The 55403-nt window shown below is 44.8% G+C and overlaps 2 protein-coding genes and 1 non-coding gene across 3 annotated transcripts; 1 reads left to right on the forward strand and 2 right to left on the reverse strand.

Moving 5' to 3' along the window:
* Nucleotides 1–7444: 7444 nt before the first annotated feature.
* Nucleotides 7445–32841, forward strand: LOC149347182 (uncharacterized). Its single transcript, XM_089541515.1, has 9 exons — nt 7445–7535; nt 13775–14025; nt 15745–15783; nt 19271–19303; nt 19775–19874; nt 21549–21661; nt 25391–25438; nt 26667–26702; nt 32024–32841. The coding sequence occupies exons 1-9, from the start codon at nt 7445–7447 to the stop codon at nt 32168–32170; spliced, it is 858 nt and encodes a 285-aa protein (XP_089397641.1). The 3' UTR covers nt 32171–32841.
* A 13303-nt stretch (nt 32842–46144) lies between these two features.
* On the reverse strand, nt 46145–54142 carry LOC149347183 (4-vinylphenol methyltransferase 2-like). Its single transcript, XM_089541516.1, has 3 exons — nt 53437–54142; nt 49112–49277; nt 46145–46329 (listed from the first exon to the last, which is right to left on the reverse strand). Exons 1-3 carry the CDS (start codon nt 54007–54009, stop codon nt 46145–46147), a joined length of 924 nt encoding a protein of 307 aa, XP_089397642.1. The 5' UTR covers nt 54010–54142.
* TRNAS-GCU (transfer RNA serine (anticodon GCU)) lies at nt 49858–49929 on the reverse strand. The gene has a single exon. It is a non-coding gene; the product is annotated as a tRNA-Ser (tRNA).
* Nucleotides 54143–55403: the final 1261 nt, after the last annotated feature.

Raw genomic sequence — 55403 nt, forward strand, 5'->3', positions numbered from 1 at the left:
GCGACCACTTCTAAAGTTCGGCAAACATCGGTCGCTAAACACCGCATTGTAGTGGATGAAGGCGAGAGGCCTATACAACACCACCCCTATCGAGTGTCTGCGAAAGAACGGGAGGTGATTCGGAGGCAGGTTGAGGAAATGCTCCGCGACGAGGTTATCCAGCCGTCAACAAGCCCGTGGGCTTCGCCCGTTGTGCTGGTCGCCAAGAAGGATGGCACTCTCCGATTCTGCGTCGACTATCGTCGCCTCGACAAGATTACTAAAAAGGACGTTTATCCGTTGCCCCGAATTGATGACTCGTTCGATCGCCTGCGTCATGCCCGATACTTTTCCTCTCTTGATCTACGCAGTGGGTACTGGCAGATCGAAGTCGATGAACGTGACTGTGAAAAGGCGTTCGTAACCCCGACGGTTTGTACGAGTTCAAGGTGCTCCCCTTTGGCCTGTGTACCGCTCCGGCCACCTTTCAAAGAATGATGGACACTGTCCTGGTTGGCCTCAAATGGCAGTCGTGTCTCGTCTATCTTGATGATGTGGTTATTTTCGCTGCGACCTACGAAGAACATCTCAAACGCTTGAGGGCAGTATTGACGGCCATCCGATCAGCCGGTCTATCTCTAAAACCCAAGAAATGCCACTTCGCGTACCAACGGCTGAAGTTTTTGGGCCATGTTGTGACACCTGAGGGTGTCAGCCCCGACCCCGACAAGACGGTCGCTGTAGCTGCGTTCCCGACTCCCACTGATAAGCGAGCTGTGCGCCGGTTTCTTGGCCTCTGTGCATATTACAGACGCTTCGTCCAAGACTTCTCCAGGCTGGCTGAGCCTCTCACACGGCTGGCAAAAGACGATCAGCCTTTCGTCTGGGCACAGGAACAGCAGGACACCTTCGAAAAGCTCCGCAAACGCCTACAAGCAATGCCCATTCTTGCCCATTTTGACGAGGAGGCGGATACAGAACTTCACACCGATGCCAGCAACATTGGCCTTGGTGCAGTCCTCGTCCAGTGGCAAGATGGTGTTGAGCGCGTGATTGCTTACGGCAGCCGCACGCTGTCTCGGTCCGAGGCCAATTACTCAACCACTGAAAAGGAGTGCCTAGCTGTTGTATGGGCGATAACGAAGTTCCGGCCCTACTTGTATGGTCGCCCGTTTCGGGTCGTGAGTGACCACCACTCACTGTGTTGGCTCGCGAATCTTAATGACCCCTCGGGCCGGCTAGCTCGTTGGAGCCTTCGCTTGCAAGAATTTGATGTAACAGTTGTCTACAAGTCGGGCAACAAACACAGCGATGCAGACTGCTTGTCCCGTGCTCCTATCCCGTCCAGCTCTGATGACCTCGAAGATGACCCTCTATTTATTGGTGCTCTGACCACGTCCGCCCTCGCTCAACAACAGAGGGACGACACGGAATTACGGCCACTCATCGATTATCTTGAGGGTACCGCCTCGTTACCGCCTCGTCTATTCGCGCGTGGCTTGCCGTCGTTTTGCTTGCGAGATGGCGTCCTCTACAAACGAAATTACGGCCCGACGGACTCTGGTTACCTGCTCGTGGTTCCACCGGCGCTCCGCACTGACGTTTTGCAGGCATGCCACGACGAGCTTCCTTCCGGCCACCTCGGATTTTCTCGAACGATGGCACGAGTTCGTCACCGTTATTACTGGCCCAGGCTTTCTGCGGCTGTCAAGCGTTATGTACGCACTTGCCGCGAGTGTCAACGTCGGAAGAAACCACCTTTCAAGCCGGCTGGCTTGCTCCAACCCATTGCTCCGCCGAGAATTCCTTTCCACCAAGTCGGCATGGACTTACTGGGCCCATTTCCCACGTCATCATTGGGTAACCGGTATATTGTGGTTGCCACCGACTACCTAACCCAGTATTGTGAGACGAAAGCCCTGCCCCGCGGCACTGCTGCTGAAATTGCTGACTTTTTCATCATCACCATAGTCCTCCGACATGGCGCCCCTTATGTTGTTTTAACTGACCGAGGCTCAGCGTTCACGTCCACGCTTACTCAGGACGTTATGCGGCTCAGTGGCACAAGTCATCGTAAGACCACAGCTTACCATCCTCAAACCAACGGCCTAACCGAGCGCCTCAATAAGACTATCGCTGATATGATTTCTATGTACAGATGGCAAAACGCATGCCTAGAACAACCAAACTGTGTGTTCCGGAGCTCCGAAAGCCGCTGCAACCAAGAAAGCAGAAAATGATGAGGAAATTCTATGAGTTTAGCAGCACATGTTTACATCCAGACCATTTTTAACACAATCTTATCGCTCGTTATCGCGTGTTACGCCCGAAACACGCTAAGAGCGTGTTCTAGACATGCGTTTTGCCCTCTGTACGTCGACGATGACCATAAGAACTGGGACGTAATCCTTCCGTACGTCACGTTTGCCTACAATACTGCCCTTCAAGAGACGACGGGGTTCACGCCATTTCGTTTGGTACACGGTCGTGAAGTCGTGACTATGTTGGACACGATCTTGTTGCCCGATATTGCACGCCCATCCGTTGCTGACGCTGATGCATTCGTTCGCCATGCAGAGGCTGCCCGCCGGCTGGCGCGGCAACGAACCTGCATGCGGCAAGAAGTCGATGCTCGCCGCTATAACCTCCGTCCCCGCGAAGTCATTTTCCAGCCTGGCGATCAAGTGTGGGTTTGGAGCCCCATCCGTCTGCGCGGTCGCTCCGAGAAGCTTTTGCGCCGTTACTTCGGCCCCTACGAGGTACTCCGCAAACTCAGCGACGTTACGTATGAAGTGCGCCCGCAAGGGAGTGTTCGTTCTTCCAGACGCCCGCCGACATCCGAAATTGTGCACGTCGCAAGACTCAAGCCATACCATGCCCGCTAGGAGAACTCTCACCACGTTCAGTGCCTGGGATTCTGTTAACACCCACACGTGGCTCCCCCTCACTTTCAGGCATCGAGTCGATGCCTTTCCAGAGGGGAGGGGCAATGCCGCACTTAGTTTAGACATCACTCTACCGGCGCCCCCGTGCGGTCTGTCTTCGACCTTTGTCGCGCGCCGGACTTCGTCCTCTTCTGCTCGGTGCTAGGGCCTGCCGGCTGCGCTCTGCCCAGTGTGCTCGCCAGGTACTGTTCTGCCAGGGATAGAACGTCCTACCGGCGTCCGTGACAATATGAAAAAAAATAAAACCATAAAAATATATGGATCTGTTCGTACCCAAAAATCACTGTTTAAAAACAAATAGAATTTTTTATTACAGCCTAGTATTCCGCTATCTTTTTGCCGCTGTAGAGAGGAACATTTTTTAGCTCTATACCAATTTACTGCTCGCTATGGTAACCACAGCATATATATAAATGAGTTGCAAAATGCAAATCTAAAGAAAAGTATTTTTCTTGAGAAAGTAACTAAACATTTAAATGCTTAGCAGCGAAGCACGAAGCTGGGAACTGGACGGAGCGTTCACTACCCACTAGGGTTTAATCTAGAGTACGCCTTGAATATCAGGGTGATGTTCCAAGCACCTACAAACTGGATATTCCAATTTTTCATTCTTGCATAAATTTCTGTGTTCATTGACTTACGCGTTTAAATAGTGGTAATAAAGCTTCTTACTGTTCTCTCCGATGAATGCACTAATTTTTTTTAAGGCGAAAGCCTTTAATGTCTCATCGTTGCAAGCAGCAGTTGTCGACAGAAATGTCACGCTTTTCAATTGGTCGAAGCGGTCGTGACACATCACAATGCGCGACTTTCAAACGGCGCCAATTGTACTTTGGCTAGTAACCATGCAACCAATTGAAGGGATCGTATGGTGATGCTCTAAGTGGGACTGAGCTTAGTTAATTGCTTAATTACCCAATTAGCCTAATTAACTTTTCTAGTCAGGCCATATAAACAAATAAAACCGAGTTGGAAATTGGCCAAGCTCGGGAATCGAACCCCGGTCTTCGGCGTGCGAGACGAGCATGCTATCCCCTCCGCCATGCCAGCGCGATGGTTTGGAATGAACAAAGGCGCGCTCACTCCCATCCTCCTCCCTTTCCTCCTGGCGAGGTTTAGGTGTCCACCGAGGTATGAGAGACAGATACATTTCCTTTCCTCAAAAACCAATTTACCGACGAGCGAGGCGTAGAACCGAATGGGCGATGGCGTTCTATGGACTCCCTGGCAGCGTTGCAAGACGCTGTCGCGTTCCACTCTTAGAGGCGAAGCTTAACATCTTAACCAGACATCAGTGACCACACTTTAAGTCAAAAAAGTGCCCCCCTGAATTTTGACGGCTGTCCATCGAGATGTGCGAGACAGTTACTGCGTAATTTCCTTTCCTCAAATACAATTTTCATTTTCTTCATTACGGGCCCTCTTTGTCTTTGTTCACTCCCCCTCCCTTCCTCTACGGTGCGGTTCAGGTGTCCACCAAGATGACAGAGAATTACTGCGCGATTTCCTTTCCTCAAAAAGCGTTGCGTTCAAAGGGCAAGGCGTCGCGCCGAACGGGTGGTGGTGTTCCGTGGACTCCCTGGCAGCGCTACAACACTCTGTCGCGTTCCACTCGTAAAGGCGAAACTTAAGCGTCATTAATTAGCAGTGAATTTGATATTCAGGCATTAATCAGTAATTAAGCATTAATTAGTTATTTGTCATCACTTAGTAATTAGTGCTCAATTATATGTGACGCCACCAGTGCCACAGAAGCAGCGAAAGTGGTGCGAAAAACGCTTTCGCCTCTACGCACTTTAGAGTCAAAGTGCCCCTGAATTTTTTAATAGGGCAATGTAGGGAACAATTTTCTCCAACTGATTTCACTCTAGAATTGAGCGATTTCCCATTTTGCTCGTTACAAGTTTTTTAGCTTGGCCATTAACAATTATCACCTTTTCCCGCACTACACGCAACTACACTAGGTTGTCGCCAGAGCTAATTTCTTGTGCAAAAATACTGATAGCAGTTTATGTACTCTTCATATAACTCGCTCACAACCGTTGTTATTCCTAAAGTACTTCGTACGATTTTCAATGCATACCAAAGCGCTCGCATGTTGGCTATGCTGCTGAAAATTTCATCCTGTGATGTTTGTTAACCAGGGGTGAAGGAATGTATGCATGTTTTTTTTCGCAACTCTTCAGGTCAGAGCTGTTATAATTGCTTGGGACGACAGTTAAAAAACGACACAGAAGGAGCGGAGCGCGCTCAACGTCTATATAGTTAGGTGGCCAGGAAATTAGGCACACGATATTTGTTTTCTCCAGCACAGCGTTTTTTCAGTGGTAAAAGCACTATTTCTTCTATCACGTACCCTGCGTTTAATAATAACGCTGTTAATTTTGCCCTGCTCGGCTGTACGCAAAACGAACTTGACTCTAAACCCCGAAGTTTATTTCTTAGCAAGCTAGACAACATAGAATTTCTGAGTAAATTTCACAGTTTTAAAACTAAATTTTTAGACGTATTCATTTGGCTCTAACAGGCAGCATATTCAAATCAAATCTAGTTTTTACAAACTGGTGCACCCCGTGGCTAGCTTTTGCCAACACTTCAGTTTATTTGTATCTTAATTACTTGACATGCGTTCTTACCCATCCTCGGTTATACTCACACATCCTCGGCTGTGGCTCAGTGGTTATGGTGCACGGCTAGTGACCCTAAAGGCGCGGGTTCGACCCCGGCTGTGGCTGTCGCATTTCGATAGAGGCGAATGCTACAGGCCCGCGTAGTCTGCGATATCAGTGCACGCTGAAGAACCTGAGGTGGTCAGAATTTTTACCAACCCTCCACTATAGCCTCCTTTATAGGCTGAGTTGTTTTCCATCCGCTCATAATCCATTGTAGCTTATTTCAGTATGCAGAGGTTGCTGTTCTCTGTAATTAGTCGCGTTTTGAATAGACTGCATCGGCCCTTGAAGCTGATGCTTTCCTGTGATGGACTGGCGCAGCAACAGCTTTTTTATTGTCAAACTAGAACTGAATTGCTGTCTGCAAAACATCATGAAAAATATGACCTTGTTCTGACGCTGCCGTTTCATGCGTCTCGTAGCGGTGGTTGAGGACGTGCTCCTATTCCGTTTTCAACCAGTGTTTAACATTTCGGTGTCACTTTTCATAAGGATATGGCTCGCAGCCCCCACTCAAGTTATGCAAAAAACTGCGCAATGTGTCGTATGTATTATACAGCACATGTTTTCTACTCTGAGTGCGAAAATTATTAGTCCATAACACTGTATTAAGCCTAATAAGATACGGAATCGGTGTTTTTTAGCTCTGCTCTCTAGTTTGGTGCTCGAAGGTGAAATCAGTCTTAAAACGGATTCTTCCATTTTTAGCACCAATACGGATATTCCAGTGGGCACTACCTGTTATTCTCATTACAGATGCTTTGATTTGACCACTGTTCTTTCAGAAGGCTGTTATTTATTAGCTTTTGGAGCACCCACTTTTTAGTTCCACATGTTGCAGTCCATGCATGTATTCAGGGCCAATTGTATTCTGTACAGAGACGTTAATTCAATGTGGCCGCTTCTTGCGCAATTGTTATGTTCTCACGATGTTTATTTCGTTACCTGAGTCTTTTTTTCTGTATCCATAATTATTTATTACCCTATATTTGTACAGCAATATTTGTCGCATTGAATAAGTAAATTATTGCTGCTAATATTGTATTTCAGATTGTCTATACAATTTGTATTATTTGTGTATGCTGATGTACAGAAGGTCTGCCGTTGACTGCCTATAGAGCCGGACAAGACTCTGCTGCTTTGACTTACATTCTCATTTATTATGCATATTTCTGTGATCTAAAGGTAATATTGTTAATAATAATATTTTAAACGAACAATCCTCGCTGTTTAAATTGTTCACTGTTGGCCACGTGATGTTTTTTGCAGCACAGCACCGTGCAAGAAGAAGAGTTAAACTCGCTCCTAGAATAAGCAAGCGCTGCACCATGAGGCAATGTAATATTCAGCGCCATTGTTGTGCTTCCACGTGCCAACTCTTACGCCACACCACAAAGCAGCAGTCGTGCAGATTGCCTACGGTGGAGCTTTCTGCGCTCATCTGCAGTCGGTACACCCACACGGCTTGTACTGACAGCAAGTTACGACAGCATGCGCCGGAAGTGCTCTTACCATGCCCAGAGATCACCACATGCGAGTGGGCCGTAACGCACACTTTTCCACAAACTGCAAAAGAATTATTTATAGCGCAGTTTTCCTCTGTTGCTAACATCGAGTGAAATACATGTCACATCTGCCTCCTCCTCAAGCCTCAGCGCAGTCTCCCGGAGGCACATCACCTGTGTGACGCAAAAAGGTCGTCATTCAGGCAATGATAACAGATCGCAGGTAGAATACTGTCATTAGTTTTATAGCGGCATATCTTCCTTTTAGACAACTTTATTCTGGCGTCTATTTAAGCGTAGAGTTTAGTCTGTGCAGAGGCAGCGGCTCCAACTCGTGTTCACAATGAAAAGGACGAACCCTGGAACCCAATTTCTGGCCTTATGCATCGCCCTAGCCTATTTTATAGCTCCTTGTATTGTGAAGGCGAGTGATGGTATGTACCAGTTCACCTTCTTCAGCATGTTTTTATTTGTAGGTTCTGTAATGAAGAATAATAAACACTTCAGTTTTTCAACATCCAAGTGTCGATTATGCCGCATGTAACCTATTATTGAGCGATGATTCTTGAATGTGCTGTAACGCGGTGGCTAAACTTTGATGCCGTTCTGCTGCTTAAGTGGAGGAAGCTTGATACAATTCCGGCCATGGTGGCCGTGTTTACGTCGAGGTAAAAAAAAACATACAAGCTGCACAATGCCTGTGCGCGTTCAAAATCACCATGGTATGAATTATTCCCCAAAGTCCCAAACTCTTTCCCTCCTACATTTTTCACTCACTCTTTCATATCTTCTGCCAATGCTAAGTCGAAGATAGCCCCGTCTGAGTCAGTTACTACAAATTAGCTTACCGAGAAACCAATCATTTACAAGTTATTTCGAAAAGAACTTTTGGGAAATGTGCCTTTCATGTTTGAAATGAAAGTGCAGAAGACTTCACTGAAGGCCTTAATTTCAGTCATGCCTTGTCTGCAAATAAATATTTAAGAATTGCGGATTCCAAGTTTGAAACGTCGTTAGCCGAGCAGACACGACCTTTTCGTGATATTTCAGAGCTTATCATTCATAGTCAGAAAACAGTGCAGGTGTCAAATTTTTACTTTAGAATTAAAAATTTTGGTCAAAGCAGCTCGCTGCTGAGCCACAGCATAGTTTAATTTTATTGGCGGTCTCTGCTTCGTTCTGAATAATGGGCTCGCAAACTACTGCCTAGGGTATCCTCGATATTTTGAAGTTTTTCCATTTTACGCACCTTTGCTGAACCATTTTGTCAATATTGCATTTATAACAGGATTAAATCTCGCTTGTAAAGCAGAGAATTGAGAAAGCTGCGTTAACCAGGATGCACGAACTAATGGTCGATACATAGATCGAGCGACTGAATGGTACAAAAAAGCGCACTTATCTGTCTTGTGCCGTGCTTGTTTTCTGTGCCTGTTGCTTACGCTACCAGGACGCCGCTTAAAGGAAGGAAGCTATTATACCGCAACTGCGTATAACATCTGCGCTTGGAACTGATCTAAATTTAGAACTTCACCCATTTAGTTTAATCTAAAATAGAGTAGGCATCTGCAATTGCGGATTCTTGCAAATTTTTACACATAAATAACATTACGTTTGGCACAACCTTAGGGATACTTTTAGTTATTCTGGTTATTCACGTCAGCTCTGAGTCACAGCATTAAAACCACGCGCCCCATTACCGCAACTGTCTCCTCGTCGCAATCTTGCACGTCTTTCGCTTTTGCACTAAACTTTCTCTTAACTCATCGTTTCATCAAGATTTCTTTCAAGAACCCGCCAATTTCCCACGCCGAGATCGCCCTTTCAAGGTCGAACACGCCACTTATACCTTTTCGCGCTATCATTCACACCGCACAATATAATCGAATGGGACAGTTTTTATACTATATGTTTGCAGGATGACTTAAAATAATTTCTATGAATACACGTTTTGAAGCAAAAATATTATTTTTGCTGATACTCTCATCAGTGTTTGCGGACCGTTGTAAACCAACGAATACTTGTAATTAGTAAGTTCGTTGACTAGTTTGTAATGATCTCCTTTTTAGCTATCGGAATTTTGCGCCAGATTGCAATTAGAGATTTGTAGCTGGCTATGATACTAGCCATAAGGGTTTTTACAAATTGGGAAACGCGTTGCAGTAGGTACAGTCTTTGTCAAAAGTTTAGAGCCCAGGGGGTTTGCTTCTAAGCCTTTCAGTGGGACTCCTGAAGCATTCGTGGCAGCCGTACCCATTCGAGAAGACAGGACCAGAAATCATCTCACCTTCAGGAAATTCGGAGCGCTGGAGATGCATTACGAACCACACAGTGAGGCTCAGAATCAAACCCTCTGGGCTCCAAACTTTTGACAAAGGCTGTACAATGGGTAACAAATTTCGCCATTTCTCTCGCATTTCGGGAAAACAGTGCCTGCAGTCTGTTCTGAGCGTGCCTATCAATGTCGCGTCGCTCTTTGGACCACGAGCCTTATTCGCCTTTGCACCTTGGTTGGCGCAGCATGTAGTGGTGAACACCCCCACGAAAAATCGTGTGACACGTTGCGGCAGGGAGTGAGTCAACTTGTTAGCTGTGAAAGATGGACAGTATTTGTTTTGGCACATCAACAACTGTATTCGAATTTTGAGAACGCTAAAAACTGAATGGCTATTGCACACGATCTACTACAAATCTCTAACTGCAACTGTGCTCCTAACTCTAATAAATAAAAATAAATCTAGTTGCCAAACTTACTAGTTAAGACGGTTCACCAATTTTCAGGTGTCTTCCAACACTGGTACCATTATGACGTAAAAGTCATAGCTGTACCTCAATAACCCGAATTCTGAAAATTACCTAACATCATCCCAGATACACCCTGCATATCTTTACGTGACGGCAAGCTGATGAAGACAGGACGGTATGACCGATGGCGATGAAATGAATGTGATTATAGCACGTTAAAGAACCCCAGGTGGTCGAAACTTCCGGAGCCCTCCACTATGGCCTCCCTTATAGCCTGAGTCGCCTTGGAACGTTAAACCCTAATAAACCAAACAAAACAAAACCCAAATAGTTATAATGGCGGACGACTGGCGCGAGCATCCGGGCTGCGCCACTGTTCACTTTGTCCTCTTCTATTCCCTGTCACTGGAAGAACAGTGAAGACGAAACGTAAGGGATGAACAATGAAGAGAAGATACAGAGCTTGCCGTCACGATGAGAGAGATGAGGAGATGATCGGATGAGCACAGGTTCACAAAGCTCTCTGCACCCAGGCCACCTTGAGCCGAGGGCCCAGGTCATGGGCGCGCCAAATGGCCTGGGTAGGTGAGCTTTGTGCTGACGTGTTTCCGACCGGGCGGGTAGCTTGATTTTAATGCTTGATTTTAATTGATTTTATTGATTTTAATAGCAGTGAGCCTAGCGCGAGCACTCTGTGCCAAGCCACTGCCGACTTGGTTGTTTTCTAGTCCCTGACAATATTATCGCTGCCGGGCCTGACACAACTAAATTGCAAGAACTAATCAGCACCCTTAACATTATGTTACGATACCAATGCATCATTTTACCAGCAGCAGTCAGGAGAAGAAGAATACTGCAACCTACCGGCACTACGCGCTATAACGTTGCATGGAGGAACGTTCATATATCCACAGGTCAGGTGCCTGTTCAGGCCAGTGTAACGCAAGCTGCAAAATTGTACGCACCCCTAATATAACCTGGACATGAACGTTTTGCCACGAGGTGAGAAAAAAAAAAAACGGTCGAGGTGCGATAATTTTTTTTTTGTTCTACCACTTCCGCGCCTACTACGAGTTACATCGGCAGTGCATGTCGCTGGAAAACAGAAAAGACTAGAGACAACAAGTTTACGCATATGTTCAGTGGTCTCTATATATGAAATGCGGACACAAGGGAACCCATTCTCTATTCTTAATCTCGGGCAATAAGATAAGAGTTAATGGAGAATACCTAAGTAATTTTCGATTCGCTGATGTCATTGCCTTGTAAGTCACTCAGGACATGAACTGCAAAACATGATCAATGAGTTAGGCACGCAGAGCAGAACGGTGGGGAAAAAATTTACCTGCAGAAAACCAAAGTAATGTTCAACAGCCTAGCAAGGGAACTTCAGTTCGCAATTGGTAGCCAGGTGCTGGAAGTAGTAAGGGAATATGTCTATCTAGGGCAGGTAGCGACAGCTGATCCATATCATGAGAGGGAAATAACTAGAAGAATAAGAATGGCATGGAGCGCATATGGCAGGTCATCTCAGATCATGAACGGCAGTTTACCGATATCCCTCAAGAGAAAAGTATACAACAGGTGTATCTTACCGGTACTCACCTATGGGGCAGAAACGTGGAGGCTAGCAAAGAAGGTTCAGCTTAAGTTCAGGACAACGTAGCGAGCTATGGAAAGAAAAATGATAGGTGTAATGTTAAGAGATCGGAATCGGGCGGAGTGGGTGAGAGAACAAACGCGCGTTAATGATATCCTAGTTGAAATCAAGAGGAAGAAGTGGGCTTGGGCAGGGCATGTAATGCGAAGGAAAGATAACCGTTGGTCCTTAAGGGCAACGAAGTGGATTCCAAGAGAAGGCAAGCGTAGCAGCGGGCGGCAGAAAATTATGTGGGCGGGTGAGATTAAGAAATTTGAGGGAATATGGTGGCCGCGGCTGGAGACGGACAGGGTTAATTGGAGAGACATGACAGAGGCCTTTGCCCTGCAGTGGGCGTGGTCGGGCTGATGATGATGATGATGATGAATCTCGGGCGAGCACGAAGCACGACGTCTGGCTCACCAGTCAATATGTATATAATTTTCAAAAATCGGGTTCTAAATTTTTCGGGTGAAGCTGTTTTACGCCAATACCGTACGTTGTAGAGACCAGAAATTTGGCCACAACATTGTGCAGTCAGTGCCCACGATTACGAACATAGGTTGCGTGCACGCATCATCACCTACAAAAAGATATAAACATGATATTATTAATAAACCTTAGAAAAAGGGTCTATAGACAGTCAGTAGACAAAAGTCTACTAAAAGTGTACGGAACTAAATCTATAGATTGTCTGTAGACTGGCCATAGAATTTTGGCTATAGCACTGCTTCGTCTGCCGCCACCACTACCGACAATATTTGCTCTACTGAGAACTGATGAAAAAAACACACATGTGAATTCCAAGCATGCCACTGAGCGTTCGCTACGTCGATGTTTGCTCGCCTACTCTTGGTTTCCTCCTGCAGGTGTTAATGTCATAGCACACACACGGGAAAGCGCGGGAGGAACCGCTGTGCAAAAGTTCTAGGCATTGCACGAACACTGCCAGCGGATGCCACTACAGATAACATGCTGCTTGGTGAGCAGCCCGCGGGCTGCTTGTTAGAAGCCAAAGATGGCGTCGACTGTAGGCGGCACTCGGGTTGAACAAGCAGGATGGCGCCCACTACCGAAAATACTATGATGTATAGTCCGAACGGCACGTTCCTTTTTTTTTCGTTGTCTTCAGATGTGCTTGTTGTTAGGATTCATTACATTACCTTAGCATCGAGTTTGCAAACGTAACTCCTCAGTTTCAGTGTTTTACTTACCATCATTGTATTTTTTTTTCTTGTTCTATTGCGTTGCCTTTGGAATTTTTCAAATTCGTCGCAATACCGTATGGAATGTGGGCTCTTTTATCAATGTTAAGTGGGGATTGGTATAGTATTTCCTGCTCCGAAAAATATGTAGTACCTTCAAAAGAGTGTCTTCAAGGGCGTTTTTAATAAATTAAAAAAAAAGCAAAGTGCTGTAGTGCTGTTTGGGAATACCGTTTTCGATGTGCATGAAGCAAATTACTCATTAAGGCAGTGTGTTGAAATCAGTCGATGTTTCTCGGAACCATGAGCATGTAGTAAATAGATTTGGCTGCGTTCAAGTTCGGACCAATGTTTCTACAATTATTAAAATAACCGAAAATCTTATTTATTTATTTATTTATTCATTTATTTATTTATTTATTTATTTATTTATTTATTTATTTATTTATTTATTTATTTATTTATTTATTTATTTATTTATTTATTTATTTGTTTATTTATACAATACTGCGGGCTTTGGGGTGGCACAAGCACGAGGGGCATACAAATAATAATACAGCGGAACAATATAAGCAGAGATATAGAAATGATCATTAAAACAGTGCACTGAATACCAAACCAGTCAACCAGCTGAAAACAAACCCCGGAAACGGATGGTTACCTCATATAATAAAGAAATTCCCAAACAAAAAATGCAGAGCACATATCTAGAAATGAGTCATCAATACAGTATGAGTGAAGTAAAAGAACAATATTCCAGAGATACAAATGGATATATAGTTCACAACAGCACGATAATGTCAGTAGTTCAAATGCTCAATAGAATCAATACTGGTTAGTAGAGGCTGAGGTGAATTGTTACAGTCTGTAGTAGTGTGTGCAAAAAAAAGAATATTTAAAGACGTTAGTCCTGGCATTGTAGGGAGTTAGAGGGTCAGCGTGACGATGTCGTTTTACTCTATGAACCTTTCTTGCGGTTGCTGAAACAAAACCCCTCAATAAATATTTCACAATCTGTCGCTCACTTCCCGGTAATATATTCTGCCTTTCGAAAAGCATGATGTTACGCTTTATTTTTCGGCAGCGACGACTCCAGGTGAGAGCATAACAACCGAAGGCACGGCTGCCACTGATGAAGCCACTGAGCCGCCGCCCGATACCTCAACCACCGACGCTACAAGCTCAGAGAGTACGACATCGAATGCGGCGACAACGGTAGCTTCAGAAGAGACATCGACAGGTGCTGGGGAAACTACGGACCCTGAGACAACCGACCCGTCGTCGGAGGGGGATTGCATACAGGCGACACTGCCTGATATATTAGGCATCGGCAAGGTAAGAATGATAAAAAAAATGCCATTGCATCAATCCTGGTTAGTGCCGCAGAGCGACACACCTTCACAAAATATAAAAAGCGGTCAGTAATGCGAAATTTTTTTCAGCAGAAGGCGCTCTTCAGACATTTTAAGCTGCGTCCTGCAGTACGTATCAACTAAAAAAGAATACTGCATAACTCTAACTACCATGCGCTGACGCGTCTGCACAATTTTGACCATGGTTTGTTATTTCTTATACTCCTATTTTTTCTCAATAGCTCTGCAAGCACATTATCTGAGGGGCAGGCCGGTTGCTTCATATGAAATAGCACATCAGATTCAAACATGCAAAGGTATCAAGCCTGCCACGATGCCACGAAAAGAAAGCACCCCCAGGGCCGGAACCTATCGCGTTAAATAAAGAAAACGGAACGTGAATGCATACATTTTGAGCTTCAGCATTACAAATTCCCTCAAAATGCTCTTTTTAAGGCTTTCGTTGGGCTGATTATTGTAATTGTTAAGAAAGTAACGTATATCACGTGTGTCGTTTTCTTCGTCCTGTGTTTTGTGCTGGATTACTTTACTTTAAAATATTGTACCAACTTGCCCGAGCTTCTGCCTTGAACGTATATCAGGTAGCGGTGGTCTGAAAAATTATTAGGGACGACCCTGAGCTCTATTCTCTGCCAACTTAATCATCGGAGTTTATTAACGCAATTTGGCAAGCCAGCACAACCAAAAACATAAAAATTAGAAAATGCCCCTTTTCGGTTATTTGAAAAAGAGTAAAAGAACTCATTTGCAACCAACCGCATGCGTTTTGTACAATAACCACTTGGTGTATCTCTGTGAAATGAGAGAATACCATTTCATGCCCAACTCATGGACTTCATAAAATTTGTCTTCAATGAAGAATCACGCAAACACGGGCTTGCCGTCCAATTCACAGAATGGATTGTTTTGACAGTCTTTTCACAAAGGTAGCAGCGAATCCCCGCGTACTTTATGTGCTGCTGTGGATGTCGGTTTTCGTTTTAAAGGCTGTTTGTTTCTTCAACAAATATTGCAGATGAAGTCATATATCAGGTCACGTCGGAAGAGGAGGGGGGGGGGTGAACTAATATTTCAAGAAAATTTGATGGAGACGCATCAAAAAAGAAAAACTCAGAGTGTGACAAGCACCGCATGAAATACCAAGACGCGAACTGCAAACCTAAGAAGGCAGCCATGCGAATGTTTAGAGCATTCCTTCAAAAAAAAAAAAACGATGCAAGCGAGTGATTAAGGATCATAGAAAACAATAACATTACTGTATGCATTACAGAAAAGGGTTGTTGATTATTGCTCATGTCAGTCGCTACAGACTCACGGTCTTCTGGAGGCTTCGGACTCTTAGACATCAGTTTTAATTGTGAGGCAGCTGTGGAATATTTAAAGTGCTGTTATGTTAAGTACGTCCATCGCTCGCATCCAGTAGTTAAGACTAGATTCCAATAGGAAACGTTTTAGAAAACAGCAAAAATGTTAACAGGAAACAACGGCAAACCTGGTGAGGAGAGATCAGCATACATATTGATTGTTTTAGGTTTTTTCTACGATAAATGAAAAACATTGCGTTCTGGAAGAAGTTCCTGTTGAAAAATGTTCTTGCGCAAAATTTCTGGTTATGGATTACTACAAAATGGCCCTATTCGTAAAAACATGCTATTTATTTATCAGTTTTCTTTATTTGCAGTGCCTCGGTAATGACCTCAACTTGTGCGTGGATGACAATGTAAGTAAAATTTTGGTATCCGTACGTTCTTCAGTGGAAACTATTCTGCTTTTGGTATTGTTATTAGTGATGCCGCTTTAATGGTTCAATTGAAATGGCGCGAATATACCTTTATTCATTTGTATTGCATTTAGAAATATTTATGTGATAATATAATTACGCATGCCCCATTTAGAGAATGTGCTGCTAAGAAGGAGTTTTAAGCAATTTTATTGTGATAGCATAGAGCTGCCGTCACACCAGGGCCTAGCTAATGTCCGAGACGAAATACGAAGATTGGTCAAGAGAAGTCACGTGACTTTGTAGCGCCATCACATTTGCCTTGATGGGCCGCACTGTTTGACAGAGAGAGGTCAAGTGACCTTTTGACGTCATCGCAACTTGCCCAGAGGCTGTAAGCAAACTAGTAGAAAATCGACTTCAAAAATAAAAAAATATAATGACATCTGTAAAGGTCGGCGCCGTAAAAGTTGGCGGATACCTGCCATTGCAGCTAGCTATCGAAATATGGTGTTTGCTAGACCAACTATTGCAAATAACTGGCATAAGCTCCCACAGTAGTTGCAGCATAATCAGCGACTGTTGTGATATCTAATGCTACCAGACTCCACTCTTAAGCTGTCATTAGCGTCCCTACAGTTTTGACTAGTGGAATGAATTTTAATCAAGTCTGATATTTATGATGGAGCTCTTAACTTCTACTCCCTCCATATTCCCAAAACGTGCGCAGAAAAAGTAGGTGTTTACCTTGTTCTAGTAGGCCACACCAAAAACCATTTTTTTGTACCTTGAGTCGCGGAGTCCCTTTGAAGGGCGCTTAAGGTGGCTCTATGTAGGTGCCGAACGGAATACATCCTACATTTCGTACGGACATACTTTGACTGCAAATCAGCAGAGTTTTTCCTGACATCAGCGTTACAAAAAATTGTGCGACCAGCTCTATGCTCGCTCGCTCGACGTCCTCACAACGTCCCAGTCGGAAATTGCACGAAGATGAAATACGCAGTGACAAGAAAATACTACCACACTTCTCTGAAATTGAAGAACCAGGTTGATTTTCATCAGTAGCAGCATGGAATCCACTTTTCTCAACAAGGTCTTCAGGACAGTCCTATTCTCCACTGCTTGAGCCCACTGCACTATGTACGCGTTAATCCCCATCACTATCTGCGTTTGGGGCTCGACAGCAACGTTGCTAATCCTTGTCGCTTTCAAGTAGCTCCCTGCAGAAAACGAAGACATTCGCCTACCAATAACTGCCACAGGCGCACGACACCCGTAGGGTACGAGCAAGGTGCTAATGATTGTAACAAAAGGGTTGCGGTAGGTAACAGCGACTGGCCTGGCGGTGTTAGGTGGCGATCCGCTCTCAAAAGACGCAAATATGAGGAAAATGCACTGCAGAGCTACATTTGTTACGATGGGTGAGAGAAAAAAAAATAATCATGCCCTGCCTCACTGGAAAAATACATACGCTAAAGATGCCTGGAAACCAAAGAAAAATACAAGCACCCTGCGCGCACAACCTAACTGCAGAACTACAGTCGGTGCAAACATCACCACGCAATATCACCCGATTCACCTCCTCTTCTTGCGTATTACAAAGAAAATTACTTAAGGACGACGGCAGTGAACGAATACGACTGATTTTTTTTTCGATCAAGAAAATTGCAATCAGAAACCTCACCGAATTTCTTCAATGCGTTCAATTCCGTGTCCCGATAAGAAACTAACCTTCATTATTTTTGGTAGTACGACAGTCATATTCATGCTAAAGGCCTGACATACTAACCAGCGCAAAAAGACTCGGCATAAAAGGTGCGAAAGGACACATAATAGGCTTGCAATTTCATAAAAAAAACAGAAACAAAAACGCCATCACAAATTAATAATAACACCAGAGGTAAATCACGCTAACAGTTTAACACGTGTGCATTGTTGGACCTGGTAAAGGCCAGAATTTTAAATGTGCCATCATGTTACATGAAGCATGGCGGTAGGATGCGAAATTCCGTTCAATGAAAGAAGAATCAAGCTACCGCCAGAAAACCGAAAGGTCATAAAATCGTAAAATTCTTACGTGACTGTGTACGAAAATATGCATTGGAAAGGTACGCACTAAACACAAAATGCAATGAAAATGAGACAGTAAGTAAAAGAGGCCTCGAAAGGTTCTTCATTCCTGATGCATAAAAACAAAATGCACACAGAAAAGATAGTACTGTTCTGCTTGCTACTAAAGCCACGGTACGTATGCGCTAGACTGAGCTGCGTACTGCTAGGATAACGTCTTTCTTTATTTGAAAGCGTAACAGAGGTCGTTCTCACGCACTCCTCTCCGGGCTCTTTGGTGTAAAATGCTTCTAGGATTTCCCCCCGCTCTTTGGTGCCCATCCTTCCCAAAGCTGCAGTTTATTTTCACACTGGCATATACGCCGGTTTCTAAGGACACCGCTTGATATATTCGAATAGGTGGCCCTCTGTCGCTACAGCTGAAACATTGACCTCGTGCTGCTACAGTCTTTCTTTGACATAACGGCAAGTTTTCCTCAGTTAGCGTTGGACGCAGGACAAGCGTATGTTTTCAATAACATCCTCCTCACAGTAGAAAGTTCTTGTCCGGTGTCTTGTGGCGCAAGCACTGCTGTCATTCTTGCTTTAATTGACGATTCGTTACAGCCAGCTCAGCTTGTTTGGTGCCGTCAGCACAACCGAGATACCGCAGTAATTGGTGTACCTCGCGAAATTATCTTGTTTGTACCTCCTTTTAAGTGCACCCTTCATATCCTTTGCTCATGCCAACTGCTCCAATTTGGAATTGGTCCTGTCGCTGCTGTTTTTAACCGGTTCTTTTCCTTAAGGAATGCTGCTTAGCTGTTGGAAAAGATATGTTTCGCTGAGCCTTCTTTAGACACTGTTCAACTCTCACTTCCTTTAGATTTATATGCCTGCCGCTCTTATGCGCCTTTTATTACCACTGTCACATAAGAGTTTCACGACTAATTGCTTCCGAATATCCCTCTGTTCTCTTGTTTCTCCTTTATATGACGGCAATTTATAATTTCTTGCCAATCCTGAACGTCATATGGTGGCTCATCTACAATGCCGGCTTTTATCAGGTTCATTCATGTGCGCCCTTAACAAGACTCGCATCATAACCTCAGGATTAATTATTATTAATTTATGTTCTTACTCCTATTATTGCTGTCTTTCATTATCATCACTGAAGATGACTGCAGCAAATAGGTGTCGCCAGCGGCGCAAGAACAAGGGGGAGAAGAAAAGATGAGTGTGTAAATTATTCCATGCGAAGTAAAAATCACATGCAATCTAAGATGCGTCCTGTCGTGTCTCTTATTTCTGTATACTTTTGCGGTAGTTACTATGTCTAGGTCCAGTAATCAGCTGGCGCATTTAAGGGCCTTAGATACTAAAATATGCCTCGCTGGCCCTCTTCATCTTTCATTCCCAATTATTTGTTTTTCAGACGGCGCTCCCTGGCCTGTTATCGCTTGTCAATGTAAGTGTTCTCAAAACAAAGAAGGATCGTGTTGTTCAAGTAATGACGTCTTCTTTCTTGTCCATGTATGACTACAGCCGACTTATAGTCTAGAAATGATAATGAAGTGATGATGATGAGAAATAGCTCGTGAAGTGCTCTCCATTTCACGAGTGAGCGGTCACTGCAAATTGCCATAAGGAACACTAAGCTACTAGTCGTCAGTTATCAATTTAATTACGAGCAGGACTAGGCAAACGGAAGCGAAGGGTTACTAGATGCGAAATGCAGGCTGTCGTTTTCAGATGTGCAAGATGCCGCGTTCTCGAAAGTAAGTTTCTCGAAAGTAAGTTGTGTTTACTGAAATCGTCCATTGTAAGGAAGAACATGGACTTTCTCGAGAGTGTGTACCAGGGCTTAGAGCGAACTGAACATAAAGGACCACTAGTTCCAATACGGGCAATGCTCTCTAAAAATTCTTTTTTTCTTCAGTGCACTGTAATTGGAGTCATCCATAATCTGAGTGGAGTGAACGCACTACTGACAATTAAAGACATTCTTGTCGCCATCGTCAACAAACTTCTTCCTACTGGTGAGTATCACCGCAATGCGTATATCGAAAGGATAAAGACTTTTTTTCTAACAGCTGTCGAAATTACTTAAGTTAATTATTCCTCCTCGCTAGCGTAAAACAGCACTCTGGCATCCTTGGGCGCCGTACGGAGAGTATATTTCGGGCAGCTGAGCTTGAGGTTTTAATAGTAAATCTTTCGTAACATTCCGTGGAGAATCTTCGGAAATGGGTTATTGGCCTTCCCTACCTTCAAGATGCTTCTTAAAATCTCCCGGCAAAAGCATTTCGTCATCGCCACAGGCGGCTTTGTATGTCGGAACAAGCGTTCGTCCCAAATTTAATTCTCATGCAATATTGCCTCGGGCCAGCCGCGGCAAAAATTTTTCATAAGCGAAGAGAGGGTGCTGCTTGCGACTAAACATTTGCGGCCTTGCTTGTTTTGTTTAAATACCCGTTCATGCTTTGTGCAACATATTGTTCCAATATTGTAAGGGACACTAATGGCTCCATTTAAGAAGGTAGTCCTTACAAGGAACACAATATAGAGAACTCTGCTACAGAGCCAAAATTCTCCACTCAATGATATGGAACACAATCAGACAAGGGGAAAGCGGGGAAAAATGCCTTTTGATCGCAGAATTTTTGTATATATTAATGGCGCAACAGCAGCTTTGACGCAAGAATGAAATAGCTAACGTATAGAGCCTGCAAAAGCTGAGGCCGAAAAGCAATTTTCTTAAAGATTTCACCCGAGAGCAACACAGCACAAGGATAAGGTTGAGCACATTGTAAAAATGTCTGGCAGCTTGAGACACTGGTTCTTTGAATATTGGGCGCAGCGCTGTTAGGAAGACCACAGAGAGAGGGTGCGTTGTCCATAATATTCCTACGTCCAATTTTAAAAGAAAGAGTGACAAAGCAGCCCAGCACCAAGATCTACGGTAGGTGCGCTGGGCATCAAACATCACAACCCCCGCATATGAGGCAGATAACACTGCCTCAGGTTCTTGAGATTAAACCTGAATTGTGTAGCACCCAGAGACAAGCACAATACGAAATGATCGAAGAGCCGTCGTCGGGGTTAGGAGCGCACCATTAAAACAGCCATGAGGGTTGTAAAGTTCCCGGCTTCCGTTATGATATCACCTACAAAGTGCAGAATGCGGGTTAAAGAAATAATATGTTGGTTATCTTGTGGTTAGCATAATTACCTCTCCCGATAGAACATGTGGCTATCACTGTCCTTGAACATAAACGGAGAGAAGCCGCAGAAAAAGCCGGTGCTGAGAAAGTGGTGCTGAGTCGTTCTGTCGCTTCCTGAGAATGCTGCAAACGAAAATCGCCAGCTATAGTCATTCGAACTGAACGCGATTTTCTTTTTCATTTATTTCTGATACTTGAATACGCGGTAATGGTATTCTCTATTGAGGGCAACAAGACAGTTGGTGGTCATAAATCGCGTGGCGCCACGAAGAAATGAAACATATTATGCAGTTTTAGCGTAACTCGTATAACGTTAATATATATATAAATGTAGAAAGTTTGTATATACGAAAGATTTAGGAGTGAATTAGGTGTGTTAGGCGCCATGTATACTAAACGGCAATGTCAACGGAAACCGACAAAGCAGTATATAAGCATCTCTAGTGCTGGAACTTCTGTCTGTTAACAGAAATTCCGTTATCTTTGCAGTGGGGAGTATGTTGACCGGCTTCCTTTCGGGCCAGACAGGAACGGCGTTCAATATTACAGACAACGCTTGCCGAGGACAAATCAAGCTTGGTTTTCCAAACAGCCTTGGAAAGGTGAACTTCCACACATTAACTTCTCACTGTTTCTGGTATATGATAGCAGCTTTCCTTACTGTAGCGCCCGCTTACCAATTCATGCTGCTTGTTGGGCCAGAAAGATGAACAGCTAACTATCAGCAACTACATCTCGAAGAAGACACAAAATGCCATAAGAGCAATGAAGTTGCTGAGCCAGAAAAAAGAACAACTAAGTATCGGCAATTTCCGCTCGCAGAAGACCCACAATGTCTTTAGAACAATGAAGTAATCAAATTAAGCCAACTCTTTTGATTGCGCATTATGTCCTCGAGTGAAATGTAAATTTGAATAAGCCGAACGGCTGAGTTATGATTGTTTGAAATAACGAAGGTTTTATCCTCAAGCTAGCTTGGGAAGAAAGTAGAAAAAAAAGAGCAAGGTAATTGTCGTAATAAATTACAACTTTACAAAGAGTGGTGGGCTCTGCCTTTAGATGAGTGACATTTCCTCGCTGATGTGTTTCAAACGCACCCACTGAGAGTTTATTCCTCTGAATGGGCGGGTGATGTGCTATGCTCCCTCAGCGAGATGCTCTATCGCTTAGGAGCTCTAAAATCTAGGAGCTTTGTGTTGTACTGATTACAGGAAACTCAAAGCGTGTGCCTAAGTCTAAGTAAGAGGACAAATATTTTTGCTTGTTGTTTTTTTTTATAAGCACTGCGTGTAAGGGATAGAGAAACGCTAATAATCACGTGGAACTGGCCTGTGTCTGGAAACCAAACGCAAATAAATTTGTTTCTCCTTAGATATTCAGCTTTGTCTTCACGTTCTGAATTGCAGGTATCATGTCATACTCGCAATATCGGTCACATGAGGCGTAGAAGAACAGAAATGCATTGCGAAGCAACAAAAAGAGGCCTTTCAATACATCAGTATTTTATTTTCTCTGCATTAGGGAAGGAGACAGGACTAGAAGCTCGGAAGCTTGACAGAGGTGCTGCCCCCTTTTTTCACGTTGGCATTGCATCAGACAAGCGGCAATGAATTCTGCGCTGTACATTACAGCACAAAAGAAGATAACACATCTCGGAAAAAAAAGCAAAAAGTACCAGCACAAAAATACATGCAGCGTCATCACACAAACTTGTTCAGAAAAAATTTCCTAATAACAGAATTTGAATGCTGGAAAGAGTCAAACATTTCTTTGTTTAATTTTTTAAATAGCATTTTTTGGTTGCTTCGGTTGGCTGTAACTCTTGCAACACTTTTACACAAGAACCAGAAGGGTAGCGCGGAAAGTAATACCATTTTAATAAAGTTATGGAGTGTGTATGTGATGTCAACCACGGGCTCTGCGCTGCCCACAGGTTGGCTTTCCGAACCGAAACCAGAAGCGGAACTGCTGAGGAGAAAAATCAAACATTTGAAAAACTAATATATTTGCCAGGCGACGGGGACTTCCATTGCCTATTCAATGTTCATGAATTTCTCGCACGTCGAAGAGAAGCAAGAATAGAAGAGACCTCATTTGTCCTACTCATGTAACGCAAATATTCTGAGCAAAGACTACATGGCGTAGTCTTTCGCTGCTCTAAGGGCAGCAGAACATGGCAGCTCAACCGAAATGAAACTTATAAGCCGATAATTTTTGATCTACTGATACTATATAAGAAGCACTGCGGGTGTGGTAAATTTACTTTTTTTAATAAACGATGGTTCATACCTATACTACGAAAAAGCGCAGAAGCTTCCGAAGCACTAAAGTGCTCTAGTGTTACATCAGCATACCTGCCTAAATTTTCAGCGCACGTATGTCGTAGATACCTTTTTATCCCCTCCTGACGACGGTTCACTCTGCTGGTTTTTTTTTTGTGTCCAAAGTAATGCTGTTGTAGCCATCCAGGCTAGAAACTATAACCTAAAACTTTTCTTCTGTACCACCCCATGTTCTGTGCTGTCGTTTGCTAGAAATCCACGCTGATACGTGACGTGAGCAAGATGTGGTGGCCCCACTGAAACCCGGTGGAGGTAACAGTTTAGAGTACGGCCGGTTAGAATGCGCATAAATCAAACTTTAAATAGCATTTGAGCCACTTTGTAGTGCGCTGCTCAGGTGGTTCCTTCGGTAAAGAAAGGCAGGTACATCGCTGAACAAAACGAGCAACTGCAGAAATTAGTTTCCAAGCTGATATATTTCCAAAAAGCCACAAAAGATGCATGCTGGAAGAACTCCAGGTGAAGGCATCGGGTAGGAGCCGAGGCACATCAAGGAAAAAATGTCAAATACTTTTTCGAATCTCAATGCAATTTCAGGTCCTCTTTTTTTTTTGACAGCTGGCCAGTACTTTTAGGAAGAACATTGGAAAGCTTGTAACGTAATTTTGACTCTGATGTCTCTGTTTAAATGGGATGGCAAACATGTGTTGTGATGAAGGAGATACCGGTAAAAGGCTCTTTATTCTATTCATGATGCCATGTTTCCGAGTCTGTTCTTCCCACAAGGTCGAGTACTATATCTCAAGTAGCCCCGGCTTCCGCGAACAGTCCCTATGTTGGTAACCGCGCCGTCTCTGTGCGGACTGCATGTTCTGGACATTCTGCGACAAGCAGAAAACTCTGGTGGGTCCTAATGGGCTCATCACGGTGCCGCAACCGACAGTGTTTGACACGGTGTACGGCTAATTGAGGTATTCCTTAACAGATTAATGACGCTTTCTGCATGGGTACTGCATTTCAGTGCTCGCAAGATAAGAGCATATCGCAAGCAAGGCTGACTTGTCGCTTCACTCGCGTTCAGCTTCCCTCGAATGAACTAGTGCAAAAAGCTTAAAATGTGCTGCTTGAGTGTCATTTCTTAGGGTGTCGGTGAATTAAAGTTTGTCCGCCAAAAAACGCTCTGCTGTGAAATAATTTCTATCTGTTTGAGTCTGCAAGAAGACAGAGCGACATGTGTGAAAAGAGTTCCTGTGTGGGTTGAAGGTCCAGTTGTAGACATCAAATGTTGGATGCTGTAGGTATTCAGGTACTTTCCGCCATTACGGTCTCGACTTACAAGCTCCTTTTTGGAATTTTTGGTTGCTGATATATAGTTGTATTTTAAAAATATTATGCAATATAGCGGCGCAGCACATTAACACTAAAGTTAAAACTCCGGCGAGTATTCTTGATCAAGATTCGTAGCACTTCTGCTAAGAAATACCAGAATTGTCCAATTTTAGCACGTCTTCACTGCGGAACAGTAAAGAAAGACCAAACTCCAGTAAATGCAACACTAATTTTTACTAGCGAGAGTTTATCAAACTCAAAACACACATCTGAACGTAATAGCCGCCTACTGCATTTTCGTATTTAAAATGAACAGCTTTCTACCAGGACTACGCTTCAATGCACAGTGGACGTTGAAAAACTGCTGAAAAACGGCTAAAAGCATAAAAATGTTGTATACGTTGAATTGAAGTACGTTTTGCAGGTAGCCGTTTGATTAGAATCGCTATTAAACCTGAGGAGTAAGTAACAGAATAAGGAGCCTGCCCTCTAGTGAAAGATGAGGTTAGTCATAGAGGCAGGAAGCCTTGCCGAGTTCAACCTCTACAAAGATAGGAACAAAGGTAAGTTTGAGCTTCAGAAGTGAGCCAAACATGTTTTGTACTTTGTTTCCGGGATGTACTTTGCGAAACGTCGCGTGCAATTCTCAAGATATTTTTCTGTTTGAGGAGGAAAAATATTCTTGAAATTAACTAACTCATTTTCACCGTTTCTTTGCAGTGTATAGACGACACATTGCTCTTTTGTGCTGAAGGAGGTTCCGTCGATGTAAGTGCACACGCAGTCACCAACTGTCTATGCAAAGCTTAGTGCGATGTCTTCGCGACATGCGGCCTCCTGTTGAACAGAATAGTGGCGCTATTACGGAATCATTAGACCAATGGCAATTTAATATTCAGGATAAGGGTTCTCCTCACCTTACAGGAATTAACAGTTTGCGGAATGACATGAATGCTCCGAACCATGGCTGAAACTTAAACTCTATCAACTGCAAACTTCTTCAGGGAGGAAAATATCTTTGACTACTTCCAAAGATCTTTTTGAGATATAACTCAATTGTACGAAGGAAAAAAGTGCAGTGTTAATTGCGAGAAAAATGTTTTTCTGAAAGTCCTAGCCAGGAAAAGAAAATGTTTGTTTGCAGGAGAAAAATGCAATGTTAAATTCATAAACATTGTTGCGTATAACTAACTGCATGGACAATTTCGGAAAGGAAGCTTGAAGCTCGCGCAGCTTTAAATCTTGAATTACCATTCACGTTTTGCCGATAAAAACTCAAGATCAAATTTGTTAGTCCTCAGATGCCCCTGGAGAGGGAGTTTTACACGATAGCAGGGCGGTTTCACTGACGAATCTCTTCAATGGCAGTCCTGAATACATCGGACTGAAGCGGTGTACAATGGCGAAAAGGAGTTCGTCCTAATGTAGCACCGACGTTAAAACCCCATTGCTTCAAGAAGTATGTTTTAAAAACCCATTTGTGTTGTAACGCAACATCATTTATAGGCAGAAAGAAAGTGCGCACTATTTTTTCACGAAAATATTGTTATTTCTTTTAGTGTAAATAGCTGAGCAGAGTTTTCGTATTTTGGAATGCCGAGGAACAGATATTGTACAATGTTATGGCTCGCCCTATATTTAAGAAAGAAGATGGCATGTTTCACGTTGGTATCTATCCGTAAAACAAAAAAAAATAGAACAAAATTTTCATTCAGAAAAAGTAAGGGACATAATTAATCGGACGACGATAAGTAAATGGACTTCGAAAACAATGAATTTATTTCGGCTCAGCTTAACACTACATTTAGAAAAGTGAGATGCGCTGAAAGCGCCGCCTGCTAGGGTCCCAGAATACCGACAGAGGAAAGAGAGTGCAAGGGTTAAGAAATATTAAAATTTAAATCCTCTTGGGTAGTTTATTTACTCTACTCTACCTGCCTTAAACAGACATGAAGCGCGACAAGCACTTTCTAATTGTGACTGTTTTACTTCGCAGACGTCAATCATCGAGTCTCTGGTCAAGGCAGTTGCAGTAAGTGGTTATTCATTTTTCTAACAAGAAGTTGTGTCTCAGCTTCCGTAGTTTATAGCCCTGAACAGCTTATGAACCAAGAAGGTATGGTTATGCTCGTTAGGAGCAGCTTTCAAGCCTAAGCTTTGCATTTCCAGTTTTTGTTGTAACTCAACAACTATGCCGCGCGAATAATCTATTTCTATAATTCTGAACCTCACCAAAGATGCCGCTTAGACCTCCTCGACTGATTGGAGCTGCAGAGATATTCATCCTGGTTCGTTACTCGAAAACTGGGCCACCAGCTTTTCGGTGCGGGCGCTCTACATAGTAAGAATAAAGGTCGGAAGATGCATCAGACACGTGTATTTGATGAACACTTGAAGCGAAAATTGGAATATTGGAAAATATTCCAATATGGCATACACTTCGATCACGGGACTATCTTGCGAAGGAAATTGTTTTTAGTGCTGTCTCTCTCTCCTGCGTACACCGCCTATGTGGGCCCGCAGAATTACGTGATAAGCCTCCCGGGAGGACTAGCAAAGGGCTGGGCGCGGCATAATCGGCCAACATCGCGCAGATTCAAGAGGACTTGTTTGGATGGTCTATGAGGTTTAACATCCCAAAGCAACTCTGGCTATGAGGGACGCCGTAGTGGAGGGCTCCGGATAATTTCCACCAGCTGGGGTTCTTTAACATGCACTGACATCGCACAGAACATGGGCCTTTGACATTTCACCTCCACGAAAACGCGCCGCCGGGGCCGGGATCGTAACAGCGACTTTCGGGTCAGCAGCCAAGCACCGTTATCACTGAGCCACCGCGGCGACTTTACATGATCTGCACCATTTTCGGGGGCTCCTCTTGACACACATTTTCATAACATTTTTCCTTTTGCAGTTTTCAAATAGTATGGCATTGCGCTGCCATCAGCGAGACATTTTACATGGTGAAGCGACTGTCAGACAGCCCCGTCGCGGTGGCTCAGTGGTTACGGCGCTCGGCTGCTGACCCGAAAGACGCGGGTTCGATCCCGGCCGCGTGTGCTGTGCGGTGTCGGTGCGCGTTAAAGAACCCCAGGTGGTCGCAATTTCCGGAGCCACTACGGCGTCCCTCATAGCCTGAGTTGCTTTGGGACGTTAAACACCCTAAACCAAACCAAACCAAACCGACTGCCAGACAAGCGATGGCTTCGAGTTGTAGCCCGGGAACAAGAGCGATGTTCTTTTTTTTAACCTAGTGAGGCTCGATAATGATAAGTAGCCGTCCCTTTTTCCCCGCGTGGCTGCGCTAAGACCGATAGTAATGATTCATTGCCCCTATGATGCCTCTATTTGTTGCAATCAATGAGATAATGAAATAATGATTTGCACTTTCGGTTGTCGAGCATTTTTTTGACGATACTAGGAAATTCTGCTTCACTTTTCTCCGTGTTTTCAGTAAAACCTGACACAAAATACCGCTTCGCATATAGGAACCACGAATGAAAAGTGAGCGTCACGCAAGAGCACTGGTGCAAAACCTTCGCAATATCTATCCGGTGATGTTCAACGGCTTGAGCATCTTGAAGTTCACCGTACCGGCATGTCGTTACTGCACTGCTGTATAAGTGTTTGCAATGTCTTAGGGTTAGGGGGACTAAAATAAAAGAAAACCTATTGCCACCCGTACGCTGCGTGATGCACAGATTATATAGCTGCCATTTGACCTTTAGAGAGATCCCCTGCCCTGGTAGATACGTGAAAAGGATGGAAAAATGCGAGCAAAAAAAAAAACAATAGTGTACATCACCTGGCCCTACGCTCACATCAAAATATCCATTCAATGAGCTCTTCAGTTTTAGAGCCTGTATAATTGCAAATTGTGCAAGAATGAAAATGAAAATGTGATGTCTGCAAGACCACGCAGAAGTACCACGAAGTGCTGAGAAAAGGAATGCCAAACCGTACACACATTGGAGTAGTTAGCCGCCCACGAGGTTAATGCAAGTACATTATGATGAAACGAAGTGAAGAGGATGAAGTGGAGGACTTCAGTATTAGAGTGTTAACTCCATACAAAATTTCACCGCATGAGCAAAAAGTGTGTTTTATTTTATTCCTGGTATGTCTAATTTGCTTAATTTATTGAAAAAGTTTCACAAATAATATATTTTTCTAGTTTGAGTCATTCTATTCCACTCAGTTTTTTTATCGCACATATACTTCCTTGGCATTCACCGCCGTATCTCGGCCAATCCCCCCGCGTGGGTATGTGCCATGTTTACTGAGGAGAAGAAGAAGAGGGAAGCAAGCCAATATTAAGCCTGATGATATCATCATCATCGTCATCATCATAAAGGGGAGCATCACTCATTGTCGAAGGCAAATAGCATTAGGTGTTACATATAAATTGCAGAGCCTCGCATGAGAAAGTGTTTGTTTAGTCGGTTGCTCTAATGAACGGTTCCAAAAGAACTTTAACGGAAAGGCGTTAAGGCTACTGTTCTGCAGAAAATCGGGCGCCGTTGCCGCCGTCGTGAGCGGATAAGCAGGTGGTCCACCGGCAACCTAGGTAACGTAACTTTCGGAAGTCATCACAACCTGCCCATCCTAGAAGGCGCCTAGCTCCTCGTTGATTTGTGAGCGAACTCCCGCCGTGGCATGTGGCAGCTAGATTGATATCTGATCGCGAAAGGAGAAACCGCGGGGTCTCGCAAGCCCCACCGGTGGCGTTCTTTGAGACAGCCAGCTACCAGAACGGCGGCGCATCGTTTAAACGCTGTACCACTGCATCAGGTGTAGTATGAAGACTCGCGGCGATCTATTAATGTAAAGTAGCGAATGGCCACTTCCGTATATATGGTAATTCCCCTTTGAATTGCTTCATACCCTTATGGAGGACACTTCACAGTATGCATCGCGTCTTTCTTTCACGACTCTTGTGTTCCGGTACATGCTAAAGATTTTATTAAGGGGCCAATGCATTTGGGGTTTCCAAAAATGCTTTGTGGAGATCGTTGTTCCTGTTTCCTGAGTAGTCAAAGTAGTTCTGTAATGTCATTCAAAACGTGATCACCACTTCGCATCAAAAGCCGAACAGAAACTCCCCGAGGAAAGCAGCTACGGCAGTTTTTTTTATAAATAAAGACGGACAATTGAATGAATTGGCACTTTAAGTTGATGATTTGTAAACAGTACAAAATATGTCAACAGTGGTTTCTAAAGCGGTCAGCGACGAACCTCGAACTGCCGACAGTTCGCGTTCGCGATACTGCTTACCTGCAGCCCTGGCTTACTCAGGACCCAGAACTCGCCTCATGCGCCACCGGGTGGTTTTTCTAGCTCAACATGTTCTGCACATATGATGTTCCGTATTCGAGGGAAAGGCCCCTGATTGAGTCAGAACATCACGTCGGATCTCTTTCGCTCGCTTACAATTAAATTTTGTCAACGGCCCAACCTTTGTAACTGTTCGTGGGAAAGGGAGAATGTAATTTTTAATGCGGCTACATTAAGAGGTCATGACAAAGAAAACAGTTCGACGTCTAAAGCCGCGGCGGCATCTGTACGAATCCTCCTCCTACTGCCAGATATCTCAGCTGGGGGTGGTGTTTAGGGGCATAACGATCCAAACTTCTAGAGAATAGGAATGAGATGCGGATTACCGTATTTACTCGCATATAGGTCGACCACGAATATAGGTCTACCCCTATACATTCGGTTCACCAAGAAATAAAAAAAATATTCGAATATAAGTTGACCCATTGAACTAGTTCTTTTGCTACATTTTAACTGACCCAAATTTTCCATTTTTAATATATGTGTTATGCGTGACTACGGCTTCGACATGCATCCCGGAGCTTTTGTTTTCATCACGACCGCTCAATAATACTCCTCTCTATATAACTATAATACACTGGCTTTGGTACCTAGTTAAACGCCAAAATATACTGCTTCCTAAGCTGCCTACCACGATAAGACCACAGAAATGAGCGAAAGAGCAATGCGGGCGTGGAAACAAAACGAAACGGCGGGCGTGACAACAGAACTCCATTAGTTCGCTAGTTTTGCTCTCTTTGGTCACGAATATAGGTCGATAACTAATTATGCGCAACATTTCTGAAAAAAAGGTCGACCTATAAGCGAGTAAATACGGTAACATTGAATGAGCAAAAGTGAACAAAAGAAGAGATTTCAATTAGACATGTAATAAAAAATAAAAATTTGAATTCGATTGAAATTAAAACAGACAGAAATGAATTCGACTCGTGAGCGAAACACAAAGAAACAGGATTGGAATAGATTCACAAGTGAAAGAAAAATATGATCACGTTTTCGCCGCACCAGTCCAGTAGATCGCCCTTAATTCTTTCATGTGCATTTTGCTTGCATAGGTGTCTACAAAATGAAAAAATACGCACAGTGCGACGCCGGCACTTTGGGGCTGCATGAACAATTGCCAAAACATTAGGGACAAATTTGTGGCACTTTACATAAATTCCTCCAAAATTCAAGACCAACTGTAAGTTTGAATATATTCAGACATTTCGTCTTAAGTTTGTTATTCCTATAGAGATGAAAGGAGATTTTAAAGCGCTCTAATGGTGTAAAGCTCAACAAAATCAACAACTTATGCGCTGTTATCTATGTTTAATATATGACAAAAGACAGTTTAATACACTGCAAGCTAGTTAGGTGATATTTGATCTATTTTATTTTTTTAATATCAACATCTTTCGGCGTGCAATAAAACGTGATTATTTTTTATGTGTCGTTATTTCACATCGCAGTCAAACACTGCAATAAATAAAGTGCGCATGGAAGTACTGAATATCCGCTCTTTTTAAATGCGACGTCTTAATGTGCATTTCTTCGCAGAAGTAGATGTTGGCCAGATCAAGAAATGGGACAGTGCAGGCGTTTTATTCAACTAGGCTCTTTTCTATTATATTAACCTCGCTTGCGGAGCCGCCAAAGTAGGAAAAATTTGGCATGCACCATATGGTTTCAACTAGAATGGACTGAGGTTTCTTCAACAGTATTCAATGTATTTAATAGATAGACAAATCCAAGACACTGGTATTTTCATTTTTACGTGGCATTGAAACTACGTCATTACAAAGTAATGAGTTCTCCACGCCTTAAACAAATATAAATGAATAGTATACAGGCACACCGTTCACTGATTATGATAAACACTCCTTGTTTAATAATGGATGCTCCCACTGGAAGTTTGTGCCTGAGTTTGCGTTCTACAAGCCGTCGTACTCTCGTGGTTATGCATCTAATCGTGTGCATGTCCTTGGCAAGTACGGTTTGAATGTCCAATGCTCATTCGCGCTTTTCGTTCTGTTTCAGTGCTTGCTGACCGAACTTCTTACCACCGATCCGGGAAGTCTAATCAAGCGACTCCTGTGCGATGTCATGATGGCGACGAAAGCTTTATTTGGAACTACTTTTGTGGGGGAAATGGCACACAAAACCATTAGCGGAGCATTGTGCTAGAAAGAGACCAAATTGACACGAGTATATGCCGTATAAAACGCAAAAGTACGCTAATACATCCTGAATACAGTCTGCACTTAGTACGTAGTCAAGAGGACTCTAGGTTAGCGAGAAAAAAAATTGTTTTAGTGTCCACTCTTGGCACAGCGGCAGAGAGTGAGCCTCCGATACATACACATAAGACCGCGTTTGGCATTCCTTGCTATATTCAGCTTATTCAAGTAAGTAAATGCGCTCAAGTCCGCACATACAGTACAAAAGACAAAATTGTATATTTTGGAACCTGTGAATACCGAGAAAATATGAAGAAAAACATTTTTCAGGGCGGAACTTTTTATGAACGCAATTTTTTTGTATAATGTACCAATTCACTATAACAGTTAATATGTCCGCAGATCACCTGATGGAAGTAGTGTATTTTTTTTCTATTAATGTTTTTGGCATTGGCACACCCCTATTGGTTTCTATGGCAGTCTTAAGTGTGTGATACCATCGATCGAAACACTTCAAAAGAAAGATTTTGCTACATATCAAATGAATGGACAGTCAACCTCAGTATTTCCGTATCAGTGCGTTACAATATTTCAATTTTCAAAATTATTGTGCGAGAATGCTGCGCGTGAAGTCACGGGCTGTTTATTGAAAATAATAGCCACAGCAAATATCCACTACTCCCAACAGTTTACCATCTAAATGTTGCAAGCAGCAGGTCGGGACTATTTATTACGTATCCGAGAGGCTCACGTGCATCTTTATTTCAAAAACCAAGCAATATAGTGGACAAGTTGTACCAATAAAATTATTTTTGTTTCAGAGACATCTTGCGAGTTTTAATAAATTAGCTGCACAACAAATTACTTTTATTTGCGTTGACATCCCTGTAAGCAGTTTCACACAAGGCAGAAGCATAAAAAACATATAATATTTTAGATCTCTCATTGATGTCAGTGCCACAGTTAAAAACGAACTCATGCTGGAAAAACAAAACGGAACTGAGAGGTTCTTCGCGGTGATAACTTACGAACCCCGAATGAGAAGGCTCCCTGTTGCACGTGAGTACACTGGCAGTACACACAGACGCAGGGCATGGCGACCTGTTCTAGCGTTGACGCAGATGGGAGTCACAAGCGCCCCGCGCCTGCGGCGACTACTATCAAAAATGCAATGTGGTGGAGGAGGTTTGTTTAACACTTCATGGGAAGGCTAACACTCTTGATTCGTGTTAAGGTCCTCTTAACTTAGCTCTTTGTTTGGCTGAATCTCCTTCGATGTAGTGAATGTGGTGGTGACTTCTCTTCATTGAACACAAAAACTGTTCCCTTACGTCATGTCAGCTTGTTTACACGCAAGCTGAATTTTCACAAGGCTCTATAAATGTGCCGAAGGATGCGCTTGAAACCGGTTTCGGGCAGCGCCTGAATGCTGCGACAGCAGTATGGTGGGAAAGCCTTACGTGACTGCGTGAACCAGGACACAGAATAGCAGGATTCAAGGAGGCGGAACCAGGTTTAGTCACCACCTGAATCACTGAACACTGCGAATGCGCCAACGCTGGACTACAACTCTACATGGCGTGCTGCTGAATTACCGCTCTGGCTAGCTCCTTTAGAAATAAATGGCGGCCATGCTCTGTAGATATCACTTGGATACTTCAATGTCACATACGCAGCAAAGTTCTAATGAAAGAACTTCGCCATAGACTTTGCGGAAAGCGCCCGGAGTTAATCTGACCCACACACACATTCTGTCTCCGCGAAAAATTCATGAAAAATCCCCAGCAAAGAAACCGAGGAGTTAGTTGGGCCCACGAGGCCACTCAGCGGCATCATCAAAACTTTCTGATCAGAGTTTGACTGAACTGCCCAACATGGCAGGCAGCAGATAAATTCATTATAAGCCAGAAGGGGTCGCTCGGGCAGAGCAACCTGTGTCGCACAAGCACCATTCGTTGCAGCACCTGCCATCAGAGGGCAGTAGCGCGTCGCTTAACAGCTGCACCACTGCGCCATGAGGGGCATAAGGACTCCCAGGGATATATGAATGTAAAGTAGAGAAAGACCGATTCGGTATATATGGGGAAGAAAGAATTAATGCTATTGCCTCATACCCTTAAGGGGAGCCCACTTTTTTTTAGATTTACAGCTAAAGCAGTTCTAGCTTTGTATTAGCCAAATATGCCTGATTTCTTCCGTGCGGTCTGTGAAGTCAGCCATAAAACATCTATTTATTTATTGGATTATATTATATTCACCTTAACATTAAATTTCCTGAAACAGCCGCTGTCTGCGAATAGTGACAGAATACGGCTACCTGCCACGGGTGGCAGGTAACTAGTCGTGGCAAAGTGCAGAGAGGAAAATTCTCCTCTCCGCTTTTATGAGAGAGGAGGTAGAGTTAAGTGTGGAGGGTCGAAAGAGTTGGAAGTGCAAGTGTGCTATCTGCTTGGGAGGGTATGGCGAGAACACAGGAATGCGCAACCGCAAGGTAGCTACCCCGGGAAGAACCCAGAGGGTGGCAACAGAGTAAGAAGCAAGTTGCGACGAAGGCGGAGGAATGCACTATCTGAGGTTTGTTCCACGGAAGAGTGCAAGGCTACACTGCTAAACCAAAGCTGTAATAGCTTTCGTTTATTTCTGTGCTAAGCAAGTAAGTTTAGCTCTTCAAGCTCTACAAACGCCTATCCGAGAATTGGTCGTAGATTTATTTCGTAGCAAACTTCATGAGCAGCTTGAGGAAAACAACGCGCATTTCGTCGCACAAATTCTATCTGTTTCCTTTCGTGAACATATGGGTAGGCCTGGCAGGTTATAAAATGACACGATGGAATAACGATAAAATGATTTAAAAAGAAAACTTTTCAAAGTTGCTGGAGTTACCGATTGCTGGGAGTATTCTTAAATACAGCAGAAATTAATGATTCGACATTTACTAAAAAATTCAGCCTTCAACGGCCCAACGTCAGAGGCATTTATACAAAGCATCAAATTTTAATTCCTGTTATTAGGCCTGCCAGTGAAAAGCAATGACTTCGGCTTTATGGCGCTCTTCAGTTGACAGCTTTTGAATAATCTTGACCCAAATTTTTTTGATTAACACCCAAACACCCGTGTGTACATTTTTGACCGCTATTTTAAAACCGCTCAAGACAACAGACGATTTTTCATGTAGGTGACCAGCTGCTGCGTTCCTTTTATAAGCACAGATAAGCATCCTTGTGTTGTCTTCAATAAAATTACTCAGTTTATGAAGCTACACAACTGGCAGTGGTATGCATGACCTAGCTGGACAATTTTATCGATGTTAGCAAATTCAGGATAGAAGTTAGCAGTATACCTTGAAGAATTCTAGTAGTTTTCTTTTCTGAAAACACGGCGCAATCTATTATCCAAACACTTTGTGTGAACAGTCAGGATCTGGTCAGGCTAGCCAAATGTTTCTAACGAGAATATTATCCCCACGCCCATCATTTCCACCCGTCCGTCACCAAAGACCTGTTGATGGCTAAAAACCAAAATTAAATGTTATTAAGTCATCCAGTTATTGCCAAATTACAGATTTCAAAATACGTATGTAGTCACCATGATCTCCTGCAGCGAGCATTCTGTCAGGTAAAAGCCGAACACCGAATAGATGACGCGACATAGCAGAGATTAGGACAACTCCTGATTTCGGTCCCAGTATAGCGCAACATTCATGAATGCTTTAAATTGACAGCGTTAATGACCTCGTTTTCCGGAACATCCGATGTCAGCGTTGTCGGTGCCGCCGTTCTGAGCACAAAATCACGAGCATGACTCAGGCAGGTAGTGCCAAGGTCACGTGACTTTTCCCAGGAAGAACAACCTGTTTCGCGCCGTTTACAATGCATAACACAAACCAACTGACCTAGCTCTACGTTTCTCTAAGCAATCTGGTTCACACAGGCCCACCGCTGGGAGTACATGTCATCGCAAGGCGGTGGCGCATCGCTTAACCGCTGCACTACTGCGCCAGGAGGGGTATAAACACTCACAAGGGCATATGAATGTAAAGTAGAGAATGCCCTTCTGCATATATGGGAATTAACCTAATACGCTATCACGACATACACTTAAGGCGGAGCTCAAGTGTCCCCTCAAATTATGCTTTCCTTTTTCACATTAGAGAAAGTAAAAAAGAATAGATGCGATGCAGGTAACTCGATTTGGCTATTACGCGGAAGACGCTGCGGCCGCAGTTCCTAAAAAAGTAAAACATTTAGTTTTAGTGCGTCTGTTTTTGTTTTTTTGCCGATTCAATGAAAGCAGGTGATCTGCCGATAGTACCGATTCTCTTGTATGGAAACGAGTTATTAATGATATAGTTTCTCGTTTAGCGTTTAGGGGCGCACCCTGTTCCAAATATAAATGATCTCCTTCGGCATTAGAAAGAATTTAGTTCTGTCTAGGGTACTAGCATCTGCGTGCCTGGATATGGTTGAAAATTATTCAAAAAAACTTTTGCGCAGGTGGTTGCGGTGCCCTTTTGTGCACGGTCGATATCAGTAAATGCATTTTGGAAGTCGAAGCGTATGAGCCGGCGCAAACTGAGCTGGACCCCTCTAGCCTGCCCCGAGGTACCTTCCTACTCATCCCCACTTATGCAACCTCCTTTCTCTCTTAACCAGCTACCGTCTCCTTGGCCTTTTCATTCTCCCCCTCCCTTTGCTATTGCGCTACTTTTCTGGTGGCTTGCTGTGATCTTTTCCTCACTATACACGACTGTGTGGAAAGTCTGTTTGTTCTCGAAACGCTGTGGTTTAGCCCCGGAACACTTCCTGTTTAAAGACGGCGCATTTTTCCAGCAAACAATCACCCCCAGGGAAGAAATTAACAGTGGTTAAACATAGCTAAATCACGTTTGAGAAATGATAACTCTGTTTTGCTTGGTTTGTCAAACGTAAAGAGCATTGGTTTGCAATGATTTTTTCTTTTTTCTTCGTGGGTAGACTTTCGCTCTGTCTGTCGCCGAGCCCGCTGTTGCTCGCGCTGCTTGGCGTGGGTGCGCCAGTTTTCCTCTGTGCTGCGCGGCCGCTAGCGCCATCTATCGAGACGCGCTGTTCGCCCCGGCAGTCGTGAAAGACGCGTCATTGGCCACACAGTTTTCTTGCTTCCTCGCGCGTGGGCCGGTGGCCGCGAGCACTGCCCCTAGCGATCACTTTCTTGCTCTTTCGTTCTTGCGCCGTTCGCATCGAGCGGGCGCCTGACCTTGGCCGAAATTGAAGGTGAAATTGACGGAACCAGCCGTTCTCTGGGTGTGTACCATCGGGATCAAAGTGGTATACTCCACGCGGCGGGAGCCGGAGCAACGAAAAACTGTGTCGCAACGCCATCTACAGGCGGCATCTGGGACCGAGACAGCCAATGCGTAACCTTTATTATAAGCAGGCATGTTGCTTGGTTTGTTTCGACAGCCACCAGGGAAGTAATTTTCGAACAGATATCTATGCGGCCTTATAAAAGGCTCGAATGTTTTACTCCCTAACAAGAAAATTCTTCCTTATCGATATAGAGCTCGTGGAAATTGAAAAGTAATGTTAAGCTATAATTAGCCGCCGTGAAACAGCGACCCGTCGCGAACGGTACTCCAGAAAAAATGACACGTTCCACGCTGGAGAAATATTCTGGCTCTTTGACCTTCAGTAAACGCTCTTCCGCGCCAACTCACAGGTAACGAACGGTCGAATACGTACTGATGTCATCTTGCGACTGGACCTTCGGAGGCCTCTGGGGTGCTCACCATGGTCTGGAGTCTACTTAGTTAAACAAATCTCCCCCGGAAGTGATTTTCACAAAGGGCAGGAAAAGCGAATGTGCGATAGATACTGAATCAGCCTTCATCGTCACGAAATACTACGCCTGCCCTTACCCCTTAATCTGTTTCATTATAACCAGCCACAGAAAGTAAAGATTACTGACCAGGATTTAGCTCCGGGCACAAATACGTCCCACGCCTTGCTTGTGTTCGCAGGTCGCAGCCCTTGTACACCCGCCAACTCGAAACTCAATGTTCCCTCCCCACCGACACTGTAGAGCTCCTCGGAAGCTAAATATATTTTAGAAAGCCACACTCTTAAGGCGAAAGCCTTTAATGGCTCATTCTCCCGTCCGCCCGTTCGGCGATACATCCAGCGCCTGGGGTGACTCATCGACGAGTGCAGCTGCCAAAACTTGACGGCATCTTCGTCGACAGGTGGAGCTGTTGGTGAAGCTGCGTCGAGCACTGCTCCGTCGTCACTCGGCTTGTGCCAGCTAGTGGAGGAGGATGGCTCCCAAGCGGTGCAGCGGTTCCGCGCCAGGTGGTTCGGCTCAGCAGAGGAAGGACGAACATAAGCAGTCATTGGCAGTCGAAGTAGCGCGACAAAGGCTTTCGCCTGGCTCACTTTAGGCTGCCAAAGTGTTCCATAGTTTTTAGAGCAGGGCAGAGCAAAGGCAACCTAGAAAGCCACCAAGAAAGCCAACAGAAACTTGCGACCTCAGAATCTAACTATACCGACCAAACTGATTATCATTACCTTTGCAGAAACTTCAAGCTAAGTTTCAGTACGAAATATTTCTTGCCTCAAGAGTGGCTTAGAAAGGATGTGTCACCAATGGCTCTAGACAGGGAGTGGGCTGTGCAGTGTTGTGCGCATTTGGTGCTGTGCAGCGCGCATACAGTGGGTGCGGCGGGCATTATGCTTCGGGCGGCATCTTGAGGTAAATCTAGTAGACGATTCGGCACGCGGCTCTTGTGAAAAATGATGCGAAGTACATGTTGTTACGAAACTTATGCAGAGTCGCTACGCAACTTACGCCGGGCCGCGCTGAGAAGCAAGTGAAGAACAAAGACGAAGGGCGCAGCGGATGAGAAGAGGACGACGAAGGCGCGTACTCCAGGCTGGGACTGGCTCGACAATGGCCGTTCACCGTTTCACCGTTCGCTCTCATATTCTCGTCCCCCCTGTAAATAAGCCCATTCCCTTCGTCATAACTTGGTGGAGGTGCGGGGTAATCGTTCTGGACCCTGCAGAACCTCGACGGAGCAAACGCTTGGCTGGGCTACCCCTGATCAACCCGACATGACGAGCCAAGATGAACGCGGTCCTTCTTCGGGTACGGCTGGTACTGCTTCGAACGCAGGCCGTGAACACCAAGCACCGACCAATTCCTGGCCTCCTCAGCGTAAACATAGAACGTTTTCCGGCGGCGTGGATGAGGACGTTGAAGATTGGCTCAAACACTACCAACGGGTCAGCAAGTACAACAGCTGGGACCTAACAATGCAGGGCGACAGCGTGGTTTATTTTCTCACCGGTACCGCACTACTGTGGTTCCAGTTCCACGAAGAATCCTTCTCCATGTGGGCTAAGTTCGTGCAGGAGATCTCAAAGTGCTTCGGCGACTCCCCTACAATGAAACGCAAGGAAGAGCACACCCTATCTCAACTAGCACAGTTGCCTGGAGAAACCTGCACGACATACATCAAGGAAGTCTTGCGGCTCTGCCGGATTGTGAACAGACGCATGACCGAAGAGGACAAGGTTGGTCACAATTTGAAAGGAATTGCTGAAGACATGTATAATTTTCTGATCACCAAGGACACCCTCACCAGCACGTCTGACGTTATTCAGCATTGCTGCACGTTCGCGGCGTTGAAAATGCGGCGAATTGCACCGAAGTTTCGGCGCCTTGATAATTTTTCCACTGTGGCTAGCGTAGACTATTCTACCCATGACGATTTTTCCATGCTCGTCCGCAGAATTGTCGCCGACGAGTTGAGCAAGCAGTTACAAGGCGAGGCGCACCACCACCACCTGTCTACCACATATGCGCAGTCCAACCACCGCCTTCCGATCCCTACGCCTCGGGGACCTGGCCTCCCGAACATCAGCGGTGCACCCATAGTTACGATCGTGTCTCCGAGCCCCCATACACTTGGATCTCACCTCGGCCCAACGTGCCTCCTGCAGGTGCCTCCATCTCCCGAGCACCGCCCGCTCCCGTCGATACCTACGGTTTTCGTGAGTCGCCGACTTGCTATCATTGCGGCCGCCGCGGACACATCACAAGGTTTTGCCAACGCCAGCGATCACAGCCTTCACGCTCCTGGACCCGATCTTCGACCAGTTTCGGAGAACACTGCGTGGAATCAACCGGTCAGTTTCCGTGACAACCCCGTGTGGCATCAGTCGACCATTGTCCGGAGAAATGCTGCATGGATTCAACCTGCTCCCCCCTAACTTCGCTCTGGCGCCTTCCGGAGTGACTCTGCCACTTCTGACCATAGCTTCACTCCACCACCACAGCGACGGGGCCGGTCTCCATATCCACGCCAGCGCTCTTCTTCGCCGCCGCCGAGAAACTAGCGGGAGCGGCTGATGGGGGTGAGGTCGCAGAACGTTCATCTGCTCCAATTCCTCCTTCTACTGTGATGTTGAAAAACAAAGTGCCAGTTAGTGTAAATAGTGTAAATACTCTGGCTTTAGTGGACACCGGTGCCGCAGTGTCTGTAATGAGTTTGTGTTTTGAAACCCAACTGGGGCCAACGGTTATGTTTGCTTTGCAGCGCAGCGCCAGTTTTCGCGAAGGGGGGGGGGGGGGGGGGAGGGGCAAACATTTGCGACCTGTGGGACTCTGCTGTGTGCCGGTCGCCATCACTGGAGAAGCGTTTAGCGTCGAGTTCACGGTTTTGGAACGAGCCACGCATGACGTTATTCTCGGTATTGACTATCTGCGTGAGTGTGGAGCGACGCTCGACTGCACCGCTGGCGAAATTACTCTTCGGAGGAATATTCTGTCTGCTTTAGTTGAAGATTCAGCCGCCCCTGTTAATGGCGTATTGTGTGTCGCCAAAGATTTACTGTTACCTGCTCAGGCGTCAATGTTAGTGCCTGTACGCTGCTCTGCCGATTGATCAGGCATCCGTCGTGTGCTCGTTGAACCCAACCTTAACAACGCCGTCAAGAAAAATCTCCTAGTACCCCGTGCGGTTGTTGAGGCCGTCGATGGTTGCCCCCACGTGTGGACAGTGAATATTTGGTCGGAGCGCGTTTGTATACCTTCCGGCCTCAAGTTGGCGACGTTTGGCGACTATGAAACCCTGGATATTCGGTCCGTGTCTCCTCTCCCGCGCCAGAGGACAGAACACGACTGTCGCGCCGATATTAACTGCATAATCAACAAATCTCTCTTTACGTCGGAGCAGCGTACCTGAAATGAAGTCCTGACTCACTACGCATCCGTGTTCGATTTTGCTCACAAAGCCGATTTGCGTGCTCCGCCGGCATGGCGTATGCACCGTAAGATAAACACCGGTGACGCAGCCCCTATCAGGCAGAAGCCATATCGTGTGTCCCCAGCGGAGCGGCGGGTAATCAACGAGCAAGTCCTAGACATGCTGGAGATAGGTGTTACCCAGGAGTCAGCAAGCCCTTGGGCTGCCGCTGTCATCTTGGTGTGGAAAAAAATACAATTCATGGAGGGTTTGTGTTGAGTATCGTCGTCTAAATGACATCACAAAGAAGACGTCTACCCTCTGCCGTGCATCGATGACGACGTGGTCTGCCTACAATCCGCATCCTATTTCTCGTCGGTGTATTTGCGATCTGGCTATTGGCAGATACCGATGCCTCCGGCGGACCGGGAGAAGACAGCATTTGTGACTCTACGCATTTGCGACTCTACGGACTCTACGAATTCAATCTGATGCCCTTTGGATAGTGCAATGACCCAGCGACGTTCGAGAAATTTATGGACCCAATCTTGCGTGGCCTAAAGTGGGAGGTATGCATGTGTTACCTGGACGACGTCACCATTTATAGGACGACATTTCGGGAGCATAACAAACGTCTTGGACACGTGCTGGACTGCATTCAACAAGTTGGACTAATTTTAAATTCTAAAAAGTGTCACTAGGCGAGCGACAAACCCTGGGGCTGAGATTCTTCGTCGACCAGAACGGGATTCGGCCGGACCCGCAAAAGAGTGCTGCTGTGCCTGACTTTCCAGAACCTCAAAATGTAAAGCATTTTAAGGAGATTTTTGGGCCTATGCTCGTATTTTCGTCAATTTATCCAAAGATTCGCCCAAATTGCCCATCCGCTAACTTGCCTCCTGCACAAAGACGCTCAGTTTGTGTGGTCCCCAGAATGTGCGTCATCATTTGAAGCTCGTGCTAACTTCTGGCCCTGTTTTGCGTCATTTCGATCTCGCGGCTCCTACGGAAGTCCACACCGACGCTAGCGGCGTGGGCGTCGGCGTGGTTCTCGTCCAGCTTCTGAATGACGCCCAACAAGCTGTTGCTTACCCCAGCCGCACTTTAACGAAAGCCGAACGCAATTATACAGCCACAGAAATGGAATGTCTCGTCGTCGTTTTCGCTGTCTAAAAGTTTCTAACCTACCTCTACGGACACCACTTCAACGTGATCACTTACCATCACTCCCTATGTTGGCTCGTTGGCCTACGCGAACCTTCTGCTCGATTAGCTCGTTGGGCCTTACGTCTTCAAGAATACGACTTTTCTGTGTCCTATAAGAGCGGTCGTCGCCACGCTGACGCTGACTGTTTATCGCGTTTCTCTCTTCCTTCAACGGCAGTCAGTGAAGACGACCTGGACGACTGCCTAGCCTCTTTGATCGAGACATTTCTGGACCGTGTCACGTTCCAACAAGAACAACGCCAAGATCCAGCTTTTACTGCACTCTTTGACAAGACTCACATGGCTGTAACTACTACACCCTTCGTTATCTGGGACGGCCTACTTTATAAAAAGAACTACTCAGCTGACGGTGTCTTTCTGCTGCTAGTTGTCCCGGCTTCTCTTCGGGGTGCCGTCTTACATGCCATGCATGATGACATCACCTCCGGTCACCTGGTATTTGCTCGCACCCTTGCTCGAACCCGACAACGTTTTTGCTGGCTAAGAATGTACACAACGACACAGCACTACTTAGCAAGCTGTACTCCCTGCCTATGGCTGAAGCGGTGCAACACACCACCGGTCGGTCTTTTGCAACTGGTAAGGCCACCGAGCTCACCTTTTTAGAAAATCGGAATGGACTTGCTCGGCCCGTTTCCGAAGTCGTCTGCAGGCCAGCGCTGGATTATCGTAGCCGTGGCCTACTTGATCCGGTATGTGGAAACTGCTGCGCTTGTTTCCACCAAAGCAGCAGACGTGTCAGAATTTTCGCTTTCCCACGTCGTTCTTCGCCACGGGGCGCCTCGTGTAGTCATCAGTGGCCGCGACCGGCAGTTCACTGCCGACGTTGTAGAAGAACTACTCCGGCTGTGCGGCTCCGAATACCGCCATTCTACGCCCTACCATACCCAGACGAATGGGGTGACAGAGCGCATCAACCGGACTCTGATCAACATGATGTCCATGTACGTAGCATCAGACCATAAGAAATGGGACGCCGTGCTGGCATTTGTTACGTACGCCTACAACACAGCGAAACACGAGGTCGCAGGATTCTCCCCTTTCTTCCTGCTCTACGCACGCCTCCCGCGGACCTTCATGGACACTATTCTACCATTCTCCGCACATGAGGACATCCCCCTCTCGCAACACCTCTGCCGCGCTGAGGAAGCCCGTCGTCTTGCTCGTCTGCGAACCATCACAGTTCAAGACCGCGCCAAGGCTCGGCACGACGATGCGCATATGGCAGTGCCTACGTAAAAAATGCAGGCATTACCACAGTTCCAAAAACATATCAGTATGCACCTGCAGCGTCTACGCATCGTTCTAAAATTCATGGCTTAGACTGATTCAAGACTGCTCAATCGGCCCGTCCAAGTCTCGGCTGCAAAAAATTCAAGGCTCAAGATTTTTTTTCGACCGCATGAGGCTTCTCAATGTTGATTATCACTGTACTACACGAGTTCTTCGCTTGAGCTTGATGGACATGCAACCGCAATGGACAGGGTAAATCCACAACCTAAATTTCGGTAGCAGAACATCACATGTAGTGCAAAACAGAGTGGGATACGTTATAATAAGGTTACATAAATATTTAACAAAAAGTCATAACCTAGACATTTTCGTTCTGAATATTTATCGATACATAGGCTTCAATTAAATATGCTTCTTTTCCTGCTAACTAGAAAAATTTCAGTCAAACTTTTTTATTTTATATTATTTACCACGGTGATGCCACCTTGCGGTTCTTTATTGCGACTACTAGACTTTTCTAAATACAGCCTGATGACATTACAGATAAAGTACGCTGTAGTGAGACAATGGCAGCGCCGTACAGTCGCGGGGCTCTCGATGTCGACAAGAAGGTTGCAGCTAGTGGTAGCAAATGTGGCTTGCTTCTATTTGCGCAAGACCCCCTGTTTGTACATCTCGCTCGTCTACTGCTCCGACCCAATTTCAGCCTTCACCACCTTTACGCCGCCGCGGTGGCTCAGCGGTTATGATGCTCGGCTGCTGACCCAAAAGACGCGGGTTCGATCCCGGCCGCGGCGGCTAGAATTTCTTTGGAGGAGAAATTCTAGAGGCCCGTGTACTGTGCGATGTCAGTGCACGTTAAAGAACCACGGGTGGTCGAAATTTCCGGAGCCCTCCACTACGGCGCCTCTCATAGCCTGAGTCGCTTTGGGACGTTAAACCCCATAAACCAAACCAAAACCAAACCAATCACCACCTTTACACCGATTATCCTTCTCTCTACCTAGTCCTCCTCTGGCTCCCGGCGCGCCTTGTGGGCATGTGTGAGAAGCTACTGCCTCGTAAAATGGGTCTTCCCCGCGTCTTCAGGCATGAGCAACGTGACCTACGGAATCACGTCAATGCACCTCAAGTCTCCTCTCTCGCCACCATTCACGGAGCTTGTGGACGTCGCTTGTCTTAAGGCCGACTATTCGAAAATCCCAGCTTAGAGCACAGAAGGACTATGTTTCTCTCGCGGGCGGAAGGTGTTGGTGTTCCAGGAGGCAGTAGCGAGGCGATAAGGACGTTGTACTGCCGCGGGGCTGTCGATGACGGCGAATACGTTGCAGCCAGTGCTGGGGGGGGACTGGTTTTTGTGCGCTCAACGACTGCGGCTGTCGCTTCTGCTGCCGAGTTAACGCCTGTAATAATATTATACGTGCTCCTAGAATTTTGTCACCGACTAAATAGGCGAAGCCGACGTTGAGAACTCACACGAGCAAACATCACGAGCTGCCGCGTTGATGTAAAGTGGGAAAGGAGTTGTGGTCATCTGTATCTGTAAGCACCACGTGGAAGAAAAATGTTACAAATGAATATGATGGGTTGATTGTTTGGGTAATAAGGAAGTAGTTACACATTAGCATCCATCCAAGGGAAAACTTACGGCTACAAAAGAAATCTATACAGCCCTCACAGACACTTTGCAGTTTAGTCTTTTCTGGGGTGAATTATCCGTTTAAGATTTTAAATTGCCACAAATTTCTGTAACATTTGTGGTTTTTCGTCATTCTGCTGCGAACAAAAAACCTGCGTGAAGTGACCCTTTTCATTCGTGTGGGAGACACCTATAAGCAATATTTTTCCACGACCTTGGTCGCGCAACACTGTGTGGAAGTATGCTTCGATGAATTTTGTTCATTGCTGCATTCGTTGCGACAATACTTTTTTTTTATGCTAAGCAATATGAGCCCCAAGGCTCTACTCATAACTGCCGGATTTATTTACTCCTCGCTCATTATGCGCTATCGCTACAGTGTTCGGAGTAGCTAACGACACATAGGCGCCTATGCATAAAGCTTGTGTAGCTTGCAGAGAGAGGTCGACTATTAACGAGTCGACAGGACCGAAGTTTCAACGATCCCCGACTAATTCAGATTGGCGGAACGATCCGTCAAGAGCACATTTAAAACACACTTCAGTAATGCACCAAATGGCATGAAAATCGTTCAATCCGAAATAACAAACACAGTGCAAAGAAAAAGACGAATGCAGGTAATCATAATTACCTCCAGTATAATCTGCTTTTTTTTTTCAAGTCTAATACTTGTTCATAGGTAAGCGTGCTGATTGAGCGTGAACGCAGTATATGACACTCCTCATAGAAAACTCTCGATTTTCTTCGGCGGAACTTCCTTTAAAGGCTCTTGCCACGTCAGCTTTGAAGTCTTCGGTGTCGATCTGGGAAACGTAATTGCGAAAGTTGAATGCTTCAAACATGGCATCTGGAAGGCAAGAAACAACCATAAATTTAGAGATGGCATATGTCTGCGCCTCGGCGAAAGTTTGTCGAGGCGAAAAATGTTGCCAATTCTCCAATTCAATTATTTCGCAACAATTTTTCGCCTTGCGCTACACGTGAACAAAAATTCGCGAATAATATGAGCGGTTGAGTCAGCACAATTGAGAATGCTTGGTAAAACATAAGTGGCTCCGAAGTTCGCGAATAACCTAAGCGGTTGAGTCAGCACAATTGAGAATGCTTGGTAAAACATAAGTGGCTCCGAAAGCTACCACAGCATATAATAAATTTATGCCACACAATTACTTTTGAGGGATTAGTAGTAGATGCTCAGGAATCGCAGAGTAGACGGGCCTCTAGAATTTCGCCTCCATCGAAATTCGACCGCCGCGGCCGGGATCAAACCCGAATATTTCGGGTCAGCACCCAAGCACCATAACCACTGAGCAACCGCGGCGGCTACCTTACGCTTCTGATTGCCCGAAAATACTGCCCTCATATATTATAGACTTTGTACGATGCTGCATATGTTTATTTCACGCGCCAATGAAAGTCAGCGAAAATCATAGACTTCCTTCTGCATCGACTGCGTCTTCACCGATTGCGTCTCAAAAGAGCACTGATAAGCAGTTTCTTGTGCTTTTTAGGTAAATGATTTTATACAAAGGCACTACAACAGAGCAACAGATACGAGTGAAAACACACGTTACGAAAATGAACAGAGAGCGATCGTTTATTGCGAGGCGTGTAGGGAAATTAAGAATAAACAGCGCATCACGCGGTAAGTTAAAACTCGTCGAATATTTAGAGCACTACCGTATACTTTGAACATTTACCTCCCCTTTCCCTCTTATTTACAGTGTTACACCAGAGTTGCACACAATACAAATATCTGCTCTAATCCCGACTCCCGCCAAGAGTGAGGTACAATCCATGATCAGTTCTCTGCATGCATACCAGACACGTACCACTAGCAGCAATCCACAGCCTTATCTGTGCTGTTTCTGATTATGTTAAGAATGTAAGGAGCACGCTGAAATGGTGCAGTGAATTCGCGAAGTCCCGAGCCAATGCTCATGACTAAAACATTAGTGTGACACCATATGTTGTCAGTGATAGCCTTGTTCGCAGAACTGAAAACGGACTTTGTTCGAACAAGCGATTGACGATGAGGCATATTTATGAACTGGAACTTCATTTCTCTAGGAACAATTATTACGTACTTTGCACACTGAGAAACCTTAGAAATTTACGGGAGTGCATTCAAAGCAAACTGAAGGAACTGCGATTAAGTATCGAACGCCGGCTTGATGACAGCGCATAGGCTCGTGCCGCCAACGCCTCGCTTCTCGCCGGATTAATGAGGAATACTTTCAGTATATAACGTATTTCCAGGACCTGGCGCCAAGTTATCTTCACGCCTTTTTACATCTGAAGAAACATCTCGCTGCGGAGGAATACGGCGATAGAGAGTACACGAAGAGTGATGACATAGTTTGCACGGTAGACGGGAGACTATTATGAGTGCGGCATTCAAAACCTGAGTCTGAAACTGAAAATTTGTTTTTAAATGGCAGCAAATAGCTATAAATTCAAGAAATTTTCAGTGATAACTACTGAGGTAAAGGTTTATGGATAAAAAAAAATCCTACCGCAGTGCTGGCCTTTTTATCTTTTCTTTCTGGACACGCCCCGTAACATTAATAACAATACGCATTGTAATGGCTCTTGTGGTCTTTAAATGAACATTGTGAATAAACTTTTCATGTTGTTATTTTGAAGACGCCCTCGTTGAAGAACCTTATGCCCTGCATGAAAGCGGTAGTTACTATCCACAAGTTATGTGCTTTGCTCGCAGTTTCCTTTCTGGTATGCGTTCCTTGTTGAGTTTTTTCAACTATATAACTTTGTCTATACTGCACCGCCAACAAAGAAAGATGTAGGCGGTTTTTTGCAAGCGTGTAGGAACCTCTGCGGCTCGTCATCACTTTCTATATGGGAAAAATGTGGTCCGGCAGAGAATGAAAATAGCACACCCCAGCGCGAGCATAAAATTTAGTATACGCAAAACGAGATGGCAATTTTAAAATTCAACTGTCAGAATGATTAGAAGAGAAGGCAAAACGAAAACATGATCGCATTTATGCTTTATTCAGTAAGTGAATTTATGTAGGCGTGAGGCGTCTTTCTATACATAAAAAAAAAAGTTCAACCGCTTGGGGTGCACGAGTGAATAGAGTCTTGATGGCCTGACTCGACAAGCTTAGACCTTGAAAGGAAATGAAATAAGAAAGGCCAATACGATTTACATTGCATACAGAACGCAACGCACCACAGAAGGCACGAAAACAACAAAAAGTGGACTCTAAAGAATACGCTCGCGTCTTTTATATCCATTTAAGCGACGCAACCCTAATACGTACAGCCACCATCAAAAGTATACAGCTCAAGGTGGTTGTTTCCAAGCTGTTTAGCGTGGCTCCCTAGCACACCAAGTAGTCCAAACCTTGGGAGGATTGAGGACACAAAACCTTTCCTCTTTCGAGAGGTTGCTGTCAATGAAGATGCATATCGAGGTATGCTGTGCGTATCACAAGTAGATCCTTTGGGCTGTATAATTTTGACCGGGGCGTACCTTACGAAAGAACGCGTTAAAAAATACGAAAAATGTTAAGCCACTAACTGTACTTGTCGCCACGTAAAACTTTCTCGGAAAGAGTACGTACAATTTCTAGTTTACTAGGGTTTAACTGCTCAGTCATTACTTGCACATGCGGAGACATCAGGGAATGGCCATTCAGTTTCGTAGACGTCGAGTGAAATGCATTTCAGACCAGCTTCCGAGACCATAAGCCTGACATCCGACTCGACTTGGGCCTTGCTCTTCTTGAATTGAAAGCTAAATTGCTTGGAGAAGAGCAACCTCGGGTCCTGGAAAGGAATAAAGCAACATTCAGCACGAAAACTTCTCGCATTGATAATTATAGCTTTCTCATGTGCAAAACAAGGTACTGTAGGAAGCGTTTCAATAGCTGTGATCTTATTTGCTATATCATTGCGTTTTCTGGAAGCAGTCCAGTATTCCTGCATTGCGAGTGACTCGTTTTAGTTCGATACCAGGATCTGCAATATCCGATGATACCTGCTTCCTAATTTATCTCCCTGGTTATCGCATGCAGGAAGATTTAAATACTCAGCGGGAAACCTTTACGGCTATCTCTAAAGGATATATTTTCGTGAGCCTTTACCTCCTCAACATTATTACAACTCTGGCGCGTCCATATCTCAACCATTCCATCTCTTATACAAGAACACTCGTAATGACGCCCTCTAAAATACGAATAAGTTTTGTTTTTTTTTTTGTTGGGGTTTAACGTCCCAAAGCAACTCAGGCTATGAGGGACGCCGTAGTGAAGGGCTCAAGAAATTTCGATCACCTGGGGTTCTTTAACGTGCACTGACATCGCACAGCACACGGGCCTGTGGAATTTCGCCTTCATCGATATTCAGTCGCCGCGGCCGGGATCGAACCCGCGTCTCTCGGGTCAGCAGCCGAGCGCTGTAACCACTGAGCCACCGCGGCGGGGCAAAATACGAATATGAACCACATCTTCTTGCAAGGTCCCTCCTGTGTACAGAGTCTATCACACTTGTCTGGAGCGTTGGAAAGGTGCCGTTCGTGGCAATGAAGAGAAATTATGATGCAGGTATTGGCTTTCATTGATGATGCCTGCGCTGAAGAGCAGCTGAATATTGACGTGAATGCAGAGGCACCAGCGTTTTACCGCTAGCAAAGCAGCTGCGAAAACATTTCAGTTCATTTGCTTCGCAGCACACCGTCCTAGCACACTAAACAAGTGTGATCGACTCTGTACACTATGCTCACAGTCCAAACCCTCCGCGAGCCACTTGTTCACACTCTGTAAGACTGACATTGTGGTTCAGCCAGACAACGTGCGGTGAAGTTTGCCGCACCAGTCGCAGTGCCTTGACCAACATCGTGCTGAGATGAGAAACCATTCCGCCTGCCAGCACTTACATTGAATTCCGTGCTCTCTTGAAGCCACGTGTGAAGCGTTATCAGCCAACTCGGCTACGCCGAGATCGCTTGCGCAAGGAGCTGTTATCAGCGATAAAACAGGCCTGTAATCGTTCAGGATATGTGGTCGCGTTCACCGCGAAGCAAGCGGCTGACGGCAGCTGTTTTTCGAAGCAGTGGAAGAAGTGCGGCACCGCATGGTGTTTTTTCCTTCACTGTAGCGAGTAGTCTTGTCTAATCGTAGCGCCTGCAGGTGTTGGAGCTAGTGAAAATCGAGGGGATTTGCGTCGCGCTCATTTAACTCTTCTTAGGCCCAGCAGGCGTAACGCCAACAACGCTACAGTACTGACTAATTAGTCGCTCCATTTTCAGCAGTCTTTCACTGCTCATGCACCTTCTAGCTATTTTCCAATGACGTGCCCTTGTAAAACGCTCCCTGTGGAGACGCAGATCAGGCGCTTGATCGGTTATACCTCAACAATACTGTTTGCTCGCCGCTTTTCAGTCCAGTTAAGGGCTGTCAGCGAAGCCATCGACATGGAGGATATAGTACGTTATCTTAGCCCCTCACTAATAATTTTATCTTCTTGAGCAAGCTTGAGACTTGATTCACAAAAAATATGTTTTGTTCAATCAACACGTAATGAAAAATCGCTCACGGAGAGGTGAAAAAGTATTTAGTATTCCATAGAAGCTTCGAAAGGTTAAAACCTGAACATATTAGGACAGGAATAGTTTTGGGCTGGTTGGGGATTAACAGTCAACATAGAGACTACGCCCAATAGAAGGCGGGACGTCAGAGAAAAAATGACAAAAGGCGCTTGTCTTCTTCTATGCTGTGCCGTCCCGCCTTGGTTTGCGCGCTATGTTTTCACCGCGAATAACAAAACATTGACAGTTTTTTATTTGAGGGTGCACATTTGGAATTTGATATTGCAATTAAAGTGTAGAAAAAGGTCAACAAAATTCGGAGCAAATTCCTCAGCAAACACAGTTTAAAAAATTACTGCAACAATACGCCACCCTGGACATAATGAATGGAGGCAGAGGCACATACAGGCCTTCAGGTTTTATTCGACTTCAATTTTGTCGTGAAATTCTGCTATTATACTGCGTTCACAGCATGTTAAAGACATATGGAGGACAGCTGTCTGAACTTCCTTGCTCCGCAATTGAAGAAATGTCTGGGAAAGGAATGTACAATGCTTGCCATTGGTGAAGGAATCTTCTTAGCAAGTGTTCGTAAAACTAGCAATGATTGGGCAGAAGTCGTCAAACTTACTTTCAGCAGGAGATGAGCGATTAAGTAGAAGAGCTTTTAACAAAAAATGCTTCTCTCGTTAGATATGAATATCCTGGCACTCCTTGCGAACTAATGCGCCTTCATAATTCGTGAAGCACACGGCTCTGGGGAAATGCGAACAATGCACCAAGTTGTGCCCGAGGCAACGTGAATTTTACACAGCCTTAGTCCTTTAGACAGCAGCGCTTGTGTCTGTCCGCTTCTTTAATCCTGTCTATTTTACGCTGTGTTTCATCCTGCAAAATGTACTGACTAGCCCAGACAAGTACCCTTTTGTAAATTTTACGGAGCTGCCTTATTCATTGTGAAATGAACGTCAGCTTGACTGTTCATACTGAGTAGTTTGCTAGACCAGTGCAGTCCTCAGTGTAGCCCCCCAAATATCTCCGAACGCGCCGCCATGTTTTTAATTTTTAAGCCTAAGCTGCGGGATAGAGTGGTGTACATATAACGAACATTCAGAAAACGGTTTTCCTCTGACACGCAACTAATTTGAATTACAAGTGACCTGTTTAAGAATATCGACAACTACCAGACTGACGGCATTACTATTGATTTTTCTAGAGTTTTTGATCTTGTCGACCATTGTCGGCTTAGCTAAACTGTCAGTTCTTAATTAGACTGACTATCTCTCGTATTCAAAACTTTATATCTATTCGGAAACAGTTCATGGTTTTCTATTTCTGGCTTTATTAAGAGAAGTCTTTTCTGCCTTTTATTTTTCTTTCAGTTTAGATTAATGACTTGTCATATAGTATTACATCATCAGTCCGACTGTTAGCTGATGACTCCATAATTTAACATAAAATCCGCTCAACAACTGACAATGCAACTCTTCAGCACGGCCTTGAATGCGTAATTTTATTTATTTATTTCAAATACTGCCAGTCTCTGTGTGAGACCACAGCATGTGGGCATTACATGTATAATACATTGTAAAGGATAACATTTCTAAAAGCGGCTGCGCAAAGGAGAACTATAATCTAGACAATTCATAGCACAGAAAAACTAAAAAGAAGTTTCATAGATTTTCACCAGAAACTAAAGAATAAAACTTGATTGGCACGCGTTATAGTAAATGTCTCTTGTGTAAAATAATCTAAAATAATGTCAGTTAGCCGGAAGCATTCAAATTCGCTATTCAGTTGTTTCCTTAAGATTATTCTGCTCCACCCCCCCCCCCCCCCCGCCACATCTTGTAAATATATAGGCCTTCACCTGGCTTCACATCTTTCTCAGGCGAAACATTAAAAAATACAACTGCAAAATCATCGAGCACGCTTGGCTACCTGAAGCGAAATCTTAAATAGCACGCCTATTTCTACCTGCAGGCTCACATATTTAACTTTAGTCGGTCCTCAGCAAGTTCAAAAGATGAGAAGATTCTTGATTGGTGTTGGTGCGCGAATGAGTATTTTCACAGTAAAAGAAGAAGGCAGGCACCGGGTAGGGCCACGCTTGGGTTTCGAAACTTCAAGCTCCCCTAGCCAATGCTGGAAGGGGGCACCACCTCTTTCTCTCCTATATAAAGCCCTTATTGTGTCTGAAAAGTAGAGTGGAATTATTTTCACCATTTTGCCACCTACCAACTAAGGCAGGCGGCAGGTGCCTCTGCAGGCGCCGAAGACTACTACGAAGGTGCGAAATTTAGCAACGCTCTAATAAAAGCTGCCGCTATAAATATACTGTAAGCGAAGTTTTCTGAAATACTGGATGAATAATGTTAGGAAAAAAAATCATGTACTTACAGGAATAACCTCCCGCCAGCGTTCCGTCAAAAACAGATCAAGCCAGGCATCAAATATAGCAGTTGAGGCGGTGCAAGATATAAGACACTCTCCGGATTCGGGCCTCAGCAACTTCGCGACATCTTCAAAAGCTTTCATTTCGTCATTCACATAGTGAAATGAGACGAAGGAGTAGATGCGATCGAAATGACCGTATTTGGCTAGCAGGACTCCAGCGTCCTCGCCGCAGAAGTCGAAAATGTCAAATGTTAGGCTGTCATGGGTTGAGTTCTTTCTTGCGAATTCAATCATGCTAGGGGACCTGTCAACGGCCACGATCCTCTTGCACGGAAATGATCTAGGAACGAGATGGTTTTTCGTAAAAGTTCCAGGACCACATCCTATGTCCAGATGTAGGTGATCTTCCCTCGGCGTTTCAAGAAAGGTCATCCTATACAGTGCACTTCCATCTTCCTTTTCGGTATATGATTGCAAATCATTGAACTTCTTTGGATCTACGATATTGTACTGGTCGGTGTGGCAACATGATCTTAGAAACGACGCCATTAAGCCTGGAAGTTTGCACTGCACCATATGCTGAAGCAAGGGTCATTTCGGAGCTTATAAACACGTCTACAGGCGTGGGCAAGAACTGTAATCACTGGATGGTCAAAGATAGAGTGCCAGACTGCTGACGTTTCTAAACCCGAAGTCAAAACTCACAAAACCTGATCATGTCGCAAAAAAAAAAAAGCAAGCATTCTCCGAGATAGCCCTGATACGTCGAACGTTCCTCCTGCCGACGATGATAAACTGCGGTTTTGCTTAGGAGTGCATAGAAGTCACCTAGCTGCACAGGTAGAAACGTTGTTTACGGAGTATGCGAGAGATGTAGGCTGCTATCTTTTGCTTTTCCAAGCTGAATAGCTGGTATGCGCCTGTTTACAAGTCCAAGGCTGCTTTCGCAAAAGAACGACAAGATACAGTGTTTCCCCTTAGACTAGGAAATGTTTAAGCCTATTCATTTTAAGTTAGACGTGCGTCTTGTTCGGCGCAGCTTTTTCAGCGATGCAGTACTTTAGAATATTGCTAAGACCTGCTAACTAGTAGACACTGGAACTAATAATAGAGAATTAACTTTTTAAAAATTAACTCTTAGGTTACTTAATTACTGAGACGTGTAGCCCACCGTAAATAATACGGTAAGTTGGGTTTTGAGGAAAGGAAACGGAGCAGTATCTGTCTGGCATATCTGGATGGACACCTGAACCGCTCCGTAAGAGAAGGGAGGAAAGTGGGAGTTAAAGAAGAATGATCCATATCAGTATTTAGAATATTCAAAACTCGGTTTCCCTCTGCGATATAGCCCAACACTTTTTGGCCATCTTGACGGGTCATGTGGAATAGAGAGATATCTGCCTGCACGCTTCTCGCAAGTGCAAGTATTTTGGCTCTATTTAACCGCAGCCTATTTGACCACAGGAACTTAGGCCACAGCGCCGAGAGTAATCACGTTTTTAAACTCCAAACAGTGATATATTACTTGCGGCGGGATAGATAACTCTCAATATATAATGAGCCTTAAAGCTAAAGTAAATATTTTTACCCGTCCTGCTAGTTAGTACATCTGAGCAGCATTCTGATGTATCCGGACAAAGCTAAGCCGGAAAAAGCGCTCTGGTAACTCAAAAAGGCTGATTTTGAAAATTGCGCAAAATTTTTGGAGAAACATTCTGTATAACGTATACGTGATCCAGAAGTAACCATAAAATTTGCTTAGACCTAAGCTAACGCTTATTTCAACGAGGTTTCACCGCCGCTGTAGAAATGGGTAATGATTTAGGCCGATGTCTGAGCTTTGAGCAAAACAGTGAAAGCTTTCTAGCCACCTGAGATTTCGAGACGTTTTACGGAGAAAACTGTCTGGAAAGTGCGCGAACATTTCCGCTGTGCAAACCACACAGGCACTATGTTCATTGGTTGTTCGT

This window comes from Amblyomma mixtum, chromosome 4, assembly GCF_055824585.1.
Source record: "Amblyomma mixtum isolate Tamu chromosome 4, ASM5582458v1, whole genome shotgun sequence".
In the NCBI taxonomy this organism is placed as follows: Eukaryota; Metazoa; Arthropoda; class Arachnida; order Ixodida; family Ixodidae; genus Amblyomma; species Amblyomma mixtum.

Bases quoted from the DNA above. Each gene is read 5' to 3' on its own strand.
- LOC149347183 (XM_089541516.1), bottom strand. From the start codon at position 54,009: ATGGTGCAGTGCAAACTTCCAGGCTTAATGGCGTCGTTTCTAAGATCA. The intron at 49,278-53,436 runs GTAAGTACATGA...ATTCCTTTCCAG, and splicing joins GCTGGCGGGAGGTTATTCCT to GACCCGAGGTTGCTCTTCTC. The intron at 46,330-49,111 runs GTAATGACTGAG...CTTGCCTTCCAG, and splicing joins TGATGTCTCCGCATGTGCAA to ATGCCATGTTTGAAGCATTC.
- LOC149347182 (XM_089541515.1), top strand. From the start codon at position 7,445: ATGAAAAGGACGAACCCTGGAACCCAATTTCTGGCCTTATGCATCGCC. The intron at 7,536-13,774 runs GTATGTACCAGT...ATTTTTCGGCAG, and splicing joins TATTGTGAAGGCGAGTGATG to CGACGACTCCAGGTGAGAGC. The intron at 26,703-32,023 runs GTAAGTGGTTAT...GTTCTGTTTCAG, and splicing joins CTCTGGTCAAGGCAGTTGCA to TGCTTGCTGACCGAACTTCT.